This window comes from Psittacula echo, assembly GCF_963264785.1.
Source record: "Psittacula echo genome assembly, contig: SCAFFOLD_36, whole genome shotgun sequence".
In the NCBI taxonomy this organism is placed as follows: domain Eukaryota; kingdom Metazoa; phylum Chordata; class Aves; order Psittaciformes; family Psittacidae; genus Psittacula; species Psittacula echo.
This window is the reverse complement of record NW_027664177.1, coordinates 1302857-1363932: the sequence shown is the minus strand read 5'-3', so window position 1 is coordinate 1363932 and position 61076 is coordinate 1302857. Positions and strand designations below refer to the sequence as shown.

The window sequence follows — 61076 nt, the reverse complement described above, 5'->3', positions numbered from 1 at the left end:
TACTCGAACTGGCAGCTCCGGCTCACGGCCCCCCCCCGCCGCTGCTCCGCGTACCGCCGCTCCAGCGCCTGCAGGGGGAGCCCGAGGGGCGCGGGGCGACAGCGAGGGGAGTGGGCGCAGGGGGCGTGGCTTATTCGGATGTGGGCGGGGCCACGCTGCGAGACCCGCGAGGGGGGCGTGGCTTGAACGGATGTGGGCGGGGCCAATCCGGTTATGGGCGGGGCCACGCCGCGAGCCCCGCGAGGGGGCGTGGCCGGGGGGCGGGGGGGGGGGGGCTCCGCGCGCGCGGGTGGTCGGGGAGGGGGCGTGGCCGCGCTGTGAGCTGGGAGGGGCGGCGCGGCCACGCGGTCACGTGACGCGAGTGGGCGGGGCCTCACCATCAGGTCCTCCACGGAGACGACGTCGTCGAACTCGGGATCCATCGCCACCCGGAAGTGGCGGGGGCCGGAAGTGACGTTGCCGCAACACCGCCCCCTTTAGCACGCCCCCCGCCATGACGTTACGGAAGTGGGCGTGGCACCGCCCGCTGCTCTCCTATTGGCTGAGAGGGGAAAAGGGCGGGGCGGAGCGGGGCGGAGGGGTCAGATGAGGACAGCGGGGGGGGGGGGGCTGGCGTTGGTGGGGGCCCGGGTCCCATTTGGGGCGTGCTGCGTCCGTATTGGGGTGCAGGGGGGCTCCTGGGTGCCCTGCTTGGGGGTCTGGGTCCATATTGGGGTGCTGGGACCCTTTTTGGCTGCCCCCCCTCTCCAGGGTCCCGTATTGGGGGTGCTGAGTCCCATTTGGGGGGGGCTGGGTCTTATAAAGGGCAGCGGCTCTCCCATTGGGGGTGCTGGGACCCACCATAAGGCTGGGCACGGGTGGCCATGGGGACACCGTGGCCCTGGGGACAATGGTTGCCATGGCAATGGGGACACCGTGCTCCATGGGGGGGCCCTGTGCCATGGGGGGGGGGGGTGTCAGCCTCCAGCCCCAAGGCCACCTGATGTCACCAGTGATGTCACCCATGACGTCACGCGTGACCTTCCCCACCCCCCACCCGCCCCGTTGGACCGCTGCCCCCGGCACCCCCCCCACCACGTGGGGGTCACGTGATCCGGTCTGGCCTTGACGGGGGGGGAGGGGGGACGGGGGTTAACGACCCTTCCCCCCATGAGGTCACGTGGTTGCGTGGGGGATGGGCGGCCCCTCGCCCCCTCCAATGAATGGGGAAGGGGGAGGGGTCACGGGGGGTCACGGCCCCTCCTCCCCCCCCTCAAGCCCCGCCCCCTCCCCTCTGGTTCGGCGCGCGCGGGACCCGCGGGGTCAGAGGCTGCGGGAGCGCCGCGTGGTAAAGGGGGGGGGGGGGGGGAACACGCGTGACGTCACGTGGCGTGACGTGGCGTGACGTAGGGGGGGATCACCCCATTCCAAACCTTGGGGGGGGAGTGGGGTCCCGGTGGAGGGGTCCCCACCTTAATGACAGGAGGGACACCCTTAATGGGGGGGGACACCCCGTTAGTGACCTGGGGGGGGACGGGGGGGGGTGCACGTGGTGATGGTCTTAAAGGGAACCCCCCTTTTTAATGACGTAATGAGAGTGGGGGGAGCCCATGTTGGGGGGTCCATAGGGGTGTCCCACATAGGGGGTCCATGGGGGAGTCCCCTATTGGGGGTCCATGTGGGGCGCAACCATGTTTGGGGTCCTGGGGTGGGGTCCCAATTTGGGGTCCATGGGGGGGGGGGTGTCCCATCCTGCTCCCCGTTTCCCCCCCCCAGATGCAGTTGCTGCGGTTCTACGTGCGGCCCGGCCCCCCTGAGCGGGTGGGGGGGTCCGAGGGGGCCCCCCTTGCACTGGGGCTGGGATTGGGGTCCCCCCTGAAGCTGGCCCGAGCCGTGGAGCCCTCGGTCACCAGCGTCACCTGCGAGACCTGCTACTACCTGGCCTGGAGCGGTGCGGGGGCACTGGGGGGCACTGGGGGGATATGGAATATGGGGGGTGTTTGGTGTCAATGGGGGGTGTTTGTGGTCAATGGGGGGGTGTTTGTGGTCAATGGGGGGTGTTTGGTGTCAATGGGGGGTGTTTGTGGTCAATGGGGGGTGTTTGGTGTCAATGGGGGGTGTTTGTGGTCAATGGGGGGGTGTTTGTGGTCAATGGGGGGTGTTTGGTGTCAATGGGGGGTGTTTGGTGTCAATGGGGGGTGTTTGTGGTCAATGGGGGGTGTTTGGAGTCAATGGGGGGTGTTTGTGGTCAATGGGGGGGTGTTTGTGGTCAATGGGGGGTGTTTGGTGTCAATGGGGGGTGTTTGTGGTCAATGGGGGGGTGTTTGTGGTCAATGGGGGGTGTTTGGTGTCAATGGGGGGTGTTTGTGGTCAATGGGGGGTGTTTGGAGTCAATGGGGGGTGTTTGTGGTCAATGGGGGTGTTTGGGGGTGTTTGGAGGTCAATGGGGGTGTGTTTGGGGGTCAGTGCGGGCTGTTCGGTGTCTGGGGGGGGGTTTGTGTCATTGTTTGGGGGTCCCAGCCTCGGTTCCCGCAGGTGATGCCCCCCCGGACGCGGAGCAGGGCCGGATCCTGCGCTGGATCCTGGGGTCCCCCCTGGGGGGTGAGGACGAGGTGGCTGCTGAGAGCTTCCTGCAGCCCCATGGCCCCCACGTGCTGCTGGAGATCGGGCCCAGGTATGGACCCACCCATAGGTGCTATGGGGTCCCATGGGTGCCATGGGGGTCCCATGGCTTCTATGGGGTCCCATGGGTGCTGGTGTCCCAGGCTTGGGGTCTGCACAGCTGACTCCACCAACGCTGTGTCCCTGTGCCGGGCGGCTGGACTGGAACCAGTGCAGAGACTGGAGCGATCCCGGAGGCTCCTGCTGCAGGTGGGACGTGAGATGGTATGGGATATGGATGTGGATATGGGATATGGATGTGGGTATGGGATATGGATGTGGGTATGGGATATGGATGTGGATATGGGATATGGATGTGGGTATGGGATATGGATGTGGGTATGGGATATGGGTGTGGATATGGGATATGGATGTGGGTATGGGATATGGATGTGGGTATGGGATATGGATGTGGATATGGGATATGGATGTGGGTATGGGATATGGATGTGGGTATGGGATATGGATGTGGGTGTGGGATATGGATGTGGGTATGGGATATGGATGTGGATGTGGATATGGGATATGGATGTGGATATAGCATATGGATGTGGATATGGATATGGATGTGGATATGGAATATGTATATGGATGTGGATATGGATATGGCATATAGATATGGATGTGGATACGGATATGGCATATGGATATGGATGTGGATATGGATGTGGGTATGGAATATGGATATGGGGTATGGATATGGGCCATCGGTGACCCCTATGTCCCTGTTGCAGTTCACAGCGCCCCCCATGGCGGAGGCCCTGGGGCGCCTGGGCCGGGTGCTGCGGGACCCGGTGACGGAGCAGCTCTACCCCGAGCCCCTGCGGAGCCTGGAGGTGCCGGCGCGGCCCCTGCCCGTCACCACCATCGACGTCCTGGGCAAGGGGCAGCGGGCGCTGGAGGAGGCGGACTCGGAGCTGGGTGAGTGCATGGGGGGCAATGGGGATACGGAGCTGCAATGGGACACGGTGGTCAATGGGGACGCCGCTGTCCCCAGGCCTGGCCTTCGACCCATGGGACGTGCAGTTCTACACCCGCCTCTTCCTCACTGCTGGACGCAACCCCACCACCGTGGAGTGCTTTGACCTGGCGCAGTCCAATAGGTGACCCCTAACCCTGCCCCATGGACCCTAAACCTACCCCTGGGGAGCCTAAAACCTGCCCTGGTCCTATCAGTGATGGTCCCCCACGACCGTGCCCCATTGCCCCCCCTTCCGCAGCGAGCACAGCCGCCACTGGTTCTTCAAGGGCCGGCTGGTGGTGGACGGGCGCGCGGAGCCGCAGTCGCTCTTCCAGCGCATCATGGGCACGCAGCGCTCCAGCAACCCCAACAACGTCATCAAGTTCTCCGACAACAGCAGGTGGGGCCCTGTGGGGTCTCTATGGGGTCTCTATGGGGTCTCTATGGGGTCTCTATGGGGTCTCTATGGGGTCTCTATGGGGTCTCTGTGGGTCTCTCTGGTGTCTGCATGGGTCTCTATGGGGTCTCCATGGGGTCTCTATGGGGTCTCTATGGGGTCTCCATGGGGTCTCTATGGGTCTCTATGGGGTCTCTATGGGGTCTCCATGGGGTCTCTATGGGATCTCCATGGGGTCTCTATGGGGTCCCCATGGGGTCTCTATGGGGTCTCCATGGGGTCTCCATGGGGTCTCTATGGGGTCTCTATGGGATCTCCATGGGGTCTCTATGGGGTCTCCATGGGGTCTCTATGGGGTCTCCATGGGATCTCCATGGGGTCTCTATGGGGTCTCCATGGGGTCTCTATGGGGTCTCTATGGGGTCTCCATGGGATCTCCATGGGGTCTCTATGGGGTCTCTATGGGGTCTCTATGGGGTCCCCATGGGGTCTCTGTGGGGTCTCCGTGGGGTCTCTATGGGGTCTCTATGGGGTCTCCATGGGGTCTCTATGGGTCTCTATGGGGTCTCTATGGGGTCTCCATGGGGTCTCTATGGGATCTCCATGGGGTCTCTATGGGGTCCCCATGGGGTCTCCATGGGGTCTCCATGGGGTCTCCATGGGGTCTCTATGGGGTCTCTATGGGGTCTCCATGGGATCTCCATGGGGTCTCTATGGGGTCTCCATGGGGTCTCTATGGGGTCTCCATGGGGTCTCTATGGGGTCTCCATGGGATCTCCATGGGGTCTCTATGGGGTCTCCATGGGGTCTCTATGGGGTCTCTATGGGGTCTCCATGGGATCTCCATGGGGTCTCTATGGGGTCTCTATGGGGTCTCTATGGGGTCCCCATGGGGTCTCTGTGGGGTCTCCATGGGGTCTCCATGGGGTCTCTATGGGATCTCCATGGGGTCTCCATGGGGTCTCTATGGGATCTCCATGGGGTCTCCATGGGGTCTCTATAGGGTCTCCATGGGGTCTCTATGGGGTCTCCATGGGATCTCCATGGGGTCTCCATGGGGTCTCTATGGGGTCTCTATGGGGCACCCCACGGCTGACCCCAGCTCCCCCCAGCGCCATCCGTGGGGCCGCGGTCTCTGCGCTGTGGCCGCAGGACCCGTCCGGACCCAGCCCCTACGAGAGGAGAACCTCGATCCGTCACGTGACCTTCACCGCCGAGACCCACAACTTCCCCACGGGTCAGGGAGGGGCGTGGCCTCGGGAGGGGGCGTGGCCTAGCGAGGGGCACCGGCGGGCGGGGCTTGCTCTGGCCCCGCCCCTCACCTCTGGCCCCGCCCCGCAGCCGTGGCCCCGTTCAGCGGCGCCACCACCGGCACCGGGGGCCGCATCCGGGACGTGCAGAGCACCGGCCGCGGGGCCCACGTCATCGCCGGTACCGCGGGGTACAGCTTCGGCAACCTGCTCCTGCCCGGTGAGCGCCACGCGCACGGGGACCCCAGTACAGGAACAGGGACCCCAATACAGACCTGGGACCCCAATAGAGGAACAGGGACCCCAGTACAGGCACAGGGACCCCAGTACAGGAACAGGGACCCCAATACAGGCACAGGGACCCCAGTATAGGCACAGGGACCCCAGTACAGGCACAGGGACCCCAATACAGGCACAGGGACCCCAGTACAGACCTGGGACCCCAGTACAGGCACAGGGACCCCAATACAGACCTGGGACCCCAGTACAGGCACAGGGACCCCAGTACAGGCACAGGGACCCCAATGCAGACCTGGGACCCCAATACAGGAACAGGGACCCCAACAGAGGCACAGGGACCCCAATACAGGCACAAGGACCTCCAAACCAGCCCTGGGGACCCCAAGTACAGCTCCAGGACCCCCAAACCCCACCCCCGAACTCCAAAAGCAGCTTTCAGAGACCCCAAGAACCGGTCTGGGACCGCCCCGAACCCCTCTGGAACCCCAAAACAGGCCCCTTTTGCCCCCCTCCGCAGGCTACGAGCTGCCCTGGGAGGACCCGGCGCTGCCGTACCCCACGTCCTTTGCCCGGCCCCTGGAAGTGGCCATCGGCGCCAGCGATGGAGCCAGTGACTACGGCAACAAGTTCGGGGAGCCCGTGCTGGCTGGTGAGTGGGGAACCCCCCCCCCCCCCCCCCCCAACTCCATGGGCTTGAGGGGACCCCCCCCAGAGACCCCCATGGGGTTGGCGGCACCGTTGGGGTGACACCGGGGGGTGCCCCCAGGCTTTGCCCGCTCCTTCGGGCAGGTGCTGCCGGGGGGGCAGCGGCGCGAGTGGATCAAACCCATCATGTTCAGCGGGGGCATCGGGGCCATCGAGGACCAGCACGTGCGCAAGGAGCCCCCCGAGCCCGGTGAGACCCTCCTGGCACCCCCAAACCCCCTCTGTACCCCCAGACCCTATGGGGGGGGGGCGGGTTTGGAGGTCTCACCCCTGTTGTTGTTGTGTGTCCCCGTCCCCCGTCCCCCCCCCCAGGGATGCTGGTGGTGAAAGTGGGAGGCCCCGTTTACCGCATTGGCGTTGGGGGGGGCGCAGCCTCCTCCATTCAGGTACCGGGGGGTCCCTATGGGTGGGATGTGGGGGGGCTCTGGGGAGGTGACCCATGGTCCCCATTGTGCCGCCCCCCCCCCAGGTGCAGGGGGACAATTCGGAGGAGAGGGACGCGAGCGCGGTGCAAAGGGGGGACCCCGAGATGGAGCAGAAGCTGAACCGCGTGCTGAGGGGGTGCATCGAGAGCGGCGGGGGGAACCCCATCAGCAGCATCCATGACCAGGGCGCCGGCGGCAACGGTACCGGGATATGGGATACGTGGGATAATGTGGGAGACGGGGTATGGAGGCCTGAGGACGTGGAGGTGTGGGATGGGGGGATCTGAGGGGTGTCCCCGCCACCGCTGTCCCAGGGAATGTCCTCAAGGAGCTCAGCGAGCCGGCGGGAGCCGTCATCTACGCCAGCCGCTTCGAGGTACCAACACCTCCCATAGCGCACCCCCATCCCCTGCACCCCGTCCATGGGTGCCCCCCAGTGCACCCATGCGGTGACGCGGGTGCCGGCAGCGTGGGGACCCGACGCTGAGCGTGCTGGAGATCTGGGGGGCCGAGTACCAGGAGTCCAACGCGGTGCTGGTGCGGCCGCCGTGCCTCGGGCTGCTGCAGCGCCTGGCCCGGCGCGAGCGGTGCCCGCTCTGCGTGGTGGGGAGCATCACCGGGGACGGCAAAGTGAGACGTGGGTGTAGGGTATGGGCTATGGGGTGTATGGGATATGGGGTATGGGGTATGGGATATGGGGTATGGGGTATGGGGTATGGGGTATGGGGTATGGGGTATGGGATATGGGGTATGGGGTATGGGGTATGGGGTATGGGATATGGGGTATGGGATATGGGATATGGGATATGGGGTATGGGATATGGGGTATGGGGTATGGGATATGGGGTATGGGATATGGGGTATGGGATATGGGGTATGGGGTATGGGGTATGGGGTATGGGATATGGGATATGGGGTATGGGATATGGGATATGGGGTATGGGGTATGGGATATGGGGTATGGGGTATGGGCTATGGGGTATGGGCTATGGGGTATGGGGTATGGGATATGGGCTATGGGGTATGGGATATGGGGTATGGGATATGGGATATGGGGTATGGGGTATGGGGTATGGGATATGGGGTATGGGATATGGGGTATGGGGTATGGGATATGGGGTATGGGATATGGGGTATGGGATATGGGGTATGGGGTATGGGGTATGGGGTATGGGATATGGGGTATGGGATATGGGGTATGGGGTATGGGATATGGGGTATGGGATATGGGGTATGGGATATGGGGTATGGGATATGGGGTATGGGGTATGGGATATGGGGTATGGGATATGGGGTATGGGATATGGGATATGGGGTATGGGATATGGGGTATGGGATATGGGATATGGGGTATGGGGTATGGGATATGGGGTATGGGATATGGGATATGGGGTATGGGGTATGGGATATGGGGTATGGGATATGGGATATGGGATATGGGGTATGGGGTATGGGATATGGGGTATGGGATATGGGATATGGGGTATGGGGTATGGGATATGGGATATGGGGTATGGGATATGGGATATGGGTTATGGGATATGGGGTATGGGATATGGGGTATGGTGACCCCAGTCCCATGGAGCCCTCGCCCCCACCAGATCGTGCTCGTTGATGACCTGGAGGTGCCAGTGCCCGAGGGGGGGTCCCATAAGGGGCTCCCCACCCCCGTGAACCTGGAGCTGGAGTGGGTGCTGGGCAAGATGCCACAAAAGGTGAGGGGACACAGGGGACGTGGGGGGATATGGGCGAGCATGGGGGACCCACTGTGGGCACCCCACGGCCTGGCACCTTGGGGACCCCCCTGCGTTGGTAGGGACCCCCCCCGGGAGTGGGGGCACCCAATAGTGATGGGGATCACGGTGCTGATGGGGACACCCAATGGGGATGGGGTCACCATGGCCATGGGGACACCCAACAGGCCCCCCCCCCCCCCCCGCAGGAGTTCGTGCTGCAGCGGGTACGCCCCCCCCTGCGCCCACTGGAGCTGCCCCCGGGGCTGTCGGTGCTGGAGGCGCTGGAGCGGGTGCTGAGGCTGCCGGCGGTGGCCAGCAAGCGCTACCTCACCAACAAGGTACCACGGGGCACCCGCCGTGAGCCCCGCGGCGCCCCTGGCCCCGCTGCGCGCCCCATCCGCTCCGTGCCCGCTGTGCTGCAGGTGGACCGCTCGGTGACGGGGCTGGTGGCGCAGCAGCAGTGCGTGGGGCCCCTGCACACGCCGCTGGCCGACGTGGCCGTGGTGGCCCTGTCCCACTTCGACACCGCGGGCGCTGCCACGGCGCTGGGGGAGCAGCCCATCAAGGGGCTGCTGGACCCCGGCGCTGGCGCCCGCCTGGCCCTCACCGAGGCCCTCACCAACCTCGTGTTCGCCCGCGTCACCGACCTGCGCGTGAGTGGGGATGGGGGGACGGCGGGGGGGGAGATGCCACCACCACCCCCGTGGCCAATGGGGACACCGGCGTGGCCGGTACCCAGCTGCGGCACATGAGGCTCCATGGTGCTCTCTGTGGCCACCAGGTCATTGTCACCCACGTGCCACATTCCCACCATGGCCGTGGGGGGCCACCATGACCGCATCCCTATTAGAAGGGGGCCGTGCTCTTGTCACCAGGGCCGTGGCCACCCTGTGGCCGTGGCGGTTGATGGCAGGAGGCCACGGGGGGCAGTGGGTGACCCGTCCCCGTTGTCCCCGTTGTCCCCAGGATGTCAAGTGCTCGGGGAACTGGATGTGGGGCGCCAAGACGGGCGCCGAGGGGGGGGCACTGGTGGCTGCCTGCGAGGGGCTGGTGGGGCTCCTGCACCACCTCGGGGTGGCCATCGATGGGGGCAAGGACTCGCTGAGCATGGCTGCGCGTGTCGGCACTGACACCGTCCTGGCGCCCGGTGAGGCCATGGGGGGCACGCGGCGGCTACGGGGGCATTGCCATGGGGGGGAACCTGGGGGCGACACCCCCGCCGTGGGGATGCACCCGGGGGTGCCTCACGGTGACCCCCATGACCTTTGACCCCGGCAGGCACCCTGGTGGTCTCAGCCTATGCCGTGTGTCCCGACATCACGGCCACCGTCACCCCGGACCTCAAGTGTCCCGAGGGCAAAGGTGGGTGCAGGGGGGGCCCTATGGGTGCAGTGAGCTCCGCTGGGTGCAGGGGGGGCCCTATGGGTGCAGTGAGCTCCGCTGGGTGCAGGGGGGGCCCTATGGGTGCAGTGACCTCCGCTGGGTGCAGGGGGGGCCCTATGGGTGCAGTGAGCTCCGCTGGGTGCAGGGGGGGCCCTATGGGTGCAGTGAGCTCCGCTGGGTGCAGGGGGGGCCCTATGGGTGCAGTGAGCTCCGCTGGGTGCAGGGGGGGCCCTATGGGTGCAGTGAGCTCCGCTGGGTGCAGGGGGGGCCCTATGGGTGCAGTGACCTCCGCTGGGTGCAGGGGGGGCCCTATGGGTGCAGTGAGCTCCGCTGGGTGCAGAGGGGGCCCTATGGGTGCAGTGAGCTCCGCTGGGTGCAGGGGGGGCCCTATGGGTGCAGTGAGCTCCGCTGGGTGCAGGGGGGGCCCTATGGGTGCAGTGAGCTCCGCTGGGTGCAGGGGGGGCCCTATGGGTGCAGTGAGCTCCGCTGGGTGCAGGGGGGGCCCTATGGGTGCAGTGAGCTCCGCTGGGTGCAGGGGGGGCCCTATGGGTGCAGTGAGCTCCGCTGGGTGCAGGGGGGGCCCTATGGGTGCAGTGAGCTCCGCTGGGTGCAGGGGGGGCCCTATGGGTGCAGTGAGCTCTGCTGGGTGCAGGGGGGGCCCTATGGGTGCAGTGACCCTGTGTTGGCTGCAGGGGCGCTGCTGTGGGTGCCGCTCTCTCCGGGCCAGCACCGCCTGGGGGGCACTGCCCTGGCTCAGGTCTTCTCCCAGCTGGGGGACGCCTGCCCCGACCTTGAGGACCCCAAAAGCCTCGAGGGGGCCTTCAGGGTCACCCAGAGCCTCCTCCAAGGTGGGTGCTGGTGGGGGCAATGGGGGGGGGTGTGATGGGGATGGGGGAATTGGGTTGATCCGAGGTGCTATGGGGTGCCGTGGAGTGCCATGGGGCGCTATGGGCGGTGTGATGGAGTACTTTTGGGGTGCTGTGGGGCTCTGTGGGGTGCCCCATGTGCCCATGTGGGGCAGAGCGGGCAGTGAGCGCGGGGCACGACGTGAGCGATGGGGGGCTCCTCACCTGCCTGCTCGAGATGGGATTTGCCGGGAACTGCGGCCTCCAGGTGGAGCTGAGCAATGGGGACTCCGGAGCCCCCCGTGAGTCCTGACCCCCTTCGGGACCCTATAGCCCCATATCCCATATCCAGTGCCCGTGCCCCATAACCCGTACCCACCTCCCCATCCCCAGCTCTGGCTGTGCTGTTTGCGGAGGAGCCGGGGCTGGTGCTCGAGGTACCGGTGGGCTCCGCGGTCCGGATCTGCCGCCGGTACCAGGAGCAGGGCGTCAGCTGCGTCCCCGTCGGCTACAGCGGCCCCTACGGGCCCGAGGCTGAGGTGAGTTGATGCGGGGGCATCGGGGGCTGCTGCAGAGGTGACCCCGCGGTGGGGACAGGAGCGCCCCGGTGCTGGTGTCCTCACACCCCGTGTCCACGCGCCCGTATCCCACGCCCCACGGTCTGGGTGCTGGTGCCCGCGCCCGTGTCCCCCGTCCCCGCTGCAGGTGCGGGTGCAGGTGGGGGGCTCCGAGGTGCTGCGGGCGCCCGTGGGCTCCCTGCGGGCGCTCTGGGAGCAGACGAGTTTCCGGCTGGAGCGGGAGCAGGCGGCGCCCGAGTGCGTGGAGCAGGAGGAGGCCGAGACGCGGCAGCGCCGGGGACCCTGCTACAGCCTCAGCTTCGACCCGAGCCGGGAGCCCCCCCTCGTGCGGCACATGGGTGAGGCCATAGGGGGGCGCTATGGGGCTCTTCGGGTCTACGTGACTCTAGGGGGCTCTATGGGGCTCTATGGACACCGCTGTCCCCAGAGCTGCCGGGGCCACGCGTGGCCGTGCTGCGGGAGGAGGGCAGCAACGGGGACCGGGAGATGGCAGCGGCGTTCCTCATGGCCGGATTCCAGGTGAGCATCCCGGAGGGGGGGGGGGGGCCCGTATGTGTGTATCCGTCCCCCCCCCCCCCCCATGTCCTGGTGGGGGGTCCCTATTGGGGTGCCCCATGTCTGGGTGCCCCCCAGGTGTGGGATGTGACCACCCAGGACCTGTGCTCGGGCTCCGCCACTCTCGATGGCTTCCGGGGGCTCGTCTTCGTGGGGGGGTTCAGCTACGGTGATGTCCTGGGCTCGGCCAAGGGTGAGGATTGGGGGGTGTCCACCCCGCAGGACCCCCCATTGCTGACAATGGGGGGGGGGGGGGTTGAGGGGGGTCACTGCTGGTTTTGGGGTGCCCCTGGGTTAGTGTGTCCCTAGACGGGGTAGTCTTTGTTGGGGGTCCCTGAATGGGTCCCCTTGAGAAGTCCCTGTTGTGCGGGGGGGGGGGGTGTCCTTGATCGGATCCCTGTTGGGGGGTGCCCATCGGGGGTCCCTGACCCGGTCCCGTTGCTGTCCCAGGCTGGGCGGCCGCGGTGCGTTTCCACCCGCGGGCGCGGGGGGCGTTGGAACGGTTCCGGCAGCGTCCAGACACCTTCAGCCTCGGCGTCTGCAACGGCTGCCAACTGCTGGCGCTCCTGGGCTGGATCGGGCCCCCCCAAGGTGGAGCGGGGGGGCACCCATGGGTGGGGGGGTCCTGGGTCGGGGTATCCCATGTACGGGGGGGGTCCTGGGTCGGGTATCCCATGTATGGGGGGTTCCTGGGTCGGGGTATCCCATGTACGGGGGGGGTCCTGGGTCGGGTATCCCATGTATGGGGGGTTCCTGGGTCGGGGTATCCCATGTATGGGGGGTTCCTGGGTCGGGGTATCCCATGTATGGGGGGGTTCCTGGGTCGGGGTATCCCATGTATGGCTGTGACCACCGGGGTGAGGGATTCCCCTAAAAGGGGGGCCCGGGGGGGGGGGGGTGTACCCCAGCGGTGACGTCACGCCGTGACGCAGAGGCGGGTTCCCCCCCTGCTGTCGCGCTCTGTCCCAACGTGTCGCGACGCTTCGAGTCGCGGTTCGTGACGGTGCGGGTGGAGCCGGGGCCGGCGCTGATGCTGCGCGGGATGGAGGGCTCCTGCCTCGGCGTCTGGGTGGCGCACGGCGAAGGTGCGTGCGGGCCCGCCGGGAGCGCGCTGTGGCCGGGGGTGTCCCCCCCCCCCGCCCCGCGTTGGTGCGGGCGGTTGGTTCGTTCCCTGGTGCCTCACTGCTGCCCCCCGCAGGCCGGTTCCAGTTCCGCGATCCGGGCGCGCTGGCGGCGGCGCTGGGCGCGGGGCTGGTGCCGTTGCGCTACGTGGACGACGGGGGGCGCCCCACGAGCCGCTACCCCATGAACCCCAACGGCTCCCGCGGCGCCGTGGCCGCGCTCTGCTCCCCCTGCGGCCGCCACCTGGGGCTGATGCCGCACCCGGAGCGCGGCGTCCGCGCCTGGCAGTGGCCATGGTGGCCCCCGGCGTGGGGCGGCCCCGCGGCCGCTGTGGGGCAGGAGGCGCCCTGGAGCCGCATGTTCCAGAATGCCTGCGAGTGGTGCCTGCGCTGGCCCCACGGCGAGCAGTGAGAAGAGAGCCCGTGCCCCGTGGGGCTGCCCCAGAGAGGGGCTGGGCTCGTAGACAGACCCACAGATGGACCTGCCCCATGGCTCTCCCCCACACCCCCAGCACTGACCAATGGGAGTGACCCCATCTCCCCCTCGACCAACCAGAAGCCGAGGATGTTGAGGGGCGGGGCCTATAATAAAGCTCTGGATGCAACCAAGCTGCGGGGGTGAGGAGTCAATGGGGGACCAGGGGTGGTTTGGGCCCATGGGGGACCCCTCTCCTCCAGCCCCAAATCCCATTGGAATGAGCCCAAAAGGTGTCAGGGGTGTCCCTATGGGGCTCTATAGGGTTCTGTGGGTCCCTATGGGGCTTTAGGGGTCCCTATGGGTCTCTATGGGGCACTCAGCCGTCGGTGGCCACTGCCACAGCTGTCACTTTCCCCACCAGCGCCATTGGAAGCGCTTGGAGCTGCTGCCCCACAGCAGCCTCTGCCCCACAGCAGCCTCTGCCCTGGGAGGGCAATGGGGGAGCCTTAGGGGTGACCGGGGGGGTAATGGGGGGCAATGGGGGGGTAATAGGGAGTTAACAGGATCTGTCCACTGGGTTGGACAGATCTGAGCTTGTCTAAATGAGGCTGGACTGGGATGAACTGGAGTAAATTTGGCTGGGCTGGGCTGAACTGGGCTTGAATTGGGCTAAACTGGGCCTGATTGGGCTCAACTTGTCCGGGCTGGGCTGTAAACTGGGCTGAACTGGGTTAAATTGGGCTGGGATAAACTGGACTGGGCTACGCTGGGCTGGGAAGGGCTAAAGTGGGCTCAACTGTACCAGGCTGAGCTGCGCTGGGCTAAAATGGGCTGGGCTGGGCTAAATTGGGCTTAACAGTGCTAAACAGGTCTGGACAGGTGTGAATTGGGCTAAACTGGGGTGAACTGGGGTGGGTTAAGTTGATCCGGACAGGGATAAACTGGACTGGATTGGGCTAAAGTGGGCTTGGGCTAAACTGGAATGGACTGTGCCAAAGTTGGCTGCACTGGGCTAAAGTGGGCTGAATGGAGTGGGGTGAGCTGGAATGGGCTGGACAGGGCTAAAGTGGGCTGGGGTGAAGGGTCTGAAGTGAGATAAACTGGGCTGGACTGCCGTGGGCTGGGATGAACTGGAGTATACTGGGCTAAACTGGTCCAAACTGTGCTGTGTTGGGCTATATTAGTCTGAACTGGGCTAAACCGAACGTAACTGTGCTGAACTGGGCTAAACTGGTCTGAACTGAGGTAAGCCAGTCTGAACTGGGCTGGAATGGTCTGAACTGGTTTGGGGCAGGCTAAATTGGTCTGAACTGTGCTAAACGGTGCTGTGCTCGGCTGGGCTAAGCAGGAGAAAGTTCCTTGGAGCTCGGATTTGCCAGAACTGAATTCCCGTGTTCAGGAATTCCAAGATTACAGAGCCCCCCCCCATCATCCAGAGCCGGAATCCATCCAATACAAAACCCTCTCCTAAGGATGCTGCTGCCATGGGTCTGGGGCTTGCTAAGGGAGCGCCCGGCTCTGCTGGGCCAGTCTCAGCCCCATGCTCTGAATTCCATCGTCTCAGCCATTGAGTCTCAGCCATTGAGGAGCCTGAACCTGAGAGTGTCAGCTCCAAAGTCCGAGGCCCAGAGTCTCCGTCTCAGCCCTAGAGTCTGGGGCTGAGAATGTGGGACTCAATCTCAGCCCTTGAGTCTCAATCTCAGACTCTCGCCCATCTGAGCCAGAGAAAGAGAAACAGAACAAGAAAGCCCCCAAGGACCCGTAGAGCGAACAGTGAGCAGATATGGAAGAACAAGGTAAAACCACTGAGCAGCCACACAGCCAGAGCCAGAGCGTACAAAGACCCAGCTGCGGCTTACCAGGGTACTTTTATCCCAGCATGTGGTTACCCTCTAATGGACTTTGAGTTGGGAAATCGAGGAGCGACAGCAATGCGGATGGCACCGTTGCAAAGCTGACTTTCTGCAGAAGAGGCACAGCTCAAGTTTTTTGCCCTGGCTCTTCGGCTGTGGGAGCAGAAGCCAACCGTTCGTGCTCTACTCCCTGGGATGCTGGGCAGCCCGGCACGGGTGCCAAAGAGGTTCCATTGTAATGGACTTTGAGTTGGGAAATCGAGGAGCGACAGCAATGCGGATGGCACCGTTGCAAAGCTGACTTTCTGCAGAAGAGGCACAGCTCAAGTTTTTTGCCCTGGCTCTTCGGCTGTGGGAGCAGAGGCCAACCGTTCGTGCTCTACTCCCTGGGATGCTGGGCAGCCCAGCACGGGTGCCAAAGAGGTTCCATTGTAATGGACTTTGAGTTGGGAAATGGAGGAGCGACAGCAATGCGGATGGCACCGTTGCAAAGCTGACTTTCTGCAGAAGAGGCACAGCTCAAGTTTTTTGCCCTGGCTCTTCGGCTGTGGGAGCAGAGGTCAACCGTTCGTGCTCTACTCCCTGGGATGCTGGGCAGCCCGGCACGGGTGCCAAAGAGGTTCCATTGTAATGGACTTTGAGTTGGGAAATCGAGGAGCGACAGCAATGCGGATGGCACCGTTGCAAAGCTGACTTTCTGCAGAAGAGGCCCAGCTCAAGTTTTTTGCCCTGGCTCTTCGGCTGTGGGAGCAGAGGCCAACCGTTCGTGCTCTACTCCCTGGGATGCTGGGCAGCCCAGCACGGGTGCCAAAGAGGTTCCATTGTAATGGACTTTGAGTTGGGAAATGGAGGAGCGACAGCCATGCGGATGGCACCGTTGCAAAGCTGACTTTCTGCAGAAGAGGCACAGCTCAAGTTTTTTGCCCTGGCTCTTCGGCTGTGGGAGCAGAGGCCAACCGTTCGTGCTCTACTCCCTGGGATGCTGGGCAGCCGAGCACGAGTGCCAAAGAGGTTCCATTGTAATGGACTTTGAGTTGGGAAATGGAGGAGCGACAGCCATGCGGATGGCACCGTTGCAAAGCTGAGTTTCTGCAGAAGAGGCACAGCTCAAGTTTTTTGCCCTGGCTCTTCGGCTGTGGGAGCAGAGGCCAACCGTTCGTGCTCTACTCCCTGGGATGCTGGGCAGCCGAGCACGGGTGCCAAAGATGTTCCATTGTAATGGACTTTGAGTTGGGAAATGGAGGAGCGACAGCAATGCGGATGGCACCGTTGCAAAGCTGACTTTCTGCAGAAGATGCACAGCTCAAGTTTTTTGCCCTGGCTCTTCGGCTGTGGGAGCAGAGGCCAACCGTTCGTGCTCTACTCCCTGGGATGCTGGGCAGCCGCGCACGAGTTCCAAAGATTTTACATTGTAATGGACTTTGAGTTGGGAAATCGAGGAGCGACAGCCATGCGGATGGCACTGTTGCAAAGCTGACTTTCTGCAGAAGAGGCCCAGCTCAAGTTTTTTGCCCTGGCTCTTCGGCTGTGGGAGCAGAGGCCAACCGTTCGTGCTCTACTCCCTGGGATGCTGGGCAGCCGAGCTTGGATGCCAAAGAGGTTCCATTTTAATGGACTTTGAGTTGGGAAATGCAGGAGCGACAGCCATGCGGATGGCACCGTTGCAAAGCTGACTTTCTGCAGAAGAGGCACAGCTCAAGTTTTTTGCCCTGGCTCTTCGGCTGTGGGAGCAGAGTCCGAATGTTCGTGCTCTACTCCCTGGGATGCTGGGCAGTCGAGCACGTGTGCCAAAGAGGTTCCATTGTAATGGACTTTGAGTTGGGAAATCGAGGAGCGACAGCCATGCGGATGGCACCGTTGCAAAGCTGACTTTCTGCAGAAGAGGCCCAGCTCAAGTTTTTTGCCCTGGTTCTTCGGCTGTGGGAGCAGAGGCCAACCGTTCGTGCTCTACTCCCTGGGATGCTGGGCAGCCCGGCACGGGTGCCAAAGAGGTTCCATTGTAATGGACTTTGAGTTGGGAAATCGAGGAGCGACAGCAATGCGGATGGCACCGTTGCAAAGCTGACTTTCTGCAGAAGAGGCACAGCTCAAGTTTTTTGCCCTGGCTCTTCGGCTGTGGGAGCAGAGGCCAACCGTTCGTGCTCTACTCCCTGGGATGCTGGGCAGCCGAGCACGGGTGCCAAAGATGTTCCATTGTAATGGACTTTGAGTTGGGAAATGGAGGAGCGACAGTAATGCGGATGGCACCGTTGCAAAGCTGACTTTCTGCAGAAGATGCACAGCTCAAGTTTTTTGCCCTGGCTCTTCGGCTGTGGGAGCAGAGGCCAACCGTTCGTGCTCTACTCCCTGGGATGCTGGGCAGCCGAGCACGAGTGCCAAAGATTTTCCATTGTAATGGACTTTGAGATGGGAAATCGAGGAGCGACAGCAATGCGGATGGCACCGTTGCAAAGCTGACTTTCTGCAGAAGAGGCACAGCTCAAGTTTTTTGCCCTGGCTCTTCGGCTGTGGGAGCAGAGGCCAACCGTTCGTGCTCTACTCCCTGGGATGCTGGGCAGCCGAGTACGGGTGCCAAAGAGGTTCCATTTTAATGGACTTTGAGTTGGGAAATGCAGGAGCGACAGCCATGCGGATGGCACCGTTGCAAAGCTGACTTTCTGCAGAAGAGGCACAGCTCAAGTTTTTTGCCCTGGCTCTTCGGCTGTGGGAGCAGAGGCCAACCGTTCGTGCTCTACTCCCTGGGATGCTGGGCAGCCGAGCTTGGATGCCAAAGAGGTTCCATTGTAATGGACTTTGAGTTGGGAAATGGAGGAGCGACAGCCATGCGGATGGCACCGTTGCAAAGCTGACTTTCTGCAGAAGAGGCACAGCTCAAGTTTTTTGCCCTGGCTCTTCGGCTGTGGGAGCAGAGGCCAACCGTTCGTGCTCTACTCCCTGGGATGCTGGGCAGCCGAGCACGGGTGCCAAAGATGTTCCATTGTAATGGACTTTGAGTTGGGAAATGGAGGAGCGACAGCAATGCGGATGGCACCGTTGCAAAGCTGACTTTCTGCAGAAGATGCACAGCTCAAGTTTTTTGCCCTGGCTCTTCGGCTGTGGGAGCAGAGGCCAACCGTTCGTGCTCTACTCCCTGGGATGCTGGGCAGCCGAGCACGAGTGCCAAAGATTTTCCATTGTAATGGACTTTGAGTTGGGAAATCGAGGAGCGACAGCAATGCGGATGGCACCGTTGCAAAGCTGACTTTCTGCAGAAGAGGCACAGCTCAAGTTTTTTGCCCTGGCTCTTCGGCTGTGGGAGCAGAGGCCAACCGTTCGTGCTGTACTCCCTGGGATGCTGGGCAGCCGCGCACGAGTTCCAAAGATTTTACATTGTAATGGACTTTGAGTTGGGAAATCGAGGAGCGACAGCCATGCGGATGGCACTGTTGCAAAGCTGACTTTCTGCAGAAGAGGCCCAGCTCAAGTTTTTTGCCCTGGCTCTTCGGCTGTGGGAGCAGAGGCCAACCGTTCGTGCTGTACTCCCTGGGATGCTGGGCAGCCGCGCACGAGTTCCAAAGATTTTACATTGTAATGGACTTTGAGTTGGGAAATCGAGGAGCGACAGCCATGCGGATGGCACCGTTGCAAAGCTGACTTTCTGCAGAAGAGGCACAGCTCAAGTTTTTTGCCCTGGCTCTTCGGCTGTGGGAGCAGAGTCCGAATGTTCGTGCTCTACTCCCTGGGATGCTGGGCAGTCGAGCACGTGTGCCAAAGAGGTTCCATTGTAATGGACTTTGAGTTGGGAAATCGAGGAGCGACAGCCATGCGGATGGCACCGTTGCAAAGCTGACTTTCTGCAGAAGAGGCCCAGCTCAAGTTTTTTGCCCTGGTTCTTCGGCTGTGGGAGCAGAGGCCAACCGTTCGTGCTCTACTGCCTGGGATGCTGGGCAGCCGAGCTTGGATGCCAAAGAGGTTCCATTGTAATGGACTTTGAGTTGGGAAATGGAGGAGCGACAGCCATGCGGATGGCACCGTTGCAAAGCTGACTTTCTGCAGAAGAGGCCCAGCTCAAGTTTTTTGCCCTGGCTCTTCGGCTGTGGGAGCAGAGGCCAACCGTTCGTGCTCTACTCCCTGGGATGTTGGGCAGCCCGGCACGGGTGCCAAAGAGGTTCCATTGTAATGGACTTTGAGTTGGGAAATCGAGGAGCGACAGCAATGCGGATGGCACCGTTGCAAAGCTGACTTTCTGCAGAAGAGGCACAGCTCAAGTTTTTTGCCCTGGCTCTTCGGCTGTGGGAGCAGAGGCCAACCGTTCGTGCTCTACTCCCTGGGATGCTGGGCAGCCGAGCACGGGTGCCAAAGATGTTCCATTGTAATGGACTTTGAGTTGGGAAATGGAGGAGCGACAGCAATGCGGATGGCACCGTTGCAAAGCTGACTTTCTGCAGAAGATGCACAGCTCAAGTTTTTTGCCCTGGCTCTTCGGCTGTGGGAGCAGAGGCCAACCGTTCGTGCTCTACTCCCTGGGATGCTGGGCAGCCGAGCACGAGTGCCAAAGATTTTCCATTGTAATGGACTTTGAGATGGGAAATCGAGGAGCGACAGCAATGCGGATGGCACCGTTGCAAAGCTGACTTTCTGCAGAAGAGGCACAGCTCAAGTTTTTTGCCCTGGCTCTTCGGCTGTGGGAGCAGAGGCCAGCCGTTCGTGCTCTACTCCCTGGGATGCTGGGCAGCCGAGTACGGGTGCCAAAGAGGTTCCATTTTAATGGACTTTGAGTTGGGAAATGCAGGAGCGACAGCCATGCGGATGGCACCGTTGCAAAGCTGACTTTCTGCAGAAGAGGCACAGCTCAAGTTTTTTGCCCTGGCTCTTCGGCTGTGGGAGCAGAGGCCAACCGTTCGTGCTCTACTCCCTGGGATGCTGGGCAGCCGAGCTTGGATGCCAAAGAGGTTCCATTGTAATGGACTTTGAGTTGGGAAATCGAGGAGCGACAGCCATGCGGATGGCACCGTTGCAAAGCTGACTTTCTGCAGAAGAGGCCCAGCTCAAGTTTTTTGCCCTGGCTCTTCAGCTGTGGGAGCAGAGGCCAACCGTTCGTGCTCTACTCCCTGGGATGCTGGGCAGCCGAGTACGGGTGCCAAAGATTTTCCATTGTAATGGACTTTGAGTTGGGAAATGGAGGAGCGACAGCAATGCGGATGGCACCGTTGCAAAGCTGACTTTCTGCAGAAGAGGCCCAGCTCAAGTTTTTTGCCCTGGCTCTTCGGCTGTGGGAGCAGAGGCCAACCGTTCGTGCTCTACTCCCTGGGATGCTGGGCAGCCGGGCACGAGTGCCAAAGATTTTCCATTTTAATGGACTTTGAGTTGGGAAATCGAGGAGCGACAGCAATGCGGATGGCACCGTTGCAAAGCTGACTTTCTGCAGATGAGGCACAGCTCAAGTTTTTTGCCCTGGCTCTTCGGCTGTGGGAGCAGAGGCCAACCGTTCGTGCTCTACTCCCTGGGATGCTGGGCAGTCGAGCACGGGTGCCAAAGATGTTCCATTGTAATGGACTTTGAGTTGGGAAATCAAGGAGCGACAGCCATGTGGATGGCACCGTTGCAAAGCTGACTTTCTGCAGAAGAGGCACAGCTCAAGTTTTTTTCCCTGGCTCTTCGGCTGTGGGAGCAGAGGCCAACCGTTCGTGCTCTACTCCCTGGGATGCTGGGCAGCTGAGTACGGGTGCCAAAGAGGTTCCATTGTAATGGACTTTGAGTTGGGAAATGCAGGAGCGACAGCCATGCGGATGGCACCGTTGCAAAGCTGACTTTCTGCAGAAGAGGCACAGCTCAAGTTTTTTGCCCTGGCTCTTCGGCTGTGGGAGCAGAGGCCAACCGTTCGTGCTCTACTCCCTGGGATGCTGGGCAGTCGAGCACGGGTGCCAAAGATGTTCCATTGTAATGGACTTTGAGTTGGGAAATGGAGGAGCGACAGCCATGCGGATGGCACCGTTGCAAAGCTGACTTTCTGCAGAAGAGGCCCAGCTCAAGTTTTTTGCCCTGGCTCTTCGGCTGTGGGAGCAGAGGCCAACCGTTCGTGCTCTACTCCCTGGGATGCTGGGCAGCCGAGTACGGGTGCCAAAGATTTTCCATTGTAATGGACTTTGAGTTGGGAAATGGAGGAGCGACAGCAATGCGGATGGCACCGTTGCAAAGCTGACTTTCTGCAGAAGAGGCACATCTCAAGTTTTTTGCCCTGGCTCTTCGGCTGTGGGAGCAGAGGCCAACCGTTCGTGCTCTACTCCCTGGGATGCTGGGCAGCCGGGCACGAGTGCCAAAGATTTTCCATTGTAATGGACTTTGAGTTGGGAAATCGAGGAGCGACAGCAATGCGGATGGCACCGTTGCAAAGCTGACTTTCTGCAGATGAGGCACAGCTCAAGTTTTTTGCCCTGGCTCTTCGGCTGTGGGAGCAGAGGCCAACCGTTCGTGCTCTACTGCCTGGGATGCTGGGCAGCCGAGCACGAGTGCCAAAGATTTTCCATTGTAATGGACTTTGAGATGGGAAATCGAGGAGCGACAGCAATGCGGATGGCACCGTTGCAAAGCTGACTTTCTGCAGAAGAGGCACAGCTCAAGTTTTTTGCCCTGGCTCTTCGGCTGTGGGAGCAGAGGCCAACCGTTCGTGCTCTACTGCCTGGGATGCTGGGCATCCGAGCACGGGTGCCAAAGAGGTTCCATTGTAATGGACCTTGAGTTGGGAAATGGAGGAGCGACAGCCATGCGGATGGCACCGTTGCAAAGCTGACTTTCTGCAGAAGAGGCACAGCTCAAGTTTTTTGCCCTGGCTCTTCGGCTGTGGGAGCAGAGGCCAACCGTTCGTGCTCTACTCCCTGGGATGCTGGGCAGCCGAGCACGGGTGCCAAAGAGGTTCCATTGTAATGGACTTTGAGTTGGGAAATGGAGGAGCGACAGCAATGCGGATGCCACCGTTGCAAAGCTGACTTTCTGCAGAAGAGGCACAGCTCAAGTTTTTTGCCCTGGCTCTTCGGCTGTGGGAGCAGACGCCAACCGTTCGTGCTCTACTCCCTGGGATGCTGGGCAGCCGAGCACGGGTGCCAAAGAGGTTCCATTGTAATGGACTTTGAGTTGGGAAATGGAGGAGCGACAGCAATGCGGATGGCACCGTTGCAAAGCTGACTTTCTGCAGAAGAGGCACAGCTCAAGTTTTTTGCCCTGGCTCTTCGGCTGTGGGAGCAGAGGCCAACTGTTCGTGCTCTACTCCCTGGGATGCTGGGCAGCCGAGCACGGGTGCCAAAGAGGTTCCATTGTAATGGACTTTGAGTTGGGAAATGGAGGAGCGACAGCCATGCGGATGGCACCGTTGCAAAGCTGACTTTCTGCAGAAGAGGCACAGCTCAAGTTTTTTGCCCTGGCTCTTCGGCTGTGGGAGCAGAGGCCAACCGTTCATGCTCTACTCCCTGGGATGCTGGGCAGCCGGGCACGGGTGCCAAAGAGGTTCCATTGTAATGGACTTTGAGTTGGGAAATCGAGGAGCGACAGCAATGCGGATGGCACCGTTGCAAAGCTGACTTTCTGCAGAAGAGGCACAGCTCAAGTTTTTTGCCCTGGCTCTTCGGCTGTGGGAGCAGAGGCCAACCGTTCGTGCTCTACTCCCTGGGATGCTGGGAAGCCGAGCACGGGTGCCAAAGAGGTTCCATTGTAATGGACTTTGAGTTGGGAAATGGAGGAGCGACAGCAATGCGGATGGCACCGTTGCAAAGCTGACTTTCTGCAGAAGAGGCACAGCTCAAGTTTTTTGCCCTGGCTCTTCGGCTGTGGGAGCAGAGGCCAACCGTTCGTGCTCTACTGCCTGGGATGCTGGGCAGCCGAGCACGGGTGCCAAAGAGGTTCCATTGTAATGGACTTTGAGTTGGGAAATGGAGGAGCGACAGCAATGCGGATGGCAGCGTTGCAAAGCTGACTTTCTGCAGAAGAGGCACAGCTCAAGTTTTTTGCCCTGGCTCTTCGGCTGTGGGAGCAGAGGCCAACCGTTCGTGCTCTACTCCCTGGGATGCTGGGCAGCCGAGCACGGATGCCAAAGAGGTTCCATTGTAATGGACTTTGAGTTGGGAAATGGAGGAGCGACAGCAATGTGGATGGCACCGTTGCAAAGCTGACTTTCTGCAGAAGAGGCACAACTCAAGTTTTTTGCCCTGGCTCTTCGGCTGTGGGAGCAGAGGCCAACCGTTCGTGCTCTACTCCCTGGGATGCTGGGCAGCCCAGCACGGGTGCCAAAGAGGTTCCATTGTAATGGACTTTGAGTTGGGAAATGGAGGAGCGACAGCAATGTGGATGGCACCGTTGCAAAGCTGACTTTCTGCAGAAGAGGCACAACTCAAGTTTTTTGCCCTGGCTCTTCGGCTGTGGGAGCAGAGGCCAACCGTTCGTGCTCTACTCCCTGGGATGCTGGGCAGCCGAGCACGGATGCCAAAGAGGTTCCATTTTAATGGACTTTGAGTTGGGAAATGGAGGAGCGACAGCCATGCGGATGGCACCGTTGCAAAGCTGACTTTCTGCAGAAGAGGCACAGCTCAAGTTTTTTGCCCTGGCTCTTCGGCTGTGGGAGCAGAGGCCAACCGTTCATGCTCTACTCCCTGGGATGCTGGGCAGCCGGGCACGGGTGCCAAAGAGGTTCCATTGTAATGGACTTTGAGTTGGGAAATCGAGGAGCGACAGCAATGCGGATGGCACCGTTGCAAAGCTGACTTTCTGCAGAAGAGGCACAGCTCAAGTTTTTTGCCCTGGCTCTTCGGCTGTGGGAGCAGAGGCCAACCGTTCGTGCTCTACTCCCTGGGATGCTGGGCAGCCGAGCACGGGTGCCAAAGAGGTTCCATTGTAATGGACTTTGAGTTGGGAAATGGAGGAGCGACAGCAATGCGGATGGCACCGTTGCAAAGCTGACTTTCTGCAGAAGAGGCACAGCTCCAGTTGTTTGCCCTGGCTCTTCGGCTGTGGGAGCAGAGGCCAACCGTTCGTGCTCTACTCCCTGGGATGCTGGGCAGCCGGGCACGGGTGCCAAAGAGGTTCCATTGTAATGGACTTTGAGTTGGGAAATCGAGGAGCGACAGCAATGCGGATGGCACCGTTGCAAAGCTGACTTTCTGCAGAAGAGGCACAGCTCAAGTTTTTTGCCCTGGCTCTTCGGCTGTGGGAGCAGAGGCCAACCGTTCGTGCTCTACTCCCTGGGATGCTGGGCATCCGAGCACGGATGCCAAAGAGGTTCCATTGTAATGGACTTTGAGTTGGGAAATGGAGGAGCGACAGCAATGCGGATGGCACCGTTGCAAAGCTGACTTTCTGCAGAAGAGGCCCAGCTCAAGTTTTTTGCCCTGGCTCTTCGGCTGTGGGAGCAGAGGCCAACCGTTCGTGCTCTACTCCCTGGGATGCTGGGCAGCCGAGCACGGGTGCCAAAGAGGTTCCATTGTAATGGACTTTGAGTTGGGAAATGGAGGAGCGACAGCCATGCGGATGGCACCGTTGCAAAGCTGACTTTCTGCAGAAGAGGCACAACTCAAGTTTTTTGCCCTGGCTCTTCGGCTGTGGGAGCAGAGGCCAACCGTTCGTGCTCTACTCCCTGGGATGCTGGGCAGACGAGCACGGATGCCAAAGATGTTCCATTTTAATGGACTTTGAGTTGGGAAATGGAGGAGCGACAGCCATGCGGATGGCACCGTTGCAAAGCTGACTTTCTGCAGAAGAGGCACAGCTCAAGTTTTTTGCCCTGGCTCTTCGGCTGTGGGAGCAGAGGCCAACCGTTTGTGCTCTACTCCCTGGGATGCTGGGCAGCCGAGCACGGGTGCCAAAGAGGTTCCATTGTAATGGACTTTGAGTTGGGAAATGGAGGAGCGACAGCAATGCGGATGGCACCGTTGCAAAGCTGACTTTCTGCAGAAGAGGCACAGCTCAAGTTTTTTGCCCTGGCTCTTCGGCTGTGGGAGCAGAGGCCAACCGTTCGTGCTCTACTCCCTGGGATGCTGGGCAGCCGAGCACGGATGCCAAAGAGGTTCCATTGTAATGGACTTTGAGTTGGGAAATCGAGGAGCGACAGCAATGCGGATGGCACCGTTGCAAAGCTGACTTTCTGCAGAAGAGGCCCAGCTCAAGTTTTTTGCCCTGGCTCTTCGGCTGTGGGAGCAGAGGCCAACCGTTCGTGCTCTACTCCCTGGGATGCTGGGCAGCCGAGCACGGGTGCCAAAGAGGTTCCATTGTAATGGACTTTGAGTTGGGAAATGGAGGAGCGACAGCAATGCGGATGGCAGCGTTGCAAAGCTGACTTTCTGCAGAAGAGGCACAGCTCAAGTTTTTTGCCCTGGCTCTTCGGCTGTGGGAGCAGAGGCCAACCGTTCGTGCTCTACTCCCTGGGATGTTGGGCAGCCCAGCACGGGTGCCAATGAGGTTCCATTGTAATGGACTTTGAGTTGGGAAATCGAGGAGCGACAGCCATGCGGATGGCACCGTTGCTAAGCTGACTTTCTGCAGAAGAGGCACAGCTCCAGTTTTTTGCCCTGGCTCTTCGGCTGTGGGAGCAGAGGCCAACCGTTCGTGCTCTACTGCCTGGGATGCTGGGCAGCCGAGCACGGGTGCCAAAGAGGTTCCATTGTAATGGACGTTGAGTTGGGAAATGGAGGAGCGACAGCAATGCGGATGGCACCGTTGCAAAGCTGACTTTCTGCAGAAGAGGCCCAGCTCAAGTTTTTTGCCCTGGCTCTTCGGCTGTGGGAGCAGAGGCCAACCATTCGTGCTCTACTCCCTGGGATGCTGGGCAGCCCAGCACGGGTGCCAAAGAGGTTCCATTGTAATGGACTTTGAGTTGGGAAATGGAGGAGCGACAGCCATGCGGATGGCACCGTTGCTAAGCTGACTTTCTGCAGAAGAGGCACAGCTCAAGTTTTTTGCCCTGGCTCTTCGGCTGTGGGAGCAGAGGCCAACCGTTCGTGCTCTACTCCCTGGGATGCTGGGCAGCCCGGCACGGGTGCCAAAGAGGTTCCATTGTAATGGACTTTGAGTTGGGAAATGGAGGAGCGACAGCCATGCGGATGGCACCGTTGCAAAGCTGACTTTCTGCAGAAGAGGCACAGCTCAAGTTTTTTGCCCTGGCTCTTCGGCTGTGGTAGCAGAGGACAACCGTTCGTGCTCTACTCCCTGGGATGCTGGGCAGCCCAGCACGGGTGCCAAAGAGGTTCCATTGTAATGGACTTTGAGTTGGGAAATCGAGGAGTGACAGCAATGCGGATGGCACCGTTGCAAAGCTGACTTTCTGCAGAAGAGGCACAGCTCAAGTTTTTTGCCCTGGCTCTTCGGCTGTGGGAGCAGAGGCCAACCGTTCGTGCTCTACTCCCTGGGATGCTGGGCAGCCGAGCACGGGTGCCAAAGAGGTTCCATTGTAATGGACTTTGAGTTGGGAAATGGAGGAGCGACAGCAATGCGGATGGCACCGTTGCAAAGCTGACTTTCTGCAGAAGAGGCACAACTCAAGTTTTTTGCCCTGGCTCTTCGGCTGTGGGAGCAGAGGCCAACCGTTCGTGCTCTACTCCCTGGGATGCTGGGCAGACGAGCACGGATGCCAAAGATGTTCCATTTTAATGGACTTTGAGTTGGGAAATGGAGGAGCGACAGCCATGCGGATGGCACCGTTGCAAAGCTGACTTTCTGCAGAAGAGGCACAGCTCAAGTTTTTTGCCCTGGCTCTTCGGCTGTGGGAGCAGAGGCCAACCGTTTGTGCTCTACTCCCTGGGATGCTGGGCAGCCGAGCACGGGTGCCAAAGAGGTTCCATTGTAATGGACTTTGAGTTGGGAAATGGAGGAGCGACAGCAATGCGGATGGCACCGTTGCAAAGCTGACTTTCTGCAGAAGAGGCACAGCTCAAGTTTTTTGCCCTGGCTCTTCGGCTGTGGGAGCAGAGGCCAACCGTTCGTGCTCTACTCCCTGGGATGCTGGGAAGCCGAGCACGGATGCCAAAGAGGTTCCATTGTAATGGACTTTGAGTTGGGAAATCGAGGAGCGACAGCAATGCGGATGGCACCGTTGCAAAGCTGACTTTCTGCAGAAGAGGCACAGCTCAAGTTTTTTGCCCTGGCTCTTCGGCTGTGGGAGCAGAGGCCAACCGTTCGTGCTCTACTCCCTGGGATGCTGGGCAGCCCAGCACGGGTGCCAAAGAGGTTCCATTGTAATGGACTTTGAGTTGGGAAATGGAGGAGCGACAGCAATGCGGATGGCAGCGTTGCAAAGCTGACTTTCTGCAGAAGAGGCACAGCTCAAGTTTTTTGCCCTGGCTCTTCGGCTGTGGGAGCAGAGGCCAACCGTTCGTGCTCTACTCCCTGGGATGTTGGGCAGCCCAGCACGGGTGCCAATGAGGTTCCATTGTAATGGACTTTGAGTTGGGAAATCGAGGAGCGACAGCCATGCGGATGGCACCGTTGCTAAGCTGACTTTCTGCAGAAGAGGCACAGCTCAAGTTTTTTGCCCTGGCTCTTCGGCTGTGGGAGCAGAGGCCAACCGTTCGTGCTCTACTGCCTGGGATGCTGGGCAGCCGAGCACGGGTGCCAAAGAGGTTCCATTGTAATGGACGTTGAGTTGGGAAATGGAGGAGCGACAGCAATGCGGATGGCACCGTTGCAAAGCTGACTTTCTGCAGAAGAGGCCCAGCTCAAGTTTTTTGCCCTGGCTCTTCGGCTGTGGGAGCAGAGGCCAACCATTCGTGCTCTACTCCCTGGGATGCTGGGCAGCCCAGCACGGGTGCCAAAGAGGTTCCATTGTAATGGACTTTGAGTTGGGAAATGGAGGAGCGACAGCCATGCGGATGGCACCGTTGCTAAGCTGACTTTCTGCAGAAGAGGCACAGCTCAAGTTTTTTGCCCTGGCTCTTCGGCTGTGGGAGCAGAGGCCAACCGTTCGTGCTCTACTCCCTGGGATGCTGGGCAGCCCGGCACGGGTGCCAAAGAGGTTCCATTGTAATGGACTTTGAGTTGGGAAATGGAGGAGCGACAGCCATGCGGATGGCACCGTTGCAAAGCTGACTTTCTGCAGAAGAGGCACAGCTCAAGTTTTTTGCCCTGGCTCTTCGGCTGTGGTAGCAGAGGACAACCGTTCGTGCTCTACTCCCTGGGATGCTGGGCAGCCCAGCACGGGTGCCAAAGAGGTTCCATTGTAATGGACTTTGAGTTGGGAAATCGAGGAGCGACAGCAATGCGGATGGCACCGTTGCAAAGCTGACTTTCTGCAGAAGAGGCACAGCTCAAGTTTTTTGCCCTGGCTCTTCGGCTGTGGGAGCAGAGGCCAACCGTTCGTGCTCTACTCCCTGGGATGCTGGGCAGCCGAGCACGGGTGCCAAAGAGGTTCCATTGTAATGGACTTTGAGTTGGGAAATGGAGGAGCGACAGCAATGCGGATGGCACCGTTGCAAAGCTGACTTTCTGCAGAAGAGGCCCAGCTCAAGTTTTTTGCCCTGGCTCTTCGGCTGTGGGAGCAGAGGCCAACCGTTCGTGCTCTACTCCCTGGGATGCTGGGCAGCCGAGCACGGATGCCAAACATGTTCCATTGTAATGGACTTTGAGTTGGGAAATCGAGGAGCGACAGCAATGCGGATGGCACTGTTGCAAAGCTGACTTTCTGCAGAAGAGGCACAGCTCAAGTTTTTTGCCCTGGCTCTTCGGCTGTGGGAGCAGAGGCCAACCGTTCCTGCTCTACTCCCTGGGATGCTGGGCAGCCGAGCACGGGTGCCAAAGATGTTCCATTGTAATGGACTTTGAATTGGGAAATCGAGGAGCGACAGCAATGCGGATGGCACCGTTGCAAAGCTGACTTTCTGCAGAAGAGGCACAGCTCAAGTTTTTTGCCCTGGCTCTTCGGCTGTGGGAGCAGAGGCCAACCGTTCGTGCTCTACTCCCTGGGATGCTGGGCAGCCCGGCACGGGTGCCAAAGAGGTTCCATTGTAATGGACTTTGAGTTGGGAAATCGAGGAGCGACAGCAATGCGGATGGCACCGTTGCAAAGCTGACTTTCTGCAGATGAGGCACAGCTCAAGTTTTTTGCCCTGGCTCTTCGGCTGTGGGAGCAGAGGCCAACCGTTCGTGCTCTACTCCCTGGGATGCTGGGCAGCCGAGCACAGATGCCAAAGATGTTCCATTGTAATGGACTTTGAGTTGGGAAATGGAGGAGCGACAGCCATGCGGATGGCACCGTTGCAAAGCTGACATTCTGCAGAAGAGGCACAGCTCAAGTTTTTTGCCCTGGCTCTTCGGCTGTGGGAGCAGAGGCCAACCGTTCGTGCTCTACTCCCTGGGATGCTGGGCAGCCCAGCACGGATGCCAAAGAGGTTCAATTGTAATGGACTTTGAGTTGGGAAATCGAGGAGCGACAGCCATGCGGATGGCACCGTTGCAAAGCTGACTTTCTGCAGAAGAGGCACAGCTCCAGTTTTTTGCCCTGGCTCTTCGGCTGTGGGAGCAGAGGTCAACCGTTCGTGCTCTACTCCCTTGGATGCTGGGCAGCCGAGCACGGGTGCCAAAGAGGTTCCATTTTAATGGACTTTGAGTTGGGAAATGGAGGAGCGACAGCAATGCGGATGGCACCGTTGCAAAGCTGACTTTCTGCAGAAGAGGCACAGCTCAAGTTTTTTGCCCTGGCTCTTCGGCTGTGGGAGCAGAGGCCAACCGTTCGTGCTCTACTCCCTGGGATGCTGGGCAGCCGAGCACGGATGCCAAAGAGGTTCCATTGTAATGGACTTTGAGTTGGGAAATGGAGGAGCGACAGCCATGCGGATGGCACCGTTGCAAAGCTGACTTTCTGCAGAAGAGGCACAGCTCAAGTTTTTTGCCCTGGCTCTTCGGCTGTGGGAGCAGAAGCCAACCGTTCGTGCTCTACTCCCTGGGATGCTGGGCAGCCGAGCACGGGTGCCAAAGAGGTTCCATTGTAATGGACTTTGAGTTGGGAAATCGAGGAGCGACAGCAATGCGGATGGCAGCGTTGCAAAGCTGACTTTCTGCAGAAGATGCACAGCTCAAGTTTTTTGCCCTGGCTCTTCGGCTGTGGGAGCAGAGGCCAACCGTTCGTGCTCTACTGCCTGGGATGCTGGGCAGCCGGGCACGGGTGCCAAAGAGGTTCCATTGTAATGGACTTTGAGTTGGGAAATGGAGGAGCGACAGCAATGCGGATGGCACCGTTGCAAAGCTGACTTTCTGCAGAAGAGGCACAGCTCAAGTTTTTTGCCCTGGCTCTTCGGCTGTGGGAGCAGAGGCCAACCGTTCGTGCTCTACTCCCTGGGATGTTTGGCAGCCGAGCACGGGTGCCAAAGAGCTTCCATTGTAATGGACTTTGAGTTGGGAAATCGAGGAGCGACAGCCATGCGGATGGCACCGTTGCTAAGCTGACTTTCTGCAGAAGAGGCACAGCTCCAGTTGTTTGCCCTGGCTCTTCGGCTGTGGGAGCAGAGGCCAACCGTTCGTGCTCTACTCCCTGGTATGCTGGGCAGCCGAGCACGGGTGCCAAAGAGGTTCCATTGTAATGGACTTTGAGTTGGGAAATGGAGGAGCGACAGCAATGCGGATGGCAGCGTTGCAAAGCTGACTTTCTGCAGAAGAGGCACAGCTCAAGTTTTTTGCCCTGGCTCTTCGGCTGTGGGAGCAGATGCCAACCGTTCGTGCTCTATTCCCTGGGATGCTGGGCAGCCGAGCACGGGTGCCAAAGAGGTTCCATTGTAATGGACTTTGAGTTGGGAAATGGAGGAGCGACAGCCATGCGGATGGCACCGTTGCAAAGCTGACTTTCTGCAGAAGAGGCACAGCTCAAGTTTTTTGCCCTGGCTCTTCGGCTGTGGGAGCAGAAGCCAACCGTTCGTGCTCTACTCCCTGGGATGCTGGGCAGCCGAGCACGGGTGCCAAAGAGGTTCCATTGTAATGGACTTTGAGTTGGGAAATCGAGGAGCGACAGCAATGCGGATGGCAGCGTTGCAAAGCTGACTTTCTGCAGAAGAGGCACAGCTCAAGTTTTTTGCCCTGGCTCTTCGGCTGTGGGAGCAGAGGCCAACCGTTCGTGCTCTACTGCCTGGGATGCTGGGCAGCCGGGCACGGGTGCCAAAGAGGTTCCATTGTAATGGACTTTGAGTTGGGAAATGGAGGAGCGACAGCAATGCGGATGGCACCGTTGCAAAGCTGACTTTCTGCAGAAGAGGCACAGCTCAAGTTTTTTGCCCTGGCTCTTCGGCTGTGGGAGCAGAGGCCAACCGTTCGTGCTCTACTCCCTGGGATGTTTGGCAGCCGAGCACGGGTGCCAAAGAGCTTCCATTGTAATGGACTTTGAGTTGGGAAATCGAGGAGCGACAGCCATGCGGATGGCACCGTTGCTAAGCTGACTTTCTGCAGAAGAGGCACAGCTCCAGTTGTTTGCCCTGGCTCTTCGGCTGTGGGAGCAGAGGCCAACCGTTCGTGCTCTACTCCCTGGTATGCTGGGCAGCCGAGCACGGGTGCCAAAGAGGTTCCATTGTAATGGACTTTGAGTTGGGAAATGGAGGAGCGACAGCAATGCGGATGGCAGCGTTGCAAAGCTGACTTTCTGCAGAAGAGGCACAGCTCAAGTTTTTTGCCCTGGCTCTTCGGCTGTGGGAGCAGATGCCAACCGTTCGTGCTCTATTCCCTGGGATGCTGGGCAGCCGAGCACGGGTGCCAAAGAGGTTCCATTGTAATGGACTTTGAGTTGGGAAATGGAGGAGCGACAGCCATGCGGATGGCACCGTTGCAAAGCTGACTTTCTGCAGAAGAGGCACAGCTCAAGTTTTTTGCCCTGGCTCTTCGGCTGTGGGAGCAGAGGCCAACCGTTCGTGCTCTACTCCTTGGGATGCTGGGCAGCCCCGCACGGGTGCCAAAGATGTTCCATTGTAATGGACTTTGAGTTGGGAAATGGAGGAGCGACAGCAATGCGGATGGCAGCGTTGCAAAGCTGACTTTCTGCAGAAGAGGCACAGCTCAAGTTTTTTGCCCTGGCTCTTCGGCTGTGGGAGCAGAGGCCAACCATTCGTGCTCTACTCCCTGGGATGCTGGGCAGCCGGGTACGGGTGCCAAAGAGGTTCCATTGTAATGGACTTTGAGTTGGGAAATGGAGGAGCGACAGCAATGCGGATGGCAGCGTTGCAAAGCTGACTTTCTGCAGAAGAGGCACAGCTCAAGTTTTTTGCCCTGGCTCTTCGGCTGTGGGAGCAGAGGCCAACCGTTCGTGCTCTACTCCCTGGGATGCTGGGCAGCCGAGCACGGATGCCAAAGAGGTTCCATTGTAATGGACTTTGAGTTGGGAAATGGAGGAGCGACAGCCATGCGAATGGCACTGTTGCAAACCTGACTTTCTGCAGAAGAGGCACAGCTCAAGTTTTTTGCCCTGGCTCTTCGGCTGTGGGAGCAGAGGCCAACCGTTCGTGCTCTACTCCCTGGGATGCTGGGCAGCCGAGCACGGGTGCCAAAGAGGTTCCATTGTAATGGACTTTGAGTTGGGAAATCGAGGAGCGACAGCAATGCGGATGGCACCGTTGCAAAGCTGACTTTCTGCAGAAGAGGCACAGCTCAAGTTTTTTGCCCTGGCTCTTCGGCTGTGGGAGCAGAGGCCAACCGTTCGTGCTCTACTCCCTGGGATGCTGGGCAGCCGAGCACGGATGCCAAAGAGGTTCCATTGTAATGGACTTTGAGTTGGGAAATGGAGGAGCGACAGCCATGCGAATGGCACTGTTGCAAACCTGACTTTCTGCAGAAGAGGCACAGCTCAAGTTTTTTGCCCTGGCTCTTCGGCTGTGGGAGCAGAGGCCAACCGTTCGTGCTCTACTCCCTGGGATGCTGGGCAGCCGAGCACGGGTGCCAAAGAGGTTCCATTGTAATGGACTTTGAGTTGGGAAATGGAGGAGCGACAGCAATGCGGATGGCACCGTTGCAAAGCTGACTTTCTGCAGAAGAGGCACAGCTCAAGTTTTTTGCCCTGGCTCTTCGGCTGTGGGAGCAGAGGCCAACCGTTCGTGCTCTACTCCCTGGGATGCTGGGCAGCCGAGCACGGATGCCAAACATGTTCCATTGTAATGGACTTTGAGTTGGGAAATCGAGGAGCGACAGCAATGCGGATGGCACTGTTGCAAAGCTGACTTTCTGCAGAAGAGGCACAGCTCAAGTTTTTTGCCCTGGCTCTTCGGCTGTGGGAGCAGAGGCCAACCGTTCCTGCTCTACTCCCTGGGATGCTGGGCAGCCGAGCACGGGTGCCAAAGATGTTCCATTGTAATGGACTTTGAATTGGGAAATCGAGGAGCGACAGCAATGCGGATGGCACCGTTGCAAAGCTGACTTTCTGCAGAAGAGGCCCAGCTCAAGTTTTTTGCCCTGGCTCTTCGGCTGTGGGAGCAGAGGCCAACCGTTCGTGCTCTACTCCCTGGGATGCTGGGCAGCCCAGCACGGATGCCAAAGAGGTTCAATTGTAATGGACTTTGAGTTGGGAAATGGAGGAGCGACAGCCATGCGGATGGCAGCGTTGCAAAGCTGACTTTCTGCAGAAGAGGCACAGCTCCAGTTTTTTGCCCTGGCTCTTCGGCTGTGGGAGCAGAGGTCAACCGTTCGTGCTCTACTCCCTTGGATGCTGGGCAGCCAAGCACGGGTGCCAAAGAGGTTCCATTGTAATGGACTTTGAGTTGGGAAATGGAGGAGCGACAGCAATGCGGATGGCACCGTTGCAAAGCTGACTTTCTGCAGAAGAGGCCCAGCTCAAGTTTTTTGCCCTGGCTCTTCGGCTGTGGGAGCAGAGGCCAACCGTTCGTGCTCTACTCCATGGGATGTTGGGCATCCGAACACGGATGCCAAAGAGGTTCCATTGTAATGGACTTTGAGTTGGGAAATGGAGGAGCGACAGCCATGCGGATGGCACCGTTGCAAAGCTGACTTTCTGCAGAAGAGGCACAGCTCAAGTTTTTTGCCCTGGCTCTTCGGCTGTGGGAGCAGAAGCCAACCGTTCGTGCTCTACTCCCTGGGATGTTGGGCAGCCGAGCACGGGTGCCAAAGAGGTTCCATTGTAATGGACTTTGAGTTGGGAAATCGAGGAGCGACAGCAATGCGGATGGCACCGTTGCAAAGCTGACTTTCTGCAGAAGAGGCACAGCTCAAGTTTTTTGCCCTGGCTCTTCGGCTGTGGGAGCAGAGGCCAACTGTTCGTGCTCTACTCCCTGGGATGCTGGGCAGCCGAGCACGGGTGCCAAAGAGGTTCCATTGTAATGGACTTTGAGTTGGGAAATGGAGGAGCGACAGCCATGCGGATGGCACCGTTGCAAAGCTGACTTTCTGCAGAAGAGGCACAGCTCAAGTTTTTTGCCCTGGCTCTTCGGCTGTGGGAGCAGAGGCCAACCGTTCGTGCTCTACTCCATGGGATGTTGGGCATCCGAGCACGGATGCCAAAGAGGTTCCATTGTAATGGACTTTGAGTTGGGAAATGGAGGAGCGACAGCCATGCGGATGGCACCGTTGCAAAGCTGACTTTCTGCAGAAGAGGCACAGCTCAAGTTTTTTGCCCTGGCTCTTCGGCTGTGGGAGCAGAAGCCAACCGTTCGTGCTCTACTCCCTGGGATGTTGGGCAGCCGAGCACGGGTGCCAAAGAGGTTCCATTGTAATGGACTTTGAGTTGGGAAATCGAGGAGCGACAGCAATGCGGATGGCACCGTTGCAAAGCTGACTTTCTGCAGAAGAGGCACAGCTCAAGTTTTTTGCCCTGGCTCTTCGGCTGTGGGAGCAGAGGCCAACTGTTCGTGCTCTACTCCCTGGGATGCTGGGCAGCCGAGCACGGGTGCCAAAGAGGTTCCATTGTAATGGACTTTGAGTTGGGAAATGGAGGAGCGACAGCCATGCGGATGGCACCGTTGCAAAGCTGACTTTCTGCAGAAGAGGCACAGCTCAAGTTTTTTGCCCTGGCTCTTCGGCTGTGGGAGCAGAGGCCAACCGTTCGTGCTCTACTCCCTGGGATGCTGGGCAGCCCAGCACGGGTGCCAAAGAGGTTCCATTGTAATGGACTTTGAGTTGGGAAATCGAGGAGCGACAGTCATGCGGATGGCACCGTTGCAAAGCTGACATTCCGCAGAAGAGGCACAGCTTAAGTTCTTTGCCCTGGCTCTTCGGCTGTGGGAGCAGAGGCCAACCGTTCGTGCTCTACTCCCTGGGATGCTGGGCAGCCGAGCACGGATGCCAAAGAGGTTCCATTGTAATGGAATTTGAGTTGGGAAATGGAGGAGCGACAGCCATGCGGATGGCACCGTTGCAAAGCTGACTTTCTGCAGAAGAGGCACAGCTCAAGTTTTTTGCCCTGGCTCTTCGGCTGTGGGAGCAGAGGCCAACCGTTCGTGCTCTACTCCCTGGGATGCTGGGCAGCCGAGCACGGGTGCCAAAGAGGTTCCATTGTAATGGACTTTGAGTTGGGAAATGGAGGAGCGACAGCCATGCGGATGGCACCGTTGCAAAGCTGACTTTCTGCAGAAGAGGCACAGCTCAAGTTTTTTGCCCTGGCTCTTCGGCTGTGGTAGCAGAGGACAACCGTTCGTGCTCTACTCCCTGGGATGCTGGGCAGCCCAGCACGGATGCCAAAGAGGTTCCATTGTAATGGACTTTGAGTTGGGAAATCGAGGAGCGACAGCAATGCGGATGGCACCGTTGCAAAGCTGACTTTCTGCAGAAGAGGGACAGCTCAAGTTTTTTGCCCTGGCTCTTCGGCTGTGGGAGCAGAGGCCAACCGTTCGTGCTCTACTCCCTGGGATGCTGGGCAGCCGAGCACGGATGCCAAAGATGTTCCATTGTAATGGACTTTGAGTTGGGAAATGGAGGAGCGACAGCAATGCGGATGGCACCGTTGCAAAGCTGACTTTCTGCAGAAGAGGCACAGCTCAAGTTTTTTGCCCTGGCTCTTCGGCTGTGGGAGCAGAGGCCAACCGTTCGTGCTCTACTCCCTGGGATGCTGGGCAGCCGAGCACGGATGCCAAAGATGTTCCATTGTAATGGACTTTGAGTTGGGAAATGGAGGAGCGACAGCAATGCGGATGGCAGCGTTGCAAAGCTGACTTTCTGCAGAAGAGGCACAGCTCAAGTTTTTTGCCCTGGCTCTTCGGCTGTGGGAGCAGAGGCCAACCGTTCGTGCTCTACTCCCTGGGATGCTGGGCAGCCCGGCACGGGTGCCAAAGAGGTTCCATTGTAATGGACTTTGAGTTGGGAAATCGAGGAGCGACAGCAATGCGGATGGCACCGTTGCAAAGCTGACTTTCTGCAGAAGAGGCACAGCTCAAGTTTTTTGCCCTGGCTCTTCGGCTGTGGGAGCAGAGGCCAACCGTTCGTGCTCTACTCCCTGGGATGCTGGGCAGCCGAGCACGGATGCCAAAGATGTTCCATTGTAATGGACTTTGAGTTGGGAAATGGAGGAGCGACAGCAATGCGGATGGCACCGTTGCAAAGCTGACTTTCTGCAGAAGAGGCACAGCTCAAGTTTTTTGCCCTGGCTCTTCGGCTGTGGTAGCAGAGGACAACCGTTCGTGCTCTACTCCCTGGGATGCTGGGCAGCCCAGCACGGATGCCAAAGAGGTTCCATTGTAATGGACTTTGAGTTGGGAAATCGAGGAGCGACAGCAATGCGGATGGCACCGTTGCAAAGCTGACTTTCTGCAGAAGAGGGACAGCTCAAGTTTTTTGCCCTGGCTCTTCGGCTGTGGGAGCAGAGGCCAACCGTTCGTGCTCTACTCCCTGGGATGCTGGGCAGCCGAGCACGGATGCCAAAGATGTTCCATTGTAATGGACTTTGAGTTGGGAAATGGAGGAGCGACAGCAATGCGGATGGCACCGTTGCAAAGCTGACTTTCTGCAGAAGAGGCACAGCTCAAGTTTTTTGCCCTGGCTCTTCGGCTGTGGGAGCAGAGGCCAACCGTTCGTGCTCTACTCCCTGGGATGCTGGGCAGCCGAGCACGGGTGCCAAAGAGGTTCCATTGTAATGGACTTTGAGTTGGGAAATGGAGGAGCGACAGCAATGCGGATGGCACCGTTGCAAAGCTGACTTTCTGCAGAAGAGGCACAGCTCAAGTTTTTTGCCCTGGCTCTTCGGCTGTGGGAGCAGAGGCCAACCGTTCGTGCTCTACTCCCTGGGATGCTGGGCAGCCCGGCACGGGTGCCAAAGAGGTTCCATTGTAATGGACTTTGAGTTGGGAAATCGAGGAGCGACAGCAATGCGGATGGCACCGTTGCAAAGCTGACTTTCTGCAGAAGAGGCACAGCTCAAGTTTTTTGCCCTGGCTCTTCGGCTGTGGGAGCAGAGGCCAACCGTTCGTGCTCTACTCCCTGGGATGCTGGGCAGCCGAGCACGGATGCCAAAGATGTTCCATTGTAATGGACTTTGAGTTGGGAAATGGAGGAGCGACAGCAATGCGGATGGCACCGTTGCAAAGCTGACTTTCTGCAGAAGAGGCACAGCTCAAGTTTTTTGCCCTGGCTCTTCGGCTGTGGGAGCAGAGGCCAACCGTTCGTGCTCTACTCCCTGGGATGCTGGGCAGCCGAGCACGGGTGCCAAAGAGGTTCCATTGTAATGGACTTTGAGTTGGGAAATGGAGGAGCGACAGCAATGCGGATGGCACCGTTGCAAAGCTGACTTTCTGCAGAAGAGGCACAGCTCAAGTTTTTTGCCCTGGCTCTTCGGCTGTGGGAGCAGAGGCCAACCGTTCGTGCTCTACTCCCTGGGATGCTGGGCAGCCCGGCACGGGTGCCAAAGAGGTTCCATTGTAATGGACTTTGAGTTGGGAAATCGAGGAGCGACAGCAATGCGGATGGCACCGTTGCAAAGCTGACTTTCTGCAGAAGAGGCACAGCTCAAGTTTTTTGCCCTGGCTCTTCGGCTGTGGGAGCAGAGGCCAACCGTTCGTGCTCTACTCCCTGGGATGCTGGGCAGCCGAGCACAGATGCCAAAGATGTTCCATTGTAATGGACTTTGAGTTGGGAAATGGAGGAGCGACAGCCATGCGGATGGCACCGTTGCAAAGCTGACTTTCTGCAGAAGAGGCACAGCTCAAGTTTTTTGCCCTGGCTCTTCGGCTGTGGGAGCAGAGGCCAACCGTTCGTGCTCTACTCCCTGGGATGCTGGGCAGCCGAGCACGGGTGCCAAAGAGGTTCCATTGTAATGGACTTTGAGTTGGGAAATGGAGGAGCGACAGCAATGGGGATGGCACCGTTGCAAAGCTGACTTTCTGCAGAAGAGGCCCAGCTCAAGTTTTTTGCCCTGGCTCTTCGGCTGTGGGAGCAGAGGCCAACCGTTCGTGCTCTACTGCCTGGGATGCTGGGCATCCGAGCACGGATGCCAAAGAGGTTCAATTGTATTGGACTTTGAGTTGGGAAATCGAGGAGCGACAGCCATGCGGATGGCACCGTTGCAAAGCTGACTTTCTGCAGAAGAGGCACAGCTCCAGTTTTTTGCCCTGGCTCTTCGGCTGTGGGAGCAGAGGTCAACCGTTCGTGCTCTACTCCCTTGGATGCTGGGCAGCCGAGCACGTGTGCCAAAGAGGTTCCATTGTAATGGACTTTGAGTTGGGAAATCGAGGAGCGACAGCAATGCGGATGGCACCGTTGCAAAGCTGACTTTCTGCAGAAGAGGCACAGCTCAAGTTTTTTGCCCTGGCTCTTCGGCTGTGGGAGCAGAGGCCAACCGTTCGTGCTCTACTCCCTGGGATGCTGGGCATCCGAGCACGGATGCCAAAGAGGTTCCATTGTAATGGACTTTGAGTTGGGAAATGGAGGAGCGACAGCCATGCGGATGGCACCGTTGCAAAGCTGACTTTCTGCAGAAGAGGCACAGCTCAAGTTTTTTGCCCTGGCTCTTCGGCTGTGGGAGCAGAAGCCAACCGTTCGTGCTCTACTGCCTGGGATGCTGGGCAGCCGAGCACGGGTGCCAAAGAGGTTCCATTGTAATGGACTTTGAGTTGGGAAATCGAGGAGCGACAGCAATGCGGATGGCAGCGTTGCAAAGCTGACTTTCTGCAGAAGAGGCACAGCTCAAGTTTTTTGCCCTGGCTCTTCGGCTGTGGGAGCAGAGGCCAACCGTTCGTGCTCTACTGCCTGGGATGCTGGGCAGCCCGGCACGGGTGCCAAAGAGGTTCCATTGTAATGGACTTTGAGTTGGGAAATGGAGGAGCGACAGCAATGCGGATGGCACCGTTGCAAAGCTGCCTTTCTGCAGAAGAGGCACAGCTCAAGTTTTTTGCCCTGGCTCTTCGGCTGTGGGAGCAGAGGCCAACCGTTCGTGCTCTACTCCCTGGGATGTTGGGCAGCCCAGCACGGGTGCCAAAGAGGTTCCATTGTAATGGACTTTGAGTTGGGAAATGGAGGAGCGACAGCCATGCGGATGGCACCGTTGCTAAGCTGACTTTCTGCAGAAGAGGCACAGCTCCAGTTGTTTGCCCTGGCTCTTCGGCTGTGGGAGCAGAGGCCAACCGTTCGTGCTCTACTCCCTGGGATGCTGGGCAGCCGAGCACGGGTGCCAAAGAGGTTCCATTGTAATGGACTTTGAGTTGGGAAATGGAGGAGCGACAGCAATGCGGATGGCAGCGTTGCAAAGCTGACTTTCTGCAGAAGAGGCACAGCTCAAGTTTTTTGCCCTGGCTCTTCGGCTGTGGGAGCAGAGGCCAACCGTTCGTGCTCTATTCCCTGGGATGCTGGGCAGCCGGGTACGGGTGCCAAAGAGGTTCCATTGTAATGGACTTTGAGTTGGGAAATGGAGGAGCGACAGCAATGCGGATGGCAGCGTTGCAAAGCTGACTTTCTGCAGAAGAGGCACAGCTCAAGTTTTTTGCCCTGGCTCTTCGGCTGTGGGAGCAGAGGCCAACCGTTCGTGCTCTACTCCCTGGGATGCTGGGCAGCCGAGCACGGGTGCCAAAGAGGTTCCATTGTAATGGACTTTGAGTTGGGAAATCGAGGAGCGACAGCCATGCGGATGGCACCGTTGCAAAGCTGACTTTCTGCAGAAGAGGCCCAGCTCAAGTTTTTTGCCCTGGCTCTTCGGCTGTGGGAGCAGAGGCCAACCGTTCGTGCTCTACTCCCTGGGATGCTGGGCAGCCGAGCACGGGTGCCAAAGATGTTCCATTGTAATGGACTTTGAGTTGGGAAATCGAGGAGCGACAGCAATGCGGATGGCACCGTTGCAAAGCTGACTTTCTGCAGAAGAGGCACAGCTCAAGTTTTTTGCCCTGGCTCTTCGGCTGTGGGAGCAGAGGCCAACCGTTCGTGCTCTACTCCATGGGATGTTGGGCAGCCGGGCACGGGTGCCAAAGAGGTTCCATTGTAATGGACTTTGAGTTGGGAAATGGAGGAGCGACAGCAATGCGGATGGCACCGTTGCAAAGCTGACTTTCTGCAGAAGAGGCACAGCTCAAGTTTTTTGCCCTGGCTCTTCGGCTGTGGGAGCAGAGGCCAACCGTTCGTGCTCTACTCCCTGGGATGCTGGGCAGCCCAGCACGGGTGCCAAAGAGGTTCCATTTTAATGGACTTTGAGTTGGGAAATGGAGGAGCGACAGCCATGCGGATGGCACCGTTGCAAAGCTGACTTTCTGCAGAAGAGGCCCAGCTCAAGTTTTTTGCCCTGGCTCTTCGTCTGTGGGAGCAGAGGCCAACCGTTCGTGCTCTACTGCCTGGGATGCTGGGCAGCCGGGCACGGGTGCCAAAGAGGTTCCATTGTAATGGACTTTGAGTTGGGAAGTGGAGGAGCGACAGCAATGCGGATGGCACCGTTGCAAAGCTGACTTTCTGCAGAAGAGGCACAGCTCAAGTTTTTTGCCCTGGCTCTTCGGCTGTGGGAGCAGAGGCCAACCGTTCGTGCTCTACTCCCTGGGATGCTGGGCAGCCCGGCACGGGTGCCAAAGAGGTTCCATTGTAATGGACTTTGAGTTGGGAAATGGAGGAGCGACAGCAATGCGGATGGCACCGTTGCAAAGCTGACTTTCTGCAGAAGAGGGACAGCTCAAGTTTTTTGCCCTGGCTCTTCGGCTGTGGGAGCAGAGGCCAACCGTTCGTGCTCTACTCCCTGGGATGCTGGGCAGCCGAGCACGGGTGCCAAAGAGGTTCCATTGTAATGGACTTTGAGTTGGGAAATGGAGGAGCGACAGCAATGCGGATGGCACCGTTGCAAAGCTGACTTTCTGCAGAAGAGGCACAGCTCAAGTTTTTTGCCCTGGCTCTTCGGCTGTGGGAGCAGAGGCCAACCGTTCGTGCTCTACTCCCTGGGATGCTGGGCAGCCGAGCACGGGTGCCAAAGAGGTTCCATTGTAATGGACTTTGAGTTGGGAAATGGAGGAGCGACAGCAATGCGGATGGCACCGTTGCAAAGCTGACTTTCTGCAGAAGAGGCACAGCTCAAGTTTTTTGCCCTGGCTCTTCGGCTGTGGGAGCAGAGGCCAACCGTTCGTGCTCTACTCCCTGGGATGCTGGGCAGCCGAGCTTGGATGCCAAAGAGGTTCCATTGTAATGGACTTTGAGTTGGGAAATGGAGGAGCGACAGCCATGCGGATGGCACCGTTGCAAAGCTGACTTTCTGCAGAAGAGGCACAGCTCAAGTTTTTTGCCCTGGCTCTTCGGCTGTGGGAGCAGAGGCCAACCGTTCGTGCTCTACTCCCTGGGATGCTGGGCAGCCCGGCACGGGTGCCAAAGAGGTTCCATTGTAATGGACTTTGAGTTGGGAAATCGAGGAGCGACAGCAATGCGGATGGCACCGTTGCAAAGCTGACTTTCTGCAGAAGAGGCACAGCTCAAGTTTTTTGCCCTGGCTCTTCGGCTGTGGGAGCAGAGGCCAACCGTTCGTGCTCTACTCCCTGGGATGCTGGGCAGCCCAGCACGGGTGCCAAAGAGGTTCCATTGTAATGGACTTTGAGTTGGGAAATGGAGGAGCGACAGCCATGCGGATGGCACCGTTGCAAAGCTGAGTTTCTGCAGAAGAGGCACAGCTCAAGTTTTTTGCCCTGGCTCTTCGGCTGTGGGAGCAGAGGCCAACCGTTCGTGCTCTACTCCCTGGGATGCTGGGCAGCCGAGCACGAGTGCCAAAGATTTTCCATTGTAATGGACTTTGAGTTGGGAAATCGAGGAGCGACAGCAATGCGGATGGCACCGTTGCAAAGCTGACTTTCTGCAGAAGAGGCACAGCTCAAGTTTTTTGCCCTGGCTCTTCGGCTGTGGGAGCAGAGGTCAACCGTTCGTGCTGTACTCCCTGGGATGCTGGGCAGCCGCGCACGAGTTCCAAAGATTTTACATTGTAATGGACTTTGAGTTGGGAAATCGAGGAGCGACAGCAATGCGGATGGCACCGTTGCAAAGCTGACTTTCTGCAGAAGAGGCACAGCTCAAGTTTTTTGCCCTGGCTCTTCGGCTGTGGGAGCAGAGGCCAACCATTCGTGCTCTACTCCCTGGGATGCTGGGCAGCCCAGCACGAGTGCCAAAGAGGTTCCATTGTAATGGACTTTGAGTTGGGAAATGGAGGAGCGACAGCCATGCGGATGGCACCGTTGCAAAGCTGACTTTCTGCAGAAGAGGCACAGCTCAAGTTTTTTGCCCTGGCTCTTCGGCTGTGGGAGCAGAGGCCAACCGTTCGTGCTCTACTCCCTGGGATGCTGGGCAGCCGGGCACGGGTGCCAAAGAGGTTCCATTGTAATGGACTTTGAGTTGGGAAATGGAGGAGCGACAGCAATGCGGATGGCACCGTTGCAAAGCTGACTTTCTGCAGAAGAGGCCCAGCTCAAGTTTTTTGCCCTGGCTCTTCGGCTGTGGGAGCAGAGGCCAACCGTTCGTGCTCTACTCCCTGGGATGTTGGGCAGCCCGGCACGGGTGCCAAAGAGGTTCCATTGTAATGGACTTTGAGTTGGGAAATCGAGGAGCGACAGCAATGCGGATGGCACCGTTGCAAAGCTGACTTTCTGCAGAAGAGGCACAGCTCAAGTTTTTTGCCCTGGCTCTTCGGCTGTGGGAGCAGAGGCCAACCGTTCGTGCTCTACTCCCTGGGATGCTGGGCAGCCGAGCACGGATGCCAAAGAGGTTCCATTGTAATGGACTTTGAGTTGGGAAATGGAGGAGCGACAGCAATGCGGATGGCACCGCTGCAAAGCTGACTTTCTGCAGAAGAGGCACAGCTCAAGTTTTTTGCCCTGGCTCTTCGGCTGTGGGAGCAGAGGCCAACCGTTCGTGCTCTACTCCCTGGGATGCTGGGCAGCCCAGCACGGGTGCCAAAGAGGTTCCATTGTAATGGACTTTGAGTTGGGAAATCGAGGAGCGACAGCCATGCGGATGGCACCGTTGCAAAGCTGACTTTCTGCAGAAGAGGCACAGCTCAAGTTTTTTGCCCTGGCTCTTCGTCTGTGGGAGCAGAGGCCAACCGTTCGTGCTCTACTGCCTGGGATGCTGGGCAGCCGGGCACGGGTGCCAAAGAGGTTCCATTGTAATGGACTTTGAGTTGGGAAGTGGAGGAGCGACAGCAATGCGGATGGCACCGTTGCAAAGCTGACTTTCTGCAGAAGAGGCACAGCTCAAGTTTTTTGCCCTGGCTCTTCGGCTGTGGGAGCAGAGGCCAACCGTTCGTGCTCTACTCCCTGGGATGCTGGGCAGCCGAGCACGGATGCCAAAGAGGTTCCATTGTAATGGACTTTGAGTTGGGAAATGGAGGAGCGACAGCCATGCGGATGGCACCGTTGCAAAGCTGACTTTCTGCAGAAGAGGCACAGCTCAAATTTTTTGCCCTGGCTCTTCGTCTGTGGGAGCAGAGGCCAACCGTTCGTGCTCTACTCCCTGGGATGCTGGGCAGCCGAGCACGGGTGCCAAAGAGGTTCCATTGTAATGGACTTTGAGTTGGGAAATGGAGGAGCGACAGCCATGCGGATGGCACCGTTGCAAAGCTGACTTTCTGCAGAAGAGGCACAGCTCAAGTTTTTTGCCCTGGCTCTTCGGCTGTGGGAGCAGAGGCCAACCGTTCGTGCTCTACTCCCTGGGATGCTGGGCAGCCCGGCACGGGTGCCAAAGAGGTTCCATTGTAATGGACTTTGAGTTGGGAAATCGAGGAGCGACAGCAATGCGGATGGCACCGTTGCAAAGCTGACTTTCTGCAGAAGAGGCACAGCTCAAGTTTTTTGCCCTGGCTCTTCGGCTGTGGGAGCAGAGGCCAACCGTTCGTGCTCTACTCCCTGGGATGCTGGGCAGCCCAGCACGGGTGCCAAAGAGGTTCCATTGTAATGGACTTTGAGTTGGGAAATGGAGGAGCGACAGCAATGCGGATGGCACCGTTGCAAAGCTGACTTTCTGCAGAAGAGGCACAGCTCAAGTTTTTTGCCCTGGCTCTTCGGCTGTGGGAGCAGAGGCCAACCGTTCGTGCTCTACTCCCTGGGATGCTGGGCAGCCGAGCACGGGTGCCAAAGAGGTTCCATTGTAATGGACTTTGAGTTGGGAAATGGAGGAGCGACAGCAATGCGGATGGCACCGTTGCAAAGCTGACTTTCTGCAGAAGAGGCACAGCTCAAGTTTTTTGCCCTGGCTCTTCGGCTGTGGGAGCAGAGGCCAACCGTTCGTGCTCTACTCCCTGGGATGCTGGGCAGCCCTGCACGGGTGCCAAAGAGGTTCCATTGTAATGGACTTTGAGTTGGGAAATCGAGGAGCGACAGCCATGCGGATGGCACCGATGCAAAGCTGACTTTCTGCAGAAGAGGCCCAGCTCAAGTTTTTTTCCCTGGCTCTTCGGCTGTGGGAGCAGAGGCCAACCGTTCGTGCTCTACTCCCTGGGATGCTGGGCAGCCGAGCACGGATGCCAAAGAGGTTCCATTGTAATGGACTTTGAGTTGGGAAATGGAGGAGCGACAGCCATGCGGATGGCACCGTTGCAAAGCTGACTTTCTGCAGAAGAGGCCCAGCTCAATTTTTTTGCCCTGGCTCTTCGGCTGTGGGAGCAGAGGCCAACCGTTCGTGCTCTACTCCCTGGGATGTTGGGCAGCCCGGCACGGGTGCCAAAGAGGTTCCATTGTAATGGACTTTGAGTTGGGAAATCGAGGAGCGACAGCAATGCGGATGGCACCGTTGCAAAGCTGAGTTTCTGCAGAAGAGGCACAGCTCAAGTTTTTTGCCCTGGCTCTTCGGCTGTGGGAGCAGAGGCCAACCGTTCGTGCTCTACTCCCTGGGATGCTGGGCAGCCCAGCACGGGTGCCAAAGATGTTCCATTGTAATGGACTTTGAGTTGGGAAATGGAGGAGCGACAGCAATGCGGATGGCACCGTTGCAAAGCTGACTTTCTGCAGAAGATGCACAGCTCAAGTTTTTTGCCCTGGCTCTTCGGCTGTGGGAGCAGAGGCCAACCGTTCGTGCTCTACTCCCTGGGATGCTGGGCAGCCGAGCACGAGTGCCAAAGATTTTCCATTGTAATGGACTTTGAGTTGGGAAATCGAGGAGCGACAGCAATGCGGATGGCACCGTTGCAAAGCTGACTTTCTGCAGAAGAGGCACAGCTCAAGTTTTTTGCCCTGGCTCTTCGGCTGTGGGAGCAGAGGCCAACCGTTCGTGCTCTACTCCCTGGGATGCTGGGCAGCCGCGCACGAGTTCCAAAGATTTTACATTGTAATGGACTTTGAGTTGGGAAATCGAGGAGCGACAGCCATGCGGATGGCACTGTTGCAAAGCTGACTTTCTGCAGAAGAGGCACAGCTCAAGTTTTTTGCCCTGGCTCTTCGGCTGTGGGAGCAGAGGCCAACCATTCGTGCTCTACTCCCTGGGATGCTGGGCAGCCCAGCACGAGTGCCAAAGAGGTTCCATTGTAATGGACTTTGAGTTGGGAAATGGAGGAGCGACAGCCATGCGGATGGCACCGTTGCAAAGCTGACTTTCTGCAGAAGAGGCACAGCTCAAGTTTTTTGCCCTGGCTCTTCGGCTGTGGGAGCAGAGGCCAGCCGTTCGTGCTCTACTCCCTGGGATGCTGGGCAGCCGAGTACGGGTGCCAAAGAGGTTCCATTTTAATGGACTTTGAGTTGGGAAATGCAGGAGCGACAGCCATGCGGATGGCACCGTTGCAAAGCTGACTTTCTGCAGAAGAGGCACAGCTCAAGTTTTTTGCCCTGGCTCTTCGGCTGTGGGAGCAGAGGCCAGCCGTTCGTGCTCTACTCCCTGGGATGCTGGGCAGTCGAGCACGTGTGCCAAAGAGGTTCCATTGTAATGGACTTTGAGTTGGGAAATCGAGGAGCGACAGCAATGCGGATGGCACCGTTGCAAAGCTGACTTTCTGCAGAAGAGGCCCAGCTCAAGTTTTTTGCCCTGGCTCTTCGGCTGTGGGAGCAGAGGCCAACCGTTCGTGCTCTACTCCCTGGGATGCTGGGCAGCCGAGCTTGGATGCCAAAGAGGTTCCATTGTAATGGACTTTGAGTTGGGAAATCGAGGAGCGACAGCCATGCGGATGGCACCGTTGCAAAGCTGACTTTCTGCAGAAGAGGCACAGCTCAAGTTTTTTGCCCTGGCTCTTCGGCTGTGGGAGCAGAGGCCAACCGTTCGTGCTCTGCTCCCTGGGATGCTGGGCAGCCGAGTACGGGTGCCAAAGATTTTCCATTGTAATGGACTTTGAGTTGGGAAATCGAGGAGCGACAGCAATGCGGATGGCACCGTTGCAAAGCTGACTTTCTGCAGAAGAGGCCCAGCTCAAGTTTTTTGCCCTGCCTCTTCGGCTGTGGGAGCAGAGGCCAACCGTTCGTGCTCTACTCCCTGGGATGCTGGGCAGCCCAGCACGGGTGCCAAAGAGGTTCCATTTTAATGGACTTTGAGTTGGGAAATGGAGGAGCGACAGCCATGCGGATGGCACCGTTGCAAAGCTGACTTTCTGCAGAAGAGGCCCAGCTCAAGTTTTTTGCCCTGGCTCTTCGTCTGTGGGAGCAGAGGCCAACCGTTCGTGCTCTACTGCCTGGGATGCTGGGCAGCCGGGCACGGGTGCCAAAGAGGTTCCATTGTAATGGACTTTGAGTTGGGAAGTGGAGGAGCGACAGCAATGCGGATGGCACCGTTGCAAAGCTGACTTTCTGCAGAAGAGGCACAGCTCAAGTTTTTTGCCCTGGCTCTTCGGCTGTGGGAGCAGAGGCCAACCGTTCGTGCTCTACTCCCTGGGATGCTGGGCAGCCCGGCACGGGTGCCAAAGAGGTTCCATTGTAATGGACTTTGAGTTGGGAAATGGAGGAGCGACAGCAATGCGGATGGCACCGTTGCAAAGCTGACTTTCTGCAGAAGAGGCACAGCTCAAGTTTTTTGCCCTGGCTCTTCGGCTGTGGGAGCAGAGGCCAACCGTTCGTGCTCTACTCCCTGGGATGCTGGGCAGCCGAGCACGGGTGCCAAAGAGGTTCCATTGTAATGGACTTTGAGTTGGGAAATGGAGGAGCGACAGCAATGCGGATGGCACCGTTGCAAAGCTGACTTTCTGCAGAAGAGGCACAGCTCAAGTTTTTTGCCCTGGCTCTTCGGCTGTGGGAGCAGAGGCCAACCGTTCGTGCTCTACTCCCTGGGATGCTGGGCAGCCGAGCACGGGTGCCAAAGAGGTTCCATTGTAATGGACTTTGAGTTGGGAAATGGAGGAGCGACAGCAATGCGGATGGCACCGTTGCAAAGCTGACTTTCTGCAGAAGAGGCACAGCTCAAGTTTTTTGCCCTGGCTCTTCGGCTGTGGGAGCAGAGGCCAACCGTTCGTGCTCTACTCCCTGGGATGCTGGGCAGCCGAGCTTGGATGCCAAAGAGGTTCCATTGTAATGGACTTTGAGTTGGGAAATGGAGGAGCGACAGCCATGCGGATGGCACCGTTGCAAAGCTGACTTTCTGCAGAAGAGGCACAGCTCAAGTTTTTTGCCCTGGCTCTTCGGCTGTGGGAGCAGAGGCCAACCGTTCGTGCTCTACTCCCTGGGATGTTGGGCAGCCGAGCACGGGTGCCAAAGAGGTTCCATTGTAATGGACTTTGAGTTGGGAAATCGAGGAGCGACAGCAATGCGGATGGCACCGTTGCAAAGCTGACTTTCTGCAGAAGAGGCACAGCTCAAGTTTTTTGCCCTGGCTCTTCGGCTGTGGGAGCAGAGGCCAACCGTTCGTGCTCTACTCCCTGGGATGCTGGGCAGCCCAGCACGGGTGCCAAAGAGGTTCCATTGTAATGGACTTTGAGTTGGGAAATGGAGGAGCGACAGCCATGCGGATGGCACCGTTGCAAAGCTGAGTTTCTGCAGAAGAGGCACAGCTCAAGTTTTTTGCCCTGGCTCTTCGGCTGTGGGAGCAGAGGCCAACCGTTCGTGCTCTACTCCCTGGGATGCTGGGCAGCCGAGCACGAGTGCCAAAGATTTTCCATTGTAATGGACTTTGAGTTGGGAAATCGAGGAGCGACAGCAATGCGGATGGCACCGTTGCAAAGCTGACTTTCTGCAGAAGAGGCACAGCTCAAGTTTTTTGCCCTGGCTCTTCGGCTGTGGGAGCAGAGGTCAACCGTTCGTGCTGTACTCCCTGGGATGCTGGGCAGCCGCGCACGAGTTCCAAAGATTTTACATTGTAATGGACTTTGAGTTGGGAAATCGAGGAGCGACAGCAATGCGGATGGCACCGTTGCAAAGCTGACTTTCTGCAGAAGAGGCACAGCTCAAGTTTTTTGCCCTGGCTCTTCGGCTGTGGGAGCAGAGGCCAACCATTCGTGCTCTACTCCCTGGGATGCTGGGCAGCCCAGCACGAGTGCCAAAGAGGTTCCATTGTAATGGACTTTGAGTTGGGAAATGGAGGAGCGACAGCCATGCGGATGGCACCGTTGCAAAGCTGACTTTCTGCAGAAGAGGCACAGCTCAAGTTTTTTGCCCTGGCTCTTCGGCTGTGGGAGCAGAGGCCAACCGTTCGTGCTCTACTCCCTGGGATGCTGGGCAGCCGGGCACGGGTGCCAAAGAGGTTCCATTGTAATGGACTTTGAGTTGGGAAATGGAGGAGCGACAGCAATGCGGATGGCACCGTTGCAAAGCTGACTTTCTGCAGAAGAGGCCCAGCTCAAGTTTTTTGCCCTGGCTCTTCGGCTGTGGGAGCAGAGGCCAACCGTTCGTGCTCTACTCCCTGGGATGTTGGGCAGCCCGGCACGGGTGCCAAAGAGGTTCCATTGTAATGGACTTTGAGTTGGGAAATCGAGGAGCGACAGCAATGCGGATGGCACCGTTGCAAAGCTGACTTTCTGCAGAAGAGGCACAGCTCAAGTTTTTTGCCCTGGCTCTTCGGCTGTGGGAGCAGAGGCCAACCGTTCGTGCTCTACTCCCTGGGATGCTGGGCAGCCGAGCACGGATGCCAAAGAGGTTCCATTGTAATGGACTTTGAGTTGGGAAATGGAGGAGCGACAGCAATGCGGATGGCACCGCTGCAAAGCTGACTTTCTGCAGAAGAGGCACAGCTCAAGTTTTTTGCCCTGGCTCTTCGGCTGTGGGAGCAGAGGCCAACCGTTCGTGCTCTACTCCCTGGGATGCTGGGCAGCCCAGCACGGGTGCCAAAGAGGTTCCATTGTAATGGACTTTGAGTTGGGAAATCGAGGAGCGACAGCCATGCGGATGGCACCGTTGCAAAGCTGACTTTCTGCAGAAGAGGCACAGCTCAAGTTTTTTGCCCTGGCTCTTCGTCTGTGGGAGCAGAGGCCAACCGTTCGTGCTCTACTGCCTGGGATGCTGGGCAGCCGGGCACGGGTGACAAAGAGGTTCCATTGTAATGGACTTTGAGTTGGGAAGTGGAGGAGCGACAGCAATGCGGATGGCACCGTTGCAAAGCTGACTTTCTGCAGAAGAGGCACAGCTCAAGTTTTTTGCCCTGGCTCTTCGGCTGTGGGAGCAGAGGCCAACCGTTCGTGCTCTACTCCCTGGGATGCTGGGCAGCCGAGCACGGATGCCAAAGAGGTTCCATTGTAATGGACTTTGAGTTGGGAAATGGAGGAGCGACAGCCATGCGGATGGCACCGTTGCAAAGCTGACTTTCTGCAGAAGAGGCACAGCTCAAATTTTTTGCCCTGGCTCTTCGTCTGTGGGAGCAGAGGCCAACCGTTCGTGCTCTACTCCCTGGGATGCTGGGCAGCCGAGCACGGGTGCCAAAGAGGTTCCATTGTAATGGACTTTGAGTTGGGAAATGGAGGAGCGACAGCCATGCGGATGGCACCGTTGCAAAGCTGACTTTCTGCAGAAGAGGCACAGCTCAAGTTTTTTGCCCTGGCTCTTCGGCTGTGGGAGCAGAGGCCAACCGTTCGTGCTCTACTCCCTGGGATGCTGGGCAGCCCGGCACGGGTGCCAAAGAGGTTCCATTGTAATGGACTTTGAGTTGGGAAATGGAGGAGCGACAGCAATGCGGATGGCACCGTTGCAAAGCTGACTTTCTGCAGAAGAGGCACAGCTCAAGTTTTTTGCCCTGGCTCTTCGGCTGTGGGAGCAGAGGCCAACCGTTCGTGCTCTACTCCCTGGGATGCTGGGCAGCCGAGCACGGGTGCCAAAGAGGTTCCATTGTAATGGACTTTGAGTTGGGAAATGGAGGAGCGACAGCAATGCGGATGGCACCGTTGCAAAGCTGACTTTCTGCAGAAGAGGCACAGCTCAAGTTTTTTGCCCTGGCTCTTCGGCTGTGGGAGCAGAGGCCAACCGTTCGTGCTCTACTCCCTGGGATGCTGGGCAGCCGAGCACGGGTGCCAAAGAGGTTCCATTGTAATGGACTTTGAGTTGGGAAATGGAGGAGCGACAGCAATGCGGATGGCACCGTTGCAAAGCTGACTTTCTGCAGAAGAGGCACAGCTCAAGTTTTTTGCCCTGGCTCTTCGGCTGTGGGAGCAGAGGCCAACCGTTCGTGCTCTACTCCCTGGGATGCTGGGCAGCCCTGCACGGGTGCCAAAGAGGTTCCATTGTAATGGACTTTGAGTTGGGAAATCGAGGAGCGACAGCCATGCGGATGGCACCGATGCAAAGCTGACTTTCTGCAGAAGAGGCCCAGCTCAAGTTTTTTTCCCTGGCTCTTCGGCTGTGGGAGCAGAGGCCAACCGTTCGTGCTCTACTCCCTGGGATGCTGGGCAGCCGAGCACGGATGCCAAAGAGGTTCCATTGTAATGGACTTTGAGTTGGGAAATGGAGGAGCGACAGCCATGCGGATGGCACCGTTGCAAAGCTGACTTTCTGCAGAAGAGGCCCAGCTCAATTTTTTTGCCCTGGCTCTTCGGCTGTGGGAGCAGAGGCCAACCGTTCGTGCTCTACTCCCTGGGATGTTGGGCAGCCCGGCACGGGTGCCAAAGAGGTTCCATTGTAATGGACTTTGAGTTGGGAAATCGAGGAGCGACAGCAATGCGGATGGCACCGTTGCAAAGCTGAGTTTCTGCAGAAGAGGCACAGCTCAAGTTTTTTGCCCTGGCTCTTCGGCTGTGGGAGCAGAGGCCAACCGTTCGTGCTCTACTCCCTGGGATGCTGGGCAGCCCAGCACGGGTGCCAAAGATGTTCCATTGTAATGGACTTTGAGTTGGGAAATCGAGGAGCGACAGCAATGCGGATGGCACCGTTGCAAAGCTGACTTTCTGCAGAAGATGCACAGCTCAAGTTTTTTGCCCTGGCTCTTCGGCTGTGGGAGCAGAGGCCAACCGTTCGTGCTCTACTCCCTGGGATGCTGGGCAGCCGAGCACGAGTGCCAAAGATTTTCCATTGTAATGGACTTTGAGTTGGGAAATCGAGGAGCGACAGCAATGCGGATGGCACCGTTGCAAAGCTGACTTTCTGCAGAAGAGGCACAGCTCAAGTTTTTTGCCCTGGCTCTTCGGCTGTGGGAGCAGAGGCCAACCGTTCGTGCTCTACTCCCTGGGATGCTGGGCAGCCGCGCACGAGTTCCAAAGATTTTACATTGTAATGGACTTTGAGTTGGGAAATCGAGGAGCGACAGCCATGCGGATGGCACTGTTGCAAAGCTGACTTTCTGCAGAAGAGGCACAGCTCAAGTTTTTTGCCCTGGCTCTTCGGCTGTGGGAGCAGAGGCCAACCATTCGTGCTCTACTCCCTGGGATGCTGGGCAGCCCAGCACGAGTGCCAAAGAGGTTCCATTGTAATGGACTTTGAGTTGGGAAATGGAGGAGCGACAGCCATGCGGATGGCACCGTTGCAAAGCTGACTTTCTGCAGAAGAGGCACAGCTCAAGTTTTTTGCCCTGGCTCTTCGGCTGTGGGAGCAGAGGCCAGCCGTTCGTGCTCTACTCCCTGGGATGCTGGGCAGCCGAGTACGGGTGCCAAAGAGGTTCCATTTTAATGGACTTTGAGTTGGGAAATGCAGGAGCGACAGCCATGCGGATGGCACCGTTGCAAAGCTGACTTTCTGCAGAAGAGGCACAGCTCAAGTTTTTTGCCCTGGCTCTTCGGCTGTGGGAGCAGAGGCCAGCCGTTCGTGCTCTACTCCCTGGGATGCTGGGCAGTCGAGCACGTGTGCCAAAGAGGTTCCATTGTAATGGACTTTGAGTTGGGAAATCGAGGAGCGACAGCAATGCGGATGGCACCGTTGCAAAGCTGACTTTCTGCAGAAGAGGCCCAGCTCAAGTTTTTTGCCCTGGCTCTTCGGCTGTGGGAGCAGAGGCCAACCGTTCGTGCTCTACTCCCTGGGATGCTGGGCAGCCGAGCTTGGATGCCAAAGAGGTTCCATTGTAATGGACTTTGAGTTGGGAAATCGAGGAGCGACAGCCATGCGGATGGCACCGTTGCAAAGCTGACTTTCTGCAGAAGAGGCACAGCTCAAGTTTTTTGCCCTGGCTCTTCGGCTGTGGGAGCAGAGGCCAACCGTTCGTGCTCTGCTCCCTGGGATGCTGGGCAGCCGAGTACGGGTGCCAAAGATTTTCCATTGTAATGGACTTTGAGTTGGGAAATCGAGGAGCGACAGCAATGCGGATGGCACCGTTGCAAAGCTGACTTTCTGCAGAAGAGGCCCAGCTCAAGTTTTTTGCCCTGGCTCTTCGGCTGTGGGAGCAGAGGCCAACCGTTCGTGCTCTACTCCCTGGGATGCTGGGCATCCGAGCACGGGTGCCAAAGAGGTTCCATTGTAATGGACTTTGAGTTGGGAAATGGAGGAGCGACAGCCATGCGGATGGCACCGTTGCAAAGCTGACTTTCTGCAGAAGAGGCACAGCTCAAGTTTTTTGCCCTGGCTCTTCGGCTGTGGGAGCAGAGGCCAACCGTTCTTGCTCTACTGCCTGGGATGCTGGGCAGCCGAGCACGGATGCCAAAGATGTTCCATTGTAATGGACTTTGAGTTGGGAAATGGAGGAGCGACAGCAATGCGGATGGCACCGTTGCAAAGCTGACTTTCTGCAGAAGAGGCACAGCTCAAGTTTTTTGCCCTGGCTCTTCGGCTGTGGGAGCAGAGGCCAACCGTTCGTGCTCTACTCCCTGGGATGCTGGGCAGCCGAGCACGGATGCCAAAGAGGTTCCATTGTAATGGACTTTGAGTTGGGAAATGGAGGAGCGACAGCCATGCGGATGGCACCGTTGCAAAGCTGACTTTCTGCAGAAGAGGCACAGCTCAAATTTTTTGCCCTGGCTCTTCGTCTGTGGGAGCAGAGGCCAACCGTTCGTGCTCTACTCCCTGGGATGCTGGGCAGCCGAGCACGGGTGCCAAAGAGGTTCCATTGTAATGGACTTTGAGTTGGGAAATGGAGGAGCGACAGCCAGGCGAATGGCACCGTTGCAAAGCTGACTTTCTGCAGAAGAGGCACAGCTCAAGTTTTTTGCCCTGGCTCTTCGGCTGTGGGAGCAGAGGCCAACCGTTCGTGCTCTACTCCCTGGGATGCTGGGCAGCCCTGCACGGGTGCCAAAGAGGTTCCATTGTAATGGACTTTGAGTTGGGAAATGGAGGAGCGACAGCCATGCGGATGGCACCGATGCAAAGCTGACTTTCTGCAGAAGAGGCCCAGCTCAAGTTTTTTTCCCTGGCTCTTCGGCTGTGGGAGCAGAGGCCAACCGTTCGTGCTCTACTCCCTGGGATGCTGGGCAGCCGAGCTTGGATGCCAAAGAGGTTCCATTGTAATGGACTTTGAGTTGGGAAATGGAGGAGCGACAGCCATGCGGATGGCACCGTTGCAAAGCTGACTTTCTGCAGAAGAGGCCCAGCTCAAATTTTTTTGCCCTGGCTCTTCGGCTGTGGGAGCAGAGGCCAACCGTTCGTGCTCTACTCCCTGGGATGTTGGGCAGCCCGGCACGGGTGCCATAGAGGTTCCATTGTAATGGACTTTGAGTTGGGAAATCGAGGAGCGACAGCAATGCGGATGGCACCGTTGCAAAGCTGACTTTCTGCAGAAGAGGCCCAGCTCAAGTTTTTTGCCCTGGCTCTTCGGCTGTGGGAGCAGAGGCCAACCGTTCGTGCTCTACTCCCTGGGATGCTGGGCAGCCCAGCACGGGTGCCAAAGAGGTTCCATTGTAATGGACTTTGAGTTGGGAAATGGAGGAGCGACAGCCATGCGGATGGCACCGTTGCAAAGCTGAGTTTCTGCAGAAGAGGCATAGCTCAAGTTTTTTGCCCTGGCTCTTCGGCTGTGGGAGCAGAGGCCAACCGTTCGTGCTCTACTCCCTGGGATGCTGGGCAGCCCAGCACGGGTGCCAAAGATGTTCCATTGTAATGGACTTTGAGTTGGGAAATGGAGGAGCGACAGCAATGCGGATGGCACCGTTGCGAAGCTGACTTTCTGCAGAAGATGCACAGCTCAAGTTTTTTGCCCTGGCTCTTCGGCTGTGGGAGCAGAGGCCAACCGTTCGTGCTCTACTCCCTGGGATGCTGGGCAGCCGAGCACGAGTGCCAAAGATTTTCCATTGTAATGGACTTTGAGTTGGGAAATGGAGGAGCGACAGCAATGCGGATGGCACCGTTGCAAAGCTGACTTTCTGCAGAAGAGGCACAGCTCAAGTTTTTTGCCCTGGCTCTTCGGCTGTGGGAGCAGAGGCCAACCGTTCGTGCTCTACTCCCTGGGATGCTGGGCAGCCGCGCACGAGTTCCAAAGATTTTACATTGTAATGGACTTTGAGTTGGGAAATCGAGGAGCGACAGCCATGCGGATGGCACTGTTGCAAAGCTGACTTTCTGCAGAAGAGGCACAGCTCAAGTTTTTTGCCCTGGCTCTTCGGCTGTGGGAGCAGAGGCCAACCATTCGTGCTCTACTCCCTGGGATGCTGGGCAGCCCAGCACGAGTGCCAAAGAGGTTCCATTGTAATGGACTTTGAGTTGGGAAATGGAGGAGCGACAGCCATGCGGATGGCACCGTTGCAAAGCTGACTTTCTGCAGAAGAGGCACAGCTCAAGTTTTTTGCCCTGGCTCTTCGGCTGTGGGAGCAGAGGCCAGCCGTTCGTGCTCTACTCCCTGGGATGCTGGGCAGCCGAGTACGGGTGCCAAAGAGGTTCCATTTTAATGGACTTTGAGTTGGGAAATGCAGGAGCGACAGCCATGCGGATGGCACCGTTGCAAAGCTGACTTTCTGCAGAAGAGGCACAGCTCAAGTTTTTTGCCCTGGCTCTTCGGCTGTGGGAGCAGAGGCCAACCGTTCGTGCTCTACTCCCTGGGATGCTGGGCAGCCGAGCACGGGTGCCAAAGAGGTTCCATTGTAATGGACTTTGAGTTGGGAAATCGAGGAGCGACAGCAATGCGGATGGCACCGATGCAAAGCTGACTTTCTGCAGAAGAGGCCCAGCTCAAGTTTTTTTCCCTGACTCTTCGGCTGTGGGAGCAGAGGCCAACCGTTCGTGCTCTACTCCCTGGGATGCTGGGCAGCCGAGCACGGATGCCAAAGAGGTTCCATTGTAATGGACTTTGAGTTGGGAAATGGAGGAGCGACAGCCATGCGGATGGCACCGTTGCAAAGCTGACTTTCTGCAGAAGAGGCCCAGCTCAATTTTTTTGCCCTGGCTCTTCGGCTGTGGGAGCAGAGGCCAACCGTTCGTGCTCTACTCCCTGGGATGTTGGGCAGCCCGGCACGGGTGCCAAAGAGGTTCCATTGTAATGGACTTTGAGTTGGGAAATGGAGGGGCCACAGCAATGCGGATGGCACCGTTGCAAAGCTGACTTTCTGCAGAAGAGGCACAGCTCAAGTTTTTTGCCCTGGCTCTTCGGCTGTGGGAGCAGAGGCCAACCGTTCGTGCTCTACTCCCTGGGATGCTGGGCAGCCGAGCACGGGTGCCAAAGATGTTCCATTGTAATGGACTTTGAGTTGGGAAATGGAGGAGCGACAGCAATGCGGATGGCACCGTTGCAAAGCTGACTTTCTGCAGAAGATGCACAGCTCAAGTTTTTTGCCCTGGCTCTTCGGCTGTGGGAGCAGAGGCCAACCGTTCGTGCTCTACTCCCTGGGATGCTGGGCAGCCGAGCACGAGTGCCAAAGATTTTCCATTGTAATGGACTTTGAGATGGGAAATCGAGGAGCGACAGCAATGCGGATGGCACCGTTGCAAAGCTGACTTTCTGCAGAAGAGGCACAGCTCAAGTTTTTTGCCCTGGCTCTTCGGCTGTGGGAGCAGAGGCCAACCGTTCGTGCTCTACTCCCTGGGATGCTGGGCAGCCGCGCACGAGTTCCAAAGATTTTACATTGTAATGGACTTTGAGTTGGGAAATGGAGGAGCGACAGCAATGCGGATGGCACCGTTGCAAAGCTGACTTTCTGCAGAAGAGGCACAGCTCCAGTTGTTTGCCCTGGCTCTTCGGCTGTGGGAGCAGAGGCCAACCGTTCGTGCTCTACTCCCTGGGATGCTGGGCAGCCGAGTACGGGTGCCAAAGATTTTCCATTGTAATGGACTTTGAGTTGGGAAATCGAGGAGCGACAGCAATGCGGATGGCACCGTTGCAAAGCTGACTTTCTGCAGAAGAGGCACAGCTCAAGTTTTTTGCCCTGGCTCTTCGGCTGTGGGAGCAGAGGCCAACCGTTCGTGCTCTACTCCCTGGGATGCTGGGCAGCCCAGCACGGGTGCCAAAGAGGTTCCATTGTAATGGACTTTGAGTTGGGAAATCGAGGAGCGACAGCCATGCGGATGGCACCGTTGCAAAGCTGACTTTCTGCAGAAGAGGCACAGCTCAAGTTTTTTGCCCTGGCTCTTCGGCTGTGGGAGCAGAGGCGAACCGTTCGTGCTCTACTCCCTGGGATGCTGGGCAGCCGGGCACGAGTGCCAAAGATTTTCCATTGTAATGGACTTTGAGTTGGGAAATCGAGGAGCGACAGCAATGCGGATGGCACCGTTGCAAAGCTGACTTTCTGCAGATGAGGCACAGCTCAAGTTTTTTGCCCTGGCTCTTCGGCTGTGGGAGCAGAGGCCAACCGTTCGTGCTCTACTGCCTGGGATGCTGGGCAGCCGAGCACGAGTGCCAAAGATTTTCCATTGTAATGGACTTTGAGATGGGAAATCGAGGAGCGACAGCAATGCGGATGGCACCGTTGCAAAGCTGACTTTCTGCAGAAGAGGCACAGCTCAAGTTTTTTGCCCTGGCTCTTCGGCTGTGGGAGCAGAGGCCAACCGTTCGTGCTCTACTCCTTGGGATGCTGGGCAGCCCAGCACGGATGCCAAAGATGTTCCATTTTAATGGACTTTGAGTTGGGAAATGGAGGAGCGACAGCCATGCGGATGGCACCGTTGCAAACCTGACTTTCTGCAGAAGAGGCACAGCTCAAGTTTTTTGCCCTGGCTCTTCGGCTGTGGGAGCAGAGGCCAACCGTTTGTGCTCTACTCCCTGGGATGCTGGGCAGCCGAGCACGGGTGCCAAAGAGGTTCCATTGTAATGGACTTTGAGTTGGGAAATGGAGGAGCGACAGCAATGCGGATGGCACCGTTGCAAAGCTGACTTTCTGCAGAAGAGGCACAGCTCAAGTTTTTTGCCCTGGCTCTTCGGCTGTGGGAGCAGAGGCCAACCGTTCGTGCTCTACTCCCTGGGATGCTGGGCAGCCGAGCTTGGATGCCAAAGAGGTTCCATTGTAATGGACTTTGAGTTGGGAAATGGAGGAGCGACAGCCATGCGGATGGCACCGTTGCAAAGCTGACTTTCTGCAGAAGAGGCACAGCTCAAGTTTTTTGCCCTGGCTCTTCGGCTGTGGGAGCAGAGGCCAACCGTTCGTGCTCTACTCCCTGGGATGCTGGGCAGCCGAGCACGGGTGCCAAAGAGGTTCCATTGTAATGGACTTTGAGTTGGGAAATGGAGGAGCGACAGCAATGCGGATGGCACCGTTGCAAAGCTGACTTTCTGCAGAAGAGGCACAGCTCAAGTTTTTTGCCCTGGCTCTTCGGCTGTGGGAGCAGAGGCCAACCGTTCGTGCTCTACTCCCTGGGATGCTGGGCATCCGAGCACGGGTGCCAAAGAGGTTCCATTGTAATGGACTTTGAGTTGGGAAATGGAGGAGCGACAGCCATGCGGATGGCACCGTTGCAAAGCTGACTTTCTGCAGAAGAGGCACAGCTCAAGTTTTTTGCCCTGGCTCTTCGGCTGTGGGAGCAGAGGCCAATCGTTCGTGCTCTACTCCCTGGGATGCTGGGCAGCCGAGCACGGGTGCCAAAGAGGTTCCATTGTAATGGACTTTGAGTTGGGAAATGGAGGAGCGACAGCAATGCGGATGCCACCGTTGCAAAGCTGACTTTCTGCAGAAGAGGCACAGCTCAAGTTTTTTGCCCTGGCTCTTCGGCTGTGGGAGCAGAGGCCAACCGTTCGTGCTCTACTCCCTGGGATGCTGGGCAGCCGAGCACGGGTGCCAAAGATGTTCCATTGTAATGGACTTTGAGTTGGGAAATGGAGGAGCGACAGCAATGCGGATGGCACCGTTGCAAAGCTGACTTTCTGCAGAAGAGGCCCAGCTCAAGTTTTTTGCCCTGGCTCTTCGGCTGTGGGAGCAGAGGCCAACCGTTCGTGCTCTACTCCCTGGGATGTTGGGCAGCCGAGCACGGGTGCCAAAGAGGTTCCATTGTAATGGACTTTGAGTTGGGAAATGGAGGAGCGACAGCAATGCGGATGGCACCGTTGCAAAGCTGACTTTCTGCAGAAGAGGCACAGCTCCAGTTGTTTGCCCTGGCTCTTCGGCTGTGGGAGCAGAGGCCAACCGTTCGTGCTCTACTCCCTGGGATGCTGGGCAGCCGAGCACGGGTGCCAAAGAGGTTCCATTGTAATGGACTTTGAGTTGGGAAATGGAGGAGCGACAGCAATGCGGATGGCACCGTTGCAAAGCTGACTTTCTGCAGAAGAGGCACAGCTCAAGTTTTTTGCCCTGGCTCTTCGGCTGTGGGAGCAGAGGCCAACCGTTCATGCTCTACTCCCTGGGATGCTGGGCAGCCGGGCACGGGTGCCAAAGAGGTTCCATTGTAATGGACTTTGAGTTGGGAAATGGAGGAGCGACAGCAATGCGGATGGCACCGTTGCAAAGCTGCCTTTCTGCAGAAGAGGCACAGCTCAAGTTTTTTGCCCTGGCTCTTCGGCTGTGGGAGCAGAGGCCAACCGTTCGTGCTCTACTCCCTGGGATGCTGGGAAGCCGAGCACGGATGCCAAAGAGGTTCCATTGTAATGGACTTTGAGTTGGGAAATGGAGGAGCGACAGCAATGCGGATGGCACCGTTGCAAAGCTGACTTTCTGCAGAAGAGGCACAGCTCAAGTTTTTTGCCCTGGCTCTTCGGCTGTGGGAGCAGAGGCCAACCGTTCGTGCTCTACTGCCTGGGATGCTGGGCAGCCGAGCACGGGTGCCAAAGAGGTTCCATTGTAATGGACTTTGAGTTGGGAAATGGAGGAGCGACAGCAATGCGGATGGCACCGTTGCAAAGCTGACTTTCTGCAGAAGAGGCACAGCTCAAGTTTTTTGCCCTGGCTCTTCGGCTGTGGGAGCAGAGGCCAACCGTTCGTGCTCTACTCCCTGGGATGCTGGGCAGCCGAGCACGGATGCCAAAGAGGTTCCATTGTAATGGACTTTGAGTTGGGAAATGGAGGAGCGACAGCCAGGCGAATGGCACCGTTGCAAACCTGACTTTCTGCAGAAGAGGCACAGCTCAAGTTTTTTGCCCTGGCTCTTCGGCTGTGGGAGCAGAGGCCAACCGTTCGTGCTCTACTCCCTGGGATGCTGGGCAGCCCGGCACGGGTGCCAAAGAGGTTCCATTGTAATGGACTTTGAGTTGGGAAATGGAGGAGCGACAGCAATGTGGATGGCACCGTTGCAAAGCTGACTTTCTGCAGAAGAGGCACAACTCAAGTTTTTTGCCCTGGCTCTTCGGCTGTGGGAGCAGAGGCCAACCGTTCGTGCTCTACTCCCTGGGATGCTGGGCAGCCCAGCACGGGTGCCAAAGAGGTTCCATTGTAATGGACTTTGAGTTGGGAAATGGAGGAGCGACAGCAATGCGGATGGCACCGTTGCAAAGCTGACTTTCTGCAGAAGAGGCACAACTCAAGTTTTTTGCCCTGGCTCTTCGGCTGTGGGAGCAGAGGCCAACCGTTTGTGCTCTACTCCCTGGGATGCTGGGCAGCCGAGCACGGATGCCAAAGATGTTCCATTTTAATGGACTTTGAGTTGGGAAATGGAGGAGCGACAGCCATGCGGATGGCACCGTTGCAAAGCTGACTTTCTGCAGAAGAGGCACAGCTCAAGTTTTTTGCCCTGGCTCTTCGGCTGTGGGAGCAGAGGCCAACCGTTTGTGCTCTACTCCCTGGGATGCTGGGCAGCCCAGCACGGGTGCCAAAGAGGTTCCATTGTAATGGACTTTGAGTTGGGAAATGGAGGAGCGACAGCAATGCGGATGGCACCGTTGCAAAGCTGACTTTCTGCAGAAGAGGCACAGCTCAAGTTTTTTGCCCTGGCTCTTCGGCTGTGGGAGCAGAGGCCAACCGTTCGTGCTCTACTCCCTGGGATGCTGGGCAGCCGAGCACGGGTGCCAAAGAGGTTCCATTGTAATGGACTTTGAGTTGGGAAATGGAGGAGCGACAGCAATGCGGATGCCACCGTTGCAAAGCTG

The 61076-nt window shown here is 58.1% G+C and overlaps 1 protein-coding gene across 10 annotated transcripts; it reads left to right on the top strand.

Annotated features, from left to right (window-relative positions):
* Positions 1 to 545: 545 nt before the first annotated feature.
* PFAS (phosphoribosylformylglycinamidine synthase) lies at positions 546 to 13430 on the top strand. Of its 10 annotated transcripts, XM_080639955.1 has the most exons (28): positions 1638 to 1930; positions 2515 to 2653; positions 2745 to 2850; positions 3375 to 3561; positions 3638 to 3743; positions 3861 to 4001; positions 5111 to 5235; positions 5340 to 5468; positions 6006 to 6137; positions 6255 to 6383; positions 6506 to 6579; positions 6663 to 6819; positions 6933 to 6994; positions 7087 to 7248; positions 8220 to 8333; positions 8561 to 8692; positions 8777 to 9007; positions 9321 to 9501; positions 9633 to 9716; positions 10430 to 10585; positions 10759 to 10884; positions 10976 to 11121; positions 11288 to 11498; positions 11588 to 11679; positions 11794 to 11908; positions 12166 to 12306; positions 12648 to 12800; positions 12914 to 13390. In XM_080639955.1, exons 1-28 carry the CDS (start codon positions 1756 to 1758, stop codon positions 13246 to 13248), a joined length of 4041 nt encoding a protein of 1346 aa, XP_080496081.1. In that variant the 5' UTR covers positions 1638 to 1755; the 3' UTR covers positions 13249 to 13390. The 10 variants fall into 10 exon arrangements, 9 of the variants coding, with proteins under 9 accessions (XP_080496076.1, XP_080496081.1, XP_080496078.1 ...); XM_080639952.1 differs by having other exon boundaries at positions 8561 to 9007; XM_080639950.1 differs by lacking the exon at positions 11794 to 11908 and adding an exon at positions 546 to 580 and having other exon boundaries at positions 1756 to 1930; positions 8561 to 9007; positions 11288 to 11679; positions 12914 to 13430.
* The last annotated feature ends 47646 nt before the right edge of the window (positions 13431 to 61076 follow it).

Excerpts from the sequence above, each read along its gene's own strand:
- PFAS (XM_080639950.1), top strand. The coding sequence starts at position 1,756 with ATGCAGTTGCTGCGGTTCTACGTGCGGCCCGGCCCCCCTGAGCGGGTG. Across the intron at positions 6,995-7,086 it reads TCTACGCCAGCCGCTTCGAG|CGTGGGGACCCGACGCTGAG; the intron begins GTACCAACACCT and ends GGGTGCCGGCAG. Across the intron at positions 10,586-10,758 it reads CACCCAGAGCCTCCTCCAAG|AGCGGGCAGTGAGCGCGGGG; the intron begins GTGGGTGCTGGT and ends CATGTGGGGCAG.